This window comes from Dasypus novemcinctus, chromosome 3, assembly GCF_030445035.2.
Source record: "Dasypus novemcinctus isolate mDasNov1 chromosome 3, mDasNov1.1.hap2, whole genome shotgun sequence".
Classification (NCBI taxonomy): Eukaryota; Metazoa; Chordata; class Mammalia; order Cingulata; family Dasypodidae; genus Dasypus; species Dasypus novemcinctus.
This window is the reverse complement of record NC_080675.1, coordinates 14,154,877-14,226,965: the sequence shown is the minus strand read 5'-3', so window position 1 is coordinate 14,226,965 and position 72,089 is coordinate 14,154,877. Positions and strand designations below refer to the sequence as shown.

At 39.8% G+C, this 72,089-nt stretch overlaps 2 protein-coding genes across 2 annotated transcripts; one reads left to right on the top strand and one right to left on the bottom strand.

Annotated features, from left to right (window-relative positions):
* Window positions 1-25,522: 25,522 nt before the first annotated feature.
* GON7 (GON7 subunit of KEOPS complex) lies at window positions 25,523-32,028 on the bottom strand. Its single transcript, XM_004475514.4, has 2 exons — window positions 31,732-32,028; window positions 25,523-28,374 (listed from the first exon to the last, which is right to left on the bottom strand). The coding sequence occupies exons 1-2, from the start codon at window positions 31,937-31,939 to the stop codon at window positions 28,283-28,285; spliced, it is 300 nt and encodes a 99-aa protein (XP_004475571.1). The 5' UTR covers window positions 31,940-32,028; the 3' UTR covers window positions 25,523-28,282.
* Window positions 32,029-32,120: 92 nt separating this feature from the next.
* Window positions 32,121-64,947, top strand: UBR7 (ubiquitin protein ligase E3 component n-recognin 7). Its single transcript, XM_058292368.2, has 12 exons — window positions 32,121-32,346; window positions 35,082-35,215; window positions 35,903-35,963; window positions 36,968-37,063; window positions 39,632-39,685; window positions 39,884-39,989; window positions 43,365-43,573; window positions 43,740-43,889; window positions 44,421-44,583; window positions 45,554-45,615; window positions 62,673-62,771; window positions 64,576-64,947. The coding sequence occupies exons 1-11, from the start codon at window positions 32,197-32,199 to the stop codon at window positions 62,763-62,765; spliced, it is 1,278 nt and encodes a 425-aa protein (XP_058148351.1). The 5' UTR covers window positions 32,121-32,196; the 3' UTR covers window positions 62,766-62,771; window positions 64,576-64,947.
* Window positions 64,948-72,089: the final 7,142 nt, after the last annotated feature.

The following is a 72,089-nucleotide window of genomic DNA, read 5'->3' as shown; positions in this document are numbered from 1 at the left end:
TGTCAATTTATAGGGAACTGGTATAAGATTATTGAGGCTATGGCTGTCTTGAATTCTTCTGGTAATGGCTAGTTAAGTCATTATTAATAATATTTTTTTCTAGAAAATTACTTGGGAAGAGACCAAATGTTTGAAAAGTCTAGAAATAAGTTATATAGAGAGGGGAAGTGGACTTGGCCCAGGGGTTAGGGCGTCCATCTACCACATGGGAGGTCCGCGGTTCAAACCCCGGGCCTCTTTGACCCGTGTGGAGCTGGTCCACGCACATCAGTGCACGTAAGGAGTGCTGTGCTACACAGGGGTGTCCTGCATAGGGGACCCCCACGCGCAAGGAGTGTGCCCTGTAAGGAGAGCTGCCCAGCGCGAAAGAAAGTGCAGCTGCCGAGGAATGGCACCACACACATGGAGATCTGATACAAGATGACGTAACAAAAAGAAACAGATTCCCAAGTGGCTGACAACAACAGAGGCAGACAAAGAAGAACACACAGCAAATAGACACAGAGAACAGACAGCTGGGGTGGGGGGGAGATAAAAATAAATAAATCTTAAAAAAAAAAGTTACATAGAGAAGAGGGAAACAAGGTGTCTGAATGAAAACATCAGAGGTAATTTAGTCCAGTCCCTATTCGATGGCATGCTACCCTGCTGAAAGGTACTATTAAGTCCTTGTCCCTTCTGACTTTTTTTCCTGGCACAGGGTCAGGATTGAGTTGCTGAATTGCTCATACATTTTTGGGGGGAAAAAAGTTGATGCGATATAGGTCATTTGCATGAAGGTGTGATTCTTGTACCTCCTTTGCATTTGTACTACCTCATGTCTGGTACCAATACAAATAACTAAAAAATGGAAAACTTAGATTTTAGGATTTTCTTTTTTTCTTGGTGAGATCATGATATATTTTTATAGAATTACATCATTAATACCAGGGGATGGTTTTATACTGATAAATTTTAATAATACAACATTTTTTGATGCCTGCTCTGTCAGGCCATGATCTGAGAACTTTATATGAATTAATGCATTTAAGCCTCACAACAGCCCTATGAGATAGCAATTATTGTTATTCAGGTTTTACAGAAAGGGAAATTGAGGCAGAAATTATACCCTATTTTTAAAGGTGATTAGGGATAGTTATTATGCAGATTTTATAGATAAGAAAACTGAGGCAGAGATGGTACTTGCACAGGGTCATATAGCTAGCAAGTAGCAGGGCCAGTGTTAAAACCAGGCATTCTTAACCACTGGGCTATAGTGCTGCTCTACAAATGGCAAATGTTTCAGGAGTGGGTACCTGTCTGCCCAGCCATGCTAAAAAATGGAAGTGGCAGTATTGAGAAAGTTTATATGTGAGTTACTGAAAATCTTAAAAAGTTTTCTAGCAATCTCAACCTTAAGGCTCTATCTGATTTGACCAGAATGGAAGGCTGAGTATCACAGAAAGCAGGTATGTTAACTCAAAAGCAGCACAAACAGATCCTTCTCCAGTCAGTCTCATTTATCTCTCCTATTACTTCCAAAGGCCTCCTTACTGAATTGATCCATCCTTTGATAGGACACACTGGATTTTCTAAGCAAGCAGCAGTTTGAAATACCTTTGTTCCTCTGAGGGTCAGTTACCCAAATCACATCTTTTGCTATACTATAATATGCATGCTGCAGGCATTGTTTTGAGTGATTTGCATTTATCAACAATCCCTTAATGCTCATTTTACAGTATTACTAGCACCATTTTACAAAAGAGGTGTTGGAGATTTGGACCTGAAGGGTATCTGGAATGAAAGAAAGAGAAAAAGGAGAGTGAAAAAAGGAAGAATGAGAAAGCTGGGATCAGGGGGCCTGCGAGTAGAGACTCATCAGACAACTTTATTGTTTACAAGGGGCTCTCTATATACCCCAGTCTACGTGACAACAAGCAGCAACATGCAGTTAACTATTAGCATTACTAAGGAACTCAAAAAATCTTAAGGTACAAAGTCTAAGTGTTCTATTTACTACAAAAGGTATGTGCTCATCTTTTGAGCCTTTAACAGCTTCATCCTGTTTGCCAGGAACTCTTAATTACCACATTCCTTAGGGTGCAAGCATAGCCATGGAAACAGCATGTCTCTCCTTGTGAGACCACTGTGCCTCAGTTTCCAACAAAGAGGAAAATGCAGAAACCGGAAGCCCACAGAAATTAATAGCTTGCCCATGATCACACAGCAAGTAGGTGGAAGGGCTGAGATAATGAGATTATGATATCTGGCCCTGAGCCCCAGCTCTTTAACATTCCACTGCACTGCTTTTCAAAATAGAGGAGAAAAACTTGAGGAAAATCATCAAAGCAGTTGCCTACTTTCTGTTAAATTAGTCTTGAGACAGTGGTGGTTTGGGAATGATTTAATAAAATTATTTCAATGGTTTTTTGTTCAATAAATGCTTCGTGTACAGCAAGGTTTGTGAGTTTGCCATGTGTAAAATAGTAATTCCTTTCTATTGAAGTGAATTTCAAATTCTAGGTTTGGGGTTTAGTAAGTAAGCAAATGTTTAGTCCATTGCTATCTTTTAAGATCATATTGCCTTGACAGTAGAAATACTGAAAAATTACAGTAGGATTAATGCAATATTTCCAAATGTAATTACGCAATTACAGTTTGCAGGGTTAACTCTTAGGTTGCTGGAATTAATTATCCAAGTTGTGGATTAATCACGTTTACTTTACGGCTTTTTTTTTTATTTCTCTGCCCTTCCCCGCACCCCCACCCCCACCCCACAGTTGTCTGCTCTCTGTGCCCACTGGCTCTGTGTTCTGTGTCCGCTTGTATGTCAGCAGCACTAGGAATCTGTTTCGTTTTTTTGTTGCATCATCTTGCTGCATCAGCTCTCTGTGTGTGTGGTACCATTCCTGGGCAGGCTGCACATTTTTCACATGGGGTGCACTCCTTGCATGTAGGGCTCCCCTATGCGGGGGGACACCCCTGCGTGGCACGGCACTCCTTGCACACATCAGCACTGTGCATGGATTAGCTCACCACATGGGTCAGGAGACCTGGGGCTTGAACCCTGGACCTCCCATGTGGTAGGCAGATGCTCTATCAGTTGAGCCAAATCCACTTCCCCCTATTAGCAGTTTTTGACACACTCCCTCTCCTAGAGATACTTTCTTCATTTGGTTTCTGGACCAACAATGTCCAGTAGGTCTTCAGTGATGATGGAAATGTTCCATATTAGTAGTGTTCAAATCAGTAGCCTCTAGCCACATGTGGTTGTCTAGTGTGACTGAGGAATGAAAGTATTAGCTGAATTTTTGAAACTGTATTATTTAAATTTAAACAGCCACTGGGAAACGGACTTGGCCCAGTGGTTAGGGCGTCCGTCTACCACATGGGAGGTCTGCAGTTCAAACCCCAGGCCTCCTTGACCCGTGTGCAGCTGGCCCATGCGCAGCGCTGATGCGTGCAAGGAGTGCCGTGCCACGCAGGGGTGGCCTCCGCGTAGAGGAGCCCCACACGCAAGGAGTGCGCCCCGTAAGGAGAGCCACCCAGCGTGAAAGAAAGTGCAGCCTGCCCAGGAATGGCACTATCCACACTTCCCGTGCCGCTGACGACAACAGAAGCAGACAAAGAAACAAGATGCAGCAAATACACACAGAGAACAGATTGGGGGGGGGGCGCAGTATTGAATAAATAAATCTTTAAAAAAAAACAAAACAGCCACATGTGGCTAGTAGCTGCCATGTGTTAGATAGCCTAGTTTTAGATAATTTCCTGGTTTGCCTCATCCTTTTAACTATTTCATTTTGTGTTACTTTCCACCCCTCACTCCACTCCAGCTACACAGGTCTCCTTGATGATTCTTGAATATGCCAGAATAAAACCTATTTTAGGGCATTTGCCCTCACTGTACATTCTGCTAGGACGGTTGTCCCCTGGCCTGCCCTGTCACCTTTTTCAGATCTTTGTTTAAATGTTACCTGCTTAGTTAGGCTACCTCTGACTACCCTATTTAAAATTGAACACTACTTAATTTTTCTACACAGCACTTAACATCACATGGCATGCTATAAATTTTGTCAGAATCTAAACTCCAGGAAGGGAGGGAATTTTGCCTATTTTTTTCACTGCTACATGCACCATGCCTAGAATACTACATGGCACATAGTAGGTGCATAGAAATTATTTACTAAATGAATGATTCTTATTGCCACTGAACACCTCACTAAACTGCAAAATAGTCTTGTTCAGTGGAAGCAGATGTGGCTCAAGTGTTTGAGCTACTGCCTGCCACATGCAAGGTCCTGGGTTCAGTTCCCCATGCCTCCTAAAGAAGATGAACAAGACAGGGAGCTAGAGTGGCAAGCTGATACAACAAGAAGGAAAACATAATGAAAGGCATAATAAAGCAGGAAGCAAAGGTGGCTTAAGCAGTTAGGCACCTCCCTCCCACATGGGAGGCCCCGGGTTCAGTTCCTGGTGCCTCCTAACAGATGAGCACATAACAGACAGTGAGGCAAACTATGAGGGGGTGGGGAGAAATAAATCTTTAAAAAAAAGTCTGGTTCATTCCCAGTAGAGGATAGCTCCAAGTGTATAGCTCAATCTGTCAAAATGTTCCAGATAAATCTGGCTAGTTAGCTCTTTCAGGTTTCAGAATGTAGGTTTTTTGTGTTTTTTTTTAGGTACCAGGGTTGGGGAGTGAACCTGGGACCTCATGTGTGGGAAGCCAGTGCTGAACCACTCCAATGAGCTGCATCGACTCCCGAGTTGGTTTTTTCATGTTTGCTTGTTTGTTGTTTGTTTTTAGGAGACACTGGGAACTGAACCTGGGACCTCCCATGTGGGAAGCAGGCACTCAACTGCTTGAGCAACATTTGCTCCCAGCTTGTAGTACTACATTCTTTTCAAGGCCCAGATTTAAAATGAGTCTCTAAATTCATTTTTGCCAAAGGTAGATTTCTGTAATGCAGAGAAAAATACATACTACATTCATACAGAAAGTTTTAAATATCAGATCCCTTGAGAAATTCTTATAATCATGAAGATTATGTAAGATGTGTTAGTTAGATGGTTCCCAAAACTACCTAATATATGCACCAAATGTCACAATGACCTCTTAGAGCTACAGCATACAATTTCAGTACTCTCCCTTAAACTAGTAATGTGTTTTGGAAGTTACTTTTATCCTCATTAGGATTTTTCACATCAGAGTGAATTTTTTAAACTAATTTTTAAATTAGAAAAGCTGTTAGTTTACAGAAAAATCATGCAGAAAATAAAAAATTTCCATATGCCTGCCATGCGGTTTTCCCTATTATTCCCAAGCGGTATTCCCAAGTGTTAAACTTGGCATTATAGTGGTACTTTTGTTATAATTGGTGAAAGAATATTATTTAAATTATACTATTACATATAGTCACTCATAGTTTACATTAGGATTCACTGATTCTGTTGTGCAGTCCTACTCTAATAACATATATACAACCTAAAAATTTCCCCTTTAACCACATTTCAATAATTTAGTGGAGTTAATTATATTCACAATTTGTGCCACTGTCACATTACCAAAATTTTCTATCACCCCAAGCAGAAGCACTATATCAACTAAGCATTAACTCCCCATCCCCTTTATTGTCCCCCGATCCAAATAACCTGTATGCTAGTTTCTAATTCTATGAATTTGCTTATTCAAATTATTTCATATTGGTGAGTGTAGCAGTTTGAATATCATTTATGTACTCCAGAAAAGAATTTTTTTAAAAAATTATTTTATTTACCCGCCCCTCCCCCCCACTGTTGTTTGCACTTGCTGTCTGCACTCTATGTCTGCTTGTCTTCTTTTAGGAGGCACTGGGAACCAAACCCGTCGGACCTCCCATGTGGGAGAGAGGCACCCAATTGCTTGAGCCACATCTGCTCCCAAAAGATATTTGATTATGCTTGTAAACTGGTTTGTTCCTCTGGGAGTGATACCCTTTGATTGTATTAAATTCAAAGGTTATATTTACTTGATTCAATTAAAATTAGGGCTTTAATTCAGCCATGTCAGTAGGGCACTGAGTCCCTGCTCCATTGGTGGGGGGACACTCACACAGAGAAAGGCACAGCAGAGGAAGAGAGACAGCTTATTAGACATGGCAGAGGGCCTGGGAAGAGAGATGAGCCTGATAGTCTCTAGCTAACCTCGTGACGAGAACAGAGCAGCTGAGCCCAGAAAGAAATGAGCTGCAGGGAGAGAGACAAGCCTTATGTCAGCCTACAGCTGAGATCAGAAAAAGGTGGGACCACAGAGCCTTAAGAGGGAAGAAGGAAGGATGAACCCTTGCAGACATCACCCACCATCTTGCTTCAACATGTGGCAACAGAGTTTTGTAAGGAATTAACCTTGAGCTGGACTCTCTAGAGTCTTGTGAGTTTAAGCTTCTACTCCAAATTAATAATCTTTATGAAAGCCAACAGAGTTCTGGCACTTTGCATAAGCATCCCTTTTGGCTGACTAATAAGAGTGAGATAATGCAGTATTTTTCCTCTTGTGTCTGGCTTATTTCACCCAACATGATGTGTTCAAGGTTCATTTATCTTGTATTTATATCAGAACTTCATTGATTTTTATAACTTAATAATAATCCATTATCTATTTTGTTTACCATTCAATGGTTGATGGACACTTGGTTGCTTCCATTTTTTGGCAAAAGTAAATAATGCAGCTATGAACATTGGTGTGCAAATATCTGTTCTAATCCCTGCTTTCATCTTTTGGGTAGATACCTAGAAGTGGCATTGCTGGGTCATATGGTAATTCTAAATTTACTTTTCAGAGGAACCACCAAACTGTCTTTCACAGCAGCTGCACCGTTTCACATTACCACCAACAGTGAATGAGTGGTCCTATTTCTCCACATCTTCTCCAACCCTTGTAATTTTCTCTTTTGTTTTTTAATAGTAGCCATTCTAGTAGATATAAAAGGGTTTCTCATTGTGGTTTTGATTTGCATTTCCCTCATGACTAATGATGTTGAACATTTTCATGTGTTTTTTTGGTCATTTGTATATCTTCCTTGGAGAAATGTCTATTCAAGTCCTTTGCCTACTTTTAAATTGTGTTTTTAATCTTTTCTATTATTGAGTTATAGGATTTCTTTATATATTCTGGATATTAAACCCTTATTAGATATGTGCTTTCAAAATATTTTCTGCAATCGTGTAGGTTGTCTTTTTGCTTTCATTTTGTCCTCTGAACAAAAGTTTTTAATTTTGATGAAGTCCCATTGATGTATTTTTTTATTTTGTTGCATGTGCTTTTTAGGTGTAAAGCCTAAGAAATCAATGCCTAACACAAGGTCCTGAAAATGATTCCCTATGTTTTCTTCTAGGGGTTTATAGTCTGGTTCTAATATTTTAAATCTCTGATCCATTTCGAGTTGAGTTTTTAAAATATAAATTTTATTAACATATTAATAAAGGACATAATCCACCCAAAGTGTACAATCAGTGGTATCTGGTATAATCACATACTTGTGCATTCATCACTTCAGTCATTACTACAGCATTTTTATTATTCCAACAATAATGATGAAAAAAAAAAGTTCTACCCCTTAATAATCACCTCATAATCTCTCTATGCGTCCCCTGCCATACATAGCTGCTATGTATTCTGATTCTGTCTTTTGAATTTACTTGTATTTATATTTCGTATAGATGGAGGCAAACACTATGTAGTACTTTTTGTATAATTTCTTTCACTTAGTATGTTTTGTTTTGTTTTTACCCTTAATGGATGATTATTAATATATTACTATACATTACTGTCCATATTATGCTTTGGTTGTATTTTTGCCTGATATTAATATCATGGAACATTAACATACATATGTTCAAGTTTCAAGGAAAGTCTTAAAAATGCAATACTACCCATATTCATATTTCACATGAGGTTTATCTTTGCTGAATAGTCCCATATTACATTTTTTTAAGCTTTCCTTCAGGTAATATACATGACCTTAGATTTTCCCTTCAACCACTGTCATACCCATATATTAGTACTGCTAGTTACAAACACTATGATGTGCTTTCATCATTTCTATTCATTTCCGAAGATTTATGAACAACCTTTTTATCAATTCTGTACAGATTAACCCTCAGCTTTCCATTCTCTAAACTCACTCTGTTTTCTGGTGACCTATATTCTAGTTACTAACTTTGAGTTTACACAATATAGTTATTTATTTTTTAAGTTTTTAAAAAATATTTTCTTCTGGTGGTCTGTGGATTGTCTTTTTTTTTTTTTTAAAGATTGATTTATTTATTTGTTTCTCTCCCCTTCCCCACCCCCCCAGTTGTCTGCTCTCTGTGTCCATTCACTTTGTGTTCTTCTGTGTCCGCTTTTGTATTCTTGTCAACGGCACCCGGAAACTGTGTCTCTTTTTGCTGCGTCATCTTGCTGCGTCAGCTCTCCGTGTGTGCGGCGCCATTCCTGGGCAGGCTGCACTTTTTTCAGGCTGGGTGGCTCTCCTTACAAGGCACACTCCTTGCGCGTGGGGCTCCCCTACACGGGGTACACCCCTGCATGGCATAGCACTCCTTGCCGCATCAGCACTGCGCATGGGCCAGCTCATCACATGGGTCAGGAGGCCCTGGGTTTCAACCTTGGTCCTCCCATGTGGTAGGCAGACACCCTAACTGCTGGGCCAAATCTGCTTCCCTACATAATATATTTAGTTCATAATAGTGCAATCGTACAGTATTTGTCCTTTTGTGTCTGGCTAGCTTCACTCAACAGAATGTCCTCCAGGTTCATCCATGTTGTCATATGATTCACGACCTCATTTTTTCTTACAGCTGCATATTACTCCATTAAATGTATACACCAGTTTGTTTATCCATTCATTGATTATGGACACATTCATTGATTATGGACATTATGGTTGTTGCCATTTTTTGGCAATCATGAATAATGCCACTGTGATGTGCAGATGTGCAGATGTCTGTTTGTGTTACTGCTCACAGTTCATTAAGTGTGCAGTTGTCTGTTCCTGTCACTGCTCACAGTTTATTGATTTTGAGGAAGTCCCATTTTTCTATTTCTTCTTTTGTTGCTCATGCTTTGGGTGTAAGTTCCAAGAAACCACCACCTAGCACAAGACCTTGTAGATGCTTCCCTTTATTTTCTTCCAGTAGTTCTATGGAAGAAGTAGTTTTATATTTAGATCTTTGATCGATTTTGAGTTGATTCTTGGGTAGGGAGTGAGACAGGGTTCCTCTTTCATTCTTTTGGTTATGGATATCCAGTTCTCCCAGCACCATTAGTTGAAGAAAGTATTTTCTCCCAGTAATGTGAACTTTGTAGGTTTGTGAAAAACTAGTTGGCCACAGAGGTGAGGGTCTATTTTTGGACTCCCAGTTCTATTCCACTGATCAACGTATCTATCTTTATACCAATACCATGCTGTTTCGACCACTGTAGCTTTGTAATATTTCAAGGTCAGGCAGAGCTCTCCCCTAGCTCATTTTTTAAGGATACCTTTGGCTATTTGGGCGTACTTTCCTTTCCAAATAAATTTGGTAATTGCTTTTTCTATTTCTGTAAAGTAGGCTGTTGGATTTTGATTGGTTTTGCATTGAATCTGTGAAACAGTATAGTAGGATTGACATCATCCTATTTAGTTTTGCAATCCATGAACACAGAATATCTTTCCATTTATTTAGGTCGTCTTTGATTTCTTTTAGCAATGTTTTGTATTTTCTGTATATAGGTCCCAGACATCTTTGGTTAAATTGATTCTGAGGTATTTGAGACTTTTTGTTGCTATTGTAAATGAAATAGTTTTTAAATTTCCTCCTCAGTTTGTTCAATACTAGTGTACAGAAACATTACTGATTTTTTTGTGTTGATCCTGTATCCTGCCACTTTGCTGAACTTGCTTAACTGCTCAGGTAGCTTTGTTGTAATATTTTGAAATTTTCTAAATATAGGATCATGTCATCTGTGGATAGTGAGAGTTTACCTCCTTTTTTCCTATTTAGATGCCTTTTATTTTTTATTTTTTCTTGTCTAATTGCTCTAGCAAGAACTCCTAGCACAATGTTGAATAACAGGGGTGACAAGTGGACATCCTTGTCTTGTTTCTGATCTTAGAGGGAAAGCTTTAAACCTTTTCCCATTGAGTATGATGTTGGCTGTGGATTTTTCATATATGCCTGTATTAGTCAGGGTTCTCTAGGGAAACAGAATCAACAAGAGATATCTGCCAATAGTATGTGATTCGGGATCTGGGAAGATGGCATCTGAGTGAGTGCACCTTACGGTCTCTCCTGCAAAGAGGCGGCCAGGTGGGGTTGGAGTCTTGCCGGAGCAGGCTGTCTTGGGAACTTGCAGGGCAGAGGGTGTGTGGACATTGATTTGGAAAGAGAGTGGCGGAGGTGGTACTTGCTAAATGTAGAATTGTGGCTTACAAGTACAGAAGTCGGAAGCTGTGGACCAGCGGGACCCTTCCTCCTGGGGCTGGTGGCTGCGGTGTTTCCTGAGAAATATCAGTTGTGCGGTGGCATTCCTCGGCCCTGTGGTCCCTGGATGCATGGTCCCCAGGTCAGTGCCCCTGAGCCCCCATAGCCTGTGTTCCATGGACCTATGTGCCCTGGGTCTGCAGAGTCCCGGACTTCCCGTTCCCAAGTCCAGTGCTCCCGGAGTTCTGGGATTGCCTTAGCCCTCTGATTTTGGACTGACTCCATGGGTGGGGGGGGATTCAGTGCGGAATGCAGTAGGGGGGCCTGGCTAGTGTGGGTTCGATTTTCTGGTGTTTCCTCCCCCTTTTTCCTTTTTTTGCACTTGGAGGAGCATACCGGCTGGCTTGGGGAGCATCTGGGAAGAGAGGAGTGGTCAATCTGCTGAGAAAGCCTGATTCACCTAAATACCCTGGGATAGGAAACATGGCCTGGGAGAAGGTGGAGTCAGAAAATCAGTAAGCCCTCTCATAGCACACCTAAAGGAGAGGGACTATAGGAGTTGCTTTCCAAGCCTCCAATAGCACACTTGGGGTTCCCGGTGAGGTGTGGGTGCTCTCTCTGGAAATTGAGTCATTGTTTTCTGTGTGGAGCTGATTCAACAAGGACCCACTTGAATCTCCTACCGGACCTCTCAGGCAGCTTTCCTGCTGCCTGGGAGAGAGGGAAGTGAGGAAGGGAGAAAAGGGGGAATGTCAGATCCCTAAGTGTTTTATTTAACTACAAACAGGATTCCTTGCTTGAAACTTTCCCTAGTATTTGTTTGGTTTTTCTTTGTTTTTCCTCCTCTTTATCCCCCCAAGGCCCTTTTTTCTTTCTTTCTCTTTTTAATTTTCCTGCTTATTTCCCCACTCCCTTTTGTCCCTTTTTTTTCTTTCTTTCTTTCTCTGCTTTTTTATTCTTCTTATATTAGTTGCTGCAGGGAGAGCTTCACATTTGCTGTATTTCCTCATCCTCCATTTACTCTTTTCTGTGTGTATTGATTTTGGCCACCAACACTATTCCCTTTCCTCTACGTCTTTCTATCCTCCATCATTGATTGTTGCTCTTACATTACATCTCACTTTGTTTGCCCCCCTATTTTTTTTTTACTTTTTATTACTAATACCTTTGTTCTGTTTTCTGCCTTATATTATTTATAATATAATATATGTTATCTATAACATACTCTTTACATTATTGTCCTCTCTTTTCTCTTCCCCTCTCTCCTGAACACACAGGTCTTTTTTAAATTTAATTTTGTCTTTATTTTTTAAATATTACATTCAAAAAAATATTAGGTCCCCACATACCCCCCACCCCCAACACACAGGCCTTTTAATTCACACTGTATTCCTCCCCATATTCAGATTTTTACGTACTCTACTTTTCTTACTGTTATAACTCTACATACCTTACATGAGTCTAATATCCATTCTCCTAGATCTCACATGGTTCCTCTGTTAATATTTAACTATCAATACTACTATTATTCATTTTCTTTTTTACTCCTATTGCTTTCTCTGGCCCGAATATTTTCCTTCAAGTGAACTTAGCCAACAACAAGGAAATAGAATAATTAGAACAAAGTGACAAAGAGAAGACTTAACACGCAGCAAAAACAACTAATGAAATTACAAACTATACAAAGAAGCTAAGCAACTGACTAAACCCATCAAGATAAAATGATCACCAAACAGCAACAAAAAACTACAAACCAAACCAATAATCAGGAAAACATGCCCCAATCCAATGAACAAACTAAAAACCAGGAAGAGGAGCAGAACATCAAACAAGTAATTAAAGATCTCAAAACATATATTAGGGACCAATTTGATGAGGTGAAGGAAGAGATTAAGAATATGAAGAAAACAATTGGAGAGAATACAGAAGAAATTGCAATCATACACAAAAATATAACAGATATGATGGTGATGAACAGCACAATTCAAGAAATAAAAAAATCACTCTCAGCAAATAACAGTAGACTTGAAGAGGCAGAGGAGAGATTAAGTGATGTGGAAGACAGTACATCTGAAATCAAACAGATAGGAGAACTGGTTGATAAAAAGATTTAAAAAATCCAGCAGGGGCTTAGGGACCTGAATGACAATGCAAAACACGCAAACATATGTATTATAGGCATCCCAGAAGGAGAAGAGAAGGGAAAGGGGACAGAAGGGGTGTTGGAGGAAAAAATGGCTGAAAACTTCCCAAACCTATTGAGGGAGATGGATGTACATGTCCAGGAAGCACAATGCACCCCGAACAGCATAAATCCCAACAGATCTACCCCAAGACATATATTTGTCAAGTTATCCAACGCTCAAGACAAAGAGAAAATACTAAAAGCAAAGAGAGAAAAGAGAACCATCACATACAAAGGAGGCTCCGTAAGATTAAGTGCTGCTTTCTTATCTGAAACCATGGAGGCAAGAAGACAGTGGTATGAAATACTCGAGGTACTAAAAGAAAAAAAATTCCAACCAAGAATACTCTATCCAGCAAAGTTAGCATTCAAAAATGATGGAGAGTTCAAAATATTCACAGATAAACAGAAACTAAGAGAGCATGCCAACAAGAATCCTGTCCTTCAAGAAATACTAAAGGGAGTTCTTCAGGAAGAAAGAAAAAAACAAGACAGAGTTGGAGGAGAGTGTAAGAGCAACTAAAAAGATAAAAACAGAAAAAGAAAATCAAACAGAATAGTATGTGATTCTATAAGAGTCTCTCACACAGCCATGGGGATGCACAAGTCCAGGTTCTGCAGGCAGGCTGCAACCAAGGGCTGCAATGAAAGTTCAATGAAGGTTCTTGACGAGTTCTGGGAGATGTTGGCTGTCCAAAAATGAGCTGGGAAATTCTCTCTCAATGCTGGAATCACTTCCTCTTTTAAGGCATTCAACTGATTGGATTAAGAGGCACTCATAGCTGATGGCAGTTTCCCTGACTGATGTAATTATAACCACTTATCTATGACTTATCATTGCAGTTGATGACTAAAGTTCATAAATGCTCTTGTATTACAATTAGCCCAGTGCTTGCTTGACCAAACAACTGGGCACAGTAACCTGGCTGAGTTGGCACAATAGCCTAACCATCACAATGCCTTTTATCATTCATACTGAGGAAAATAGCTTCCCTTCCTTCCTTTCCTTCCCTCCCCCCTCCCTTCCCCTCCCCTTCCTTTCCTTTTTTTATTTCTCTCCCTTCCCCCCCACCCCGGCTGTCTGTTCTCTTTGTCTATTTGCTGCGTCTTGTTTCTTTGTCCCCTTCTGTTGTTGTCAGCGGCACGGGAATCTGTGTCCCTTTTTGTTGCATCATCTTGTTGTGTCAGCTCTCCGTGTGGGTGGTGCCATTTTTAGGCAGGCTGCACTTTCTTTCACACTGGGCAGCTCTCCTTACGGGGCGCACTCCTTGCGCATGGGGCTTCCATACGCGGGGGACACCCCTGCATGGCACTCCTTGCGCGCATCAGCACTGTGCATGGGCTAGCTCCACACTGGTCAAGGAGGCCCGGGTTTTGAACTGTGGACCTCCCATGTGGTAGACGGATGCCCTAATCACTGGACCAAGTCTGTTTCCCATATTCCTATCTTTTGAAGTGTTTTTTTTTTTTTGTTTGTTTGTTTGTTTTTAAGAAAGGAGGCTGGATTTTGTCAAATGCCTTTTCTTCATTGATAGAGATGATCATGTAGTTTTGTTCCTTCAATTTGTAATGTATTATGTTAATTGACCACCCTTGCATACCAGGAATAAATCCCACTTGCTCATGATGTATAATTATTTTAATATGCTGTGGGATTCTATTTGCCTGTATTTTGTTGAGAATTTCTGCCTTTATGTTCATTAGAGAGATTGGTCTGTAATTTTCTCTTTTTATTTTTATCTGGCTTTCATATTAGAGTGATGTTGACTTCATAATGTGTGTTGGGTAATTTTCCCTCTTCTTCAATTTTTTATAAGTGTTTAAACAGGATTGGTGTTAATCCTTTTGAAATACTTGGTAGAATTCACCTGTGAAGCCATCTAGTCCTAGACTTCCTCTCTTTGTGGGGAGATGGATTCAATCTCTTTAAATGTAATAGGTTTGGTGAGTTCTTGTATTTTTTTTAGAATAATTGTAGGTTGTTTGTGCAGCATTTCTAGCAATTTGTCCATTTCATCTAGGTTGTTTGTTGGCACACAGTTTCTCATAATATCCTCTTATGATCCCTTTTATTTCTGTGGGGTTAGTTGTACGTAACTTCCCTCTTTCATTTCTGATTTTATTTATTTTGTGTATTCTCTATTATATTTTTCTGTTAGTCTAGCTAAAGGTTTGTCAATTTTATTGATCTTCTTGAAGAACCAGTTTTGGTTTTGTTGACTTTTTTTGTTGTTCTCAATTTCATTTCTTTCTGCTGTAATCTATATTCTTTCCTTCTGCTAACTTTAGAATTAGTTTGTGTTCTTTTTCTAGTTCCTCCAGGAGTTCATTTAGGTCTTTGATTTTGGCTCTTTCTTCTTTTTTAATACAGGTGTTTAGGGCTATAAACTTCCCTCACAGCACCTCCTTTGCTGTAACCCTTCAGTCTTGATTATTTTTGTTCTTGTCTTGAGATATTTACTAAAATCTCTTACAATTTCTTTGATCCACTGATTGTTTAGAATTTGTTGTTTAGCCTCATTTGCAAAATGTCCCCTTTCCTATTATTGATATCCAGTTCCATTTCATTATAATCCAAGAAGCTGCTTTGTATAATTTCAATTTTATGAGTCCGCTTTGTGACCTAATTTGTCTATACTGGAGAAAGATCCATGAGCCCTAGAGAAGAACATATAACCCACTGATTTGGGATGTGACGTTCTGTACATGCTGTTAGGTCTAGCTCATTTATCATATTGTTCAGGCTCTCTGTTTCCTTGTTGATCTTTGTCTAGCTATTCTATCTAATGATGTGAGTGGTGTGCTGAAGTCTCCAACTATTATTGTAGAGGTGTCTACTTCTCCCTTCCATTTTGTCAGAGTTTGTCTAAGTAATTTGGGGCACCCTGGCTAGGTGCATAGATATTTATGACTGTTACTTCTTCCTGACTGATCGTCCCTTTTATTAATACATAATGGTCCTCTGCATCTCTTATAAATTTTTTTGCATTTTAAGTCCCTTTTGCCCAATATTAGCATAGCTATCCCTCCTCTTTTTTGGTTACTGTTTACATGGAATTTCTTTTTCCAAGCTTTCACTTTTCAACCAATTTGTATGCCTGGGTCTAAGGTGTGTCTGTTGTAGACACATGGATGGCTCATTTTTTTAAAAAAATTTTTATCCATTCTGTCAGTCTATATCTTTTTTTTATTATTATTTAATTTCCCCCCCTCCCCCGGTTGTCTGTTCTCTGTGTCTGTTTTTGCTGCATCTTGTTTCTTTGTCCGCTTCTGTTGTCATCAGCGGCATGGGAAGTGTGGGCGGTGCCATTCCTGGGCAGGCTGCACTTTCGCGCTGGGCGGCTCTCCTTACGGGCACACTCCTTGTGTGTGGGGCTCCCCTATGCGGGGACACCCCTGCGTGGCAGGGCACTCCTTGCACGCATCAGCACTGTGCATGGGCCAGCTCCACACGGGTCAAGGAGGCCCGGGGTTTGAACCGCAGACCTCCCATGTGGTAGACGGACACCCTAACCACTGGGCCAAGTCCATTTCCCAGTCTGTATCTTTTGATTGGTGAGTTTAATCCATTCACATTCATGATATTACTGTAAATGCATTATTTATTTCCACCATTTTTGGCTTTCATGTATCATATATAATCTGTCTTTTTATTCTTTTTAACATCCCTTCTGCTAGTCTTACTTTCTACACTCTCCAACCCCCTCTCTTCTGTCTTTTTTTTTAGGGCTGTAAGGTTCCCTTTAGTGCTTACTGCAAATGTGGATTCTTTTGAATGAATTCTCTTAGTTTCTATTTATCTGTGACTATTTTAAACTAATCTTCATATTTGAAGGTCAGTTTTGCCAGATAAAGAATTCTTGGCTGGCAATTCTTCTTTTGATATCCTAATTATATCATACCCCTGCCTTCTCGCCTCCATGGTTTCTGATGAGAAATCTGTACTAAGTCTTACTGGACATCCCTTGTATGTAATGGCTTGCTGCTCCCTTACTGCTCTCAGAATTTTCTTTTTATCTTTGACATTTGACATTCTGAGTAGTATGTGTCTTGGAATAGGTCTATTTGGATTTATTCTGTTTGGGGTATGCTGTACTTCTTTCACACAAGCTGGGAAACTTTCAGCAATTATTTTCTCAAATATTCTTTCTGTTCCTTTTCCCTTCTCTTCTCCGTCTAGAACTCCCATGATACATATGTTGTTATGCCTTGTGTTATCATTAAAGTCCCTGAGCCCCTGCTCAAAATTTTCCATTCTTTTCTCTCTTCAATTTCAGCTCTTCTGTCTTCTGCATCACTTATTCTTTCTTTGATCATTTCAAGTCTGCTGTTGTATGCCTCTAATGTATTTTTTTTAAGATTTATTTTGCTTATTCCCCCCCCCCATTGTGCTCACTGTCTGCTCTCTGTGTCCATTTGCTGTGTGCTGTGTCTGCTCATCTTCTCTTTAGGAAGCATCAGGAACCGAACCTGGGGCCTCCCATGTGGGAGACTGGCACTCAATCACTTAAGTCACCTCAGTTCTCTGCATGGTTGTGTCTCTCATTGTCTTTCCTCTTTGTTTCCTTGTTGTTTCCTTTGTGTTTCCATCTTGTTGCATCAGCTCGCTGTGCCTGCCCATTGCACCAGCTTGCTGTCTTGTTCGTCTTCTCCAGAAGGACCTGGGAACTGAAACTGGGACCTCCCATGTGGTAGGCAGGAGCTCAATCTCTTGAGCCACATCTGCTTCCCCTCTTACGTGTGATTTTTTTTCTGTCTGGTCGCATCATCTTTTTGGTGCATCACTTTGCCACACAGGGGCCTGTGCCTTTCTGCACCATGCGGGAGCCTGCACCTCTCTGCCCAGGTCTGGGACACTTTTTTTGTTTTTTTACCAGGAGGTCCTGGGGAGCGAACCTGGGTCCTCCATATGGTAAACAGGGGCTCAATTGCTTGAGCCACAGTTGCTTCCCTCTAATGTGTTTTTTTAAATTAATATGTTGATACTTTTTTCTCCTATTTACTTATTTTTTTAAAGATTTATTTCTCTCCCCTTCCCCCATCCCCTCACCCCTACCCCAGTTGTCAGTTCTGTGTCCATTTGCTGCGTGTTCTTCTTTTTTGTCCACTTCTAATTGTTGTCAGTGGCACAGGAATCTGTGTTTCTTTTTTGTTGTGTCATCTTGCTGCGTCAGCTCTCCGTGTGTGTGGTGCCATTCCTGGGCAGGCTGCACTTTCTTTCGCACTGGGCAGCAATCCTTACGGGGCACACTCCTTGCATGTGGGGCTCCCCTACACGGGGAACACCCCTGCGTGGCATGGCACTCCTTGCATGCATCAGCACTGTGTGTGGGCCAGCTCCACACAGGTCAAGGAGGCCCGGGGTTTGAACCGTGGACCTCCCATGTGGTAGACGGACACCCTATCCACTGGGCCAAGTCTGCTTCCCTCTAATGTGTTTTTGATCTCACCTATTGTGTATTGCATCCATAAGCTCTGGTATTTTTCTATTCAGATTTTCAAATTCTTATTTGAGCTTGCCCAGTATCCTCTTGATGTTATCTCTTTAGCCATATTGTCTTTCAACTTCTTGATTTGATTTACGAGTTGTATGAACCTCATTGATTAGTTGTCTCAAATCCGGTGCCTCATCTGGGGCTTTGATATATTCCTTTGCTTGGGCCCTATCTTCCATTTTCTTAATATGGCTTGTAAATTATTGCTGATGTCTAGGCATCTGATTATGGTAATGATTTTTTTCTGATGCTCAATTTATCTCTCTTGTGTAGTGATTTAATGTGTTACTGATATTCTTTCACTCTTGGTTCAAATCTGTTCTAGCTCTTTATTATTATCCCTGTTTAGTTGTTCAAATCTGTGCCATGGACCGAGTAATTGGTTGTGGACTTGTTTCTAAAAGCCTTGGGGCAAAGTGGATGTGGCTCAAGCAGTTGGGCACCTGCCTACCACACGGGAGGTTCTGGGTTCAGTTCCCAGTACCTCCTAAAGACAAGAAAGACAGCTGATGTGACAGGCTGTCACAGAGAGCTGATGCAATGAGATGAAGCAACGAGGAAACACAGTAAGAGACACAATAAGCAGGGAGCAGATGTGGCTCAAGTGATTGAGTGCCTCCCTCCCACATGGAAGTTCCTGGGTTCAGTTCCCAGTGCCTCCTGAAAAAAAAAAAGATGAGCAGACACAGAGCAGACAGCAAGTACAAACAACAAGGCAGGCATAGAAATAAATAGATATATAAATAAATAAATATTTTTTTAAAAAATGAAGGCCTTGGGGTTATTTACTTTTAATTTCCTTGCATGTACTTCTTTAGTCTGCCAGCAGATGGGCCTGGCCCTCAGTTCAAACCCTGGTCAGTATGTGTTTGCTGCAACACCAACAACAACGTGACAGAAGACCCTACCTCAAGCCTCAAAAATCAAACTTTCTCAGAGGCTGTTATCCAACTTTGCCAGTAATCCCCACCCTCTTCTTGGGTAGTGTAGCAGTTTGACATTCTTGATGAATTCCAAAAAGAAATATTGAATTATGTTTGTAATCTGATCTGTACCTGGGCATGATTGAGTTATGATTAGGGTATTGAGTCCCCACCCTTTAGGAACTCACAGATAAAAGGCATGGCAAAGAAGAGTTGAGGGTTTTCTGATGTTAGAGTTTTGATGTTGGAGTCTGATGCTGAAGAGTTAAGCTGCAGCCCTGGGAAGTCAGCACACAGAGGAAAGAGAAGCCAGCCTCAGGAAGGAAGGAACCTTGAACCCAGAGAAAAACAAGCCCCAGGAACATAGGAACCCAGGAAGCCTGAGCCCCTGCAGACATCAGCAGCCATCTTGCTCCAAATAGACTTTGCTGAGGGAAGTAACTTAGGCTTTATGACCTGGTATCTGTAAGCTCCTACCCCAAATAAAAGCCCTTTATAAAAACCAACCAATTATTGGTATTTTGCATCAGCACCCCTTTGGCTGACTAATGCAGGTAGGAAATAATTCCACTCCCTTATGTGTCCTCAACGAGCAGTCTGGTCAGTAGGGAGGGTGATTGTGAGGGTTGGATCTCTTTCATCCTGTTGGCTCCCAGGGCAAACAATGGCACAGTCCCACCCAGCCTGGAAAGCTCTTAGGACACATTAGACCAAATTTGTTGGCCAAAAGCTGAATCAGCCATCGGTTGCTTTCCTACTCTTTCTCCCCTTTCCTGGGAGGTGACCCCTGTGGAACCCCCATCCACAGACCCCAGCCAGAGGCCAGGGATTTCAAAGCTGTCTGCTCCAGGGTGAAGAGATACATGCCAGCAACTGCTGCTGCAGCTTTTGCTCACAGAATTCTCCTATCAAGATTATTTTCCTTTACCCCTATCTTCTGGGTGGTATCCAACCTTCCCCTGGTGCCCTAAATGCTAAAAGTTTTTTCAGGTTGTTTCTGCTTGTCCTCTAGCTATTTTTCTGGCAGAGGAGTCTTTATCTAACCCTTCATCTTCCCAGAAGTATATTTGAGTTAACTTTTGTGTATGGGATGAAGTAAAGGTCTGCCTTCACTCTTTTGCATATGCACATTCAGTTTTCCCAGTATCTTTCAATAAAGAGATGATTCTTTCCCCATTGAGTGGACTTGGCACCCTTGTCTAAAATCAGTGGCCATGTCAGAGTTGATTTCTGAACTCTCAATTTGATCCCATTGGTCTATATGTGTGTCCTTGTGCCAGTAACATGTTTTCTTGTTTACTTGGTGAATTTCAATGAATTTATTTGAAATATTGGGTACAGATGATATAATTTTTTAAAATATATTTTTATTTTTTAACATATATATTTTCATTAGAGAAGTTGTTAGCTTACAAAACAATGATGCATAATGTGTATGATTAGACTATTACTAGTAACTATGATCCATGGCTTACATTTGGCGTATTTTTTCCATAATCTCCTATTATTAACATCATGTATCAGTATTTTACATTTGTTAGAGTTCATGAGAGAACACTCCCCTATTTGTACTGTCAACCACAGTCCATCTTCCACAACATGGTTCGCTGTGTTATAGTCCTACGTCTTGTACAGTCTATCCAGAGCGTACACTCAGTGGCTCTCACTTTCATCACAGAATTGTACAGTCATTGCCTCTGTAAATTTTTGAACTTTTTCCTTAGTCCAAAAGAAAAAAATCCCATACCCCCTATTATTGACCCTTACCGTAGATAAGAATCTTTAACAAACATTGGTACAAGAATACTACAATATTGCTGTTAACTATAGTTCATAAGTTACATTAATTGTATTTTTCCCATGTTTCACCACATTCTGACCACTCTGTAATGGTGACATACATTTGTTGTAGTTCATAGAAGAACATGCTTTTATCTGTACTGTTAACCAGAATCCTCATCCATCTCCATTATGTCCCTAGATTATTCTCTAGCTTTCTTTCATTTAACAATTACGTCCCTATACTACTTCATCCACAATCCCATTTATAAACCAGTCATATTAAACTCACTATAATGTTGTACCATCAACTCTATCCATTTCCACATTTTTAGTCAATCTAATTAAAAATTCTACATACATTCTCAGCCTTTATCCTATCTCCTAGTAAACTATATACTCTTCATTTTAACTCCATGTGTTTATTCTTCATATTTAGCTCCTATTAGTTAGACCATACAATATTTGTCCTTTTGTGTCTAGCTTATTTCACTCAGCATAATGTCAAGGTTCATCCATGTTGTAATCATATGTCCCAATTTCATTTCTTTTTAAAAAATTTTTTATTGGTTTTAAAGTTTTTGTAATATTTATTTTTATCCCTCCCCCCTAAGATGGGTCTGCTCATTTTTTTTTAGGAGGCACTGGGAACTGAACCCAGGACTGCCCATGTGGGAGGCAAGTGCCCAACTGCTTGAGCCAATTCCGCTCCCTGCTAGCTGTGTCCTCTGCTGGTTGCAGCATCTGCTCATCTTTTTTAGGAGGCACCAGGAATTGAACAAGGAACCTCCCGTGTGGGAGGCAGGTGACCAATTGCACGAGCCCTTTAGCTCCCAGTTTTTATTATATTTAGTTTAGAAATTTGTTTTGGCTTTATGGCTGTATATGAGCTTGTCGGTAGTAAAGTAGCAGAATAATAATAAAGTTAACACTGAGGATCCATAAGAATTTTTTCCTTTAAATGGGGACTGATATCACACCCAGAGGAACTGACCAATTTACAAACATAATCCTTTTCTTTTTTAGGGTTCATATATAATCTCAAACCATATGCGCAGATTCACATTGTATGTGCTAGAGTTACAATTCAAACCTAAATTCAAGTATTCCAGATTCAGGGTGCCTTACAGTATATTTGTTCAAAGTTGGGTCCTAACAGCCAGACTGACTGAGTTCAAATCCTTACTCTGCCACTTAATGGTTGTGTATTCTTGAGTAAGGTTCTTAACCTCTCTTTACCTTAGTTTTCTCATCTGTAAAATAGCAGGAATATTAATAGTCAATACTTTATAAGATTGTTGTAAGGATTAAATGAGTTAATATATGAAGTGGTTTGAATGTTTCCTGGCCCTCAAGAAATCTTAGCTATTATTATTTTTTTAAAAAAGGGGAGGGGACTGAACATTATTTGAGAAATATTGCACTAAAATATGGTGCTCTGGGACAAAGTTGTTAAAAGCAATTTAGTTTACTCACTTCAGTAAGAACAGGGAGGCTTAGAACTGTGAAGTGTGGCATTTTAGAAGTGGAAAGGGTCTTATCAATCTTCTAGCCTAGAACAGGAGTCAGCAAACCACAAGCCAAATCTTCCTTATCCCCACCTGTTCTATTTTTTATTAGTGAAGTTGTGAGCTTACAGAACAGTCATGTATAACATGCAGAATTGACATACATCACCCTCCACCAACACCTTGCATTGTGGGACATTTGTTACAGATTCTAAAAGAACATTACCAAAATATAACTACTGGGAAGCAGATGTGACTCAGGCAATTGGACTCCCACCTATCACATGGGAGGTCCCTGGTTCAGATCCCGGTGCCTCCTAAAGAAGACAGCAAGCTGGCATAACTGGCAGGAGCAGCAAGCTGACACAACAAGAGATACAAGAAGAAAAAATATAATGAGAGACATAGCAAAGAAGGGAGCAGAGGTTCCCAGTCCCCCCTAAAGAAGAGAGTGAGGTGACACAGCAAGATGATGCAACAAGAGGTGGGGAGGAAAAACGCAATAAGAGCACTACAAAGCAGGGAGCACAGGTGGCTCAAGCAATTAGGCACCTCCCTCCCACAGCAGAGGTCCCAAGTTCAGCACCAGGTGCCTCCTAAAGAAACAAGGAAGGGAAACAGATGTGGCTCAAGAAATTGGGCTCCTGTTTACCATACAGGAGGTCCAGGGTTCGATTCCCGGGGCCTCCTAGTGAAGGCAAGCTGGCTCACATGGCATGCTGGCTGAGTGGAGAGATGGCCCATGCAGAGTGCTGGCTTGTGTGGCGAGCTGGCCCAAGCTAGCCTGCATGGCAAGTTGGCCCAAGTGGAGAGATAGCACAGCAATATGATGCAACAAAAAGAGACACAGAGGAGAGATAATAACAGATGCAGCAGACCAGGCAGCTGAGGTGGTACAAGAGATTGAGCACTTCTCTTCCACTCTGGAAGGTCCCAGGATCAGTTCTGGTGCTGCCCAAAGAGAAGACAAGGAGAGAAGGAAGAACACACAGCAAATAGACACAAAGCGCCCACAAAAAGGGGTGGGGAGAAATAAATCTTAAAAAAAAAAAAAAAAGAAATAAGGAAGATGAACAGACATAGCAAGTACAAACAACAAAAGGGGTGGTGGGGAGAAATAAATTAAAAAAACAAAAACTACTAACTATGGTCCATGGTTTACAATAGGTATTTTTTTCCATGCAGCCCCTTATTATTAACACCATGTATTAGTATTATACATTTGCTATAGTTCATGAGAACGTTCTCATATTTGTACTGTTAACCACAGTCCATCATCTACCACGTTGTTCACTGTTATATAGTCCCATGCTTTATATCATCCATCCAAAGTGTAACTCAGTGGCTCCCACTTTCATCAAGAGTTGTGCAGTCACTGCATCAGCAAATTTTTTAATGTTTTCCTTTAGTCCAAAAGAAAAAATATCATACCCGTTATAGATCGTTAGCATTAATATAGTTCCTTCTTTGACATTGATGCATGTTACAATATTGCTGTAAACTATAGTCTATAAATTACATTAATTGTATTTTCCCCTTGTATCACCATATTCTTACCACCTTGTAATAGTGATGTACATTTGTTCTAGTTCATAAAAGAACATTCTTGTATTTGTACCATTAACCTCACTCCTCATTCACCACTGGGTTCACTATGCTATTCGGTCCCTAGATTATTCTCTAGCTTTCTTTCCCCTTGTGCCTGTTGTTTTTTTTAAAAAAAAACAAATCAATTTTATTGATATATTTTTAAAAATTATTTATCTAATTTAGTGTCAAACAGCTTATTTCTTCTGTAGGACTGTGGGCTTGACTTTTCTGTACAGAAGTACAATTGAAGCTCTGTCAGAGATTAACTTTGTTCTGCTTGCCTGCGGCTAATATAGATTATAGTATTAGAAGATAGATTAGAAAATTAGGTTATTCCTTAAATCTGAGTCCCTCGAAATGATCATTTTTTGCCACACATATGGCCCATTTATAAGCAAGACAGTCTTAGAATTAGAATCAGTATTAAAATTCAGGAGAAGGGGAGCAGATATGACTCAAGCACTTGGGCGCCCACCTCCCACATGGGAGGGAGGTCCTGGGTTCAATTCCCAGTGCCTCCTAAAGAAGAGAGGCAGGCACAGTGAGCAGACAATGAGTGGAAACAATGAGCAGACAGATGAGGAAGCCATCTTGGGGTGGGGATGGGACAAAATAAAATTCAGGAAAAGATGAATATAACCTATAACCCAGAATCTCAATAAACTGGACCACAAGCACAAATAGTATCTTGAAATTTCTCTCTTTTTTTAAAAAAGATTTTATTTACTTAATTTCCCCCCCTCCCCTGGGTTGTCTGTTCTTGGTGTCTATTTGCTGCGTCTTGTTTCTTTGTCTGCTTTTGTTTCTTTGTCCGCTTCTGTTGTCGTCAGCGGCACGGGAAGTGTGGGCAGCGCCATTCCTGGGCAGGCTGCACTTTCTTTTGAAAAAACTGGGCGGCTTTCCTCACGGGCACACTCCTTGCGCGTGGGGCTCCCCCACGAGGGGGACACCCTTGCGTGGCACGGCACTCCTTGCGCGCATCAGCGCTGCGCATGGCCAGCTCCACACGGGTCAAGGAGGCCCGGGATTTGAACCGTGGACCTCCCATATGGTAGACGGACGCCCTAACCACTGGGCCAAAGACCGTTTCCCGAAATTTCTCTTTATAAACACATTTAGTAAACAATGAAGGAAACAATATGTTCGGGAGCAAAGTTCAGCTTTTAATTTTAAAATATGCTCTATTTTAGTTCTATACAGTTGAGTTTTTTAAAGCATTGCATAAAGATAAAAGGTTATTATAAATCAACACCTAAAGTCCCACTATTAGACACATTATCACAAGTTACATTTTTTTCTCCCCCTTCCCCGCCCTGCTGTTTTTTGCTGTGTCCATTTGCTGTGTGATCTTCTGTATCTATTTCTCTTTTTGTCTTCTCTTCTCATCATTTTCCTCTAGGATTCACTGGGATTGATCCTAGGGAACTCTGATGTGGAAAGAGGTTCCCTGTCAATTGTGCCACCTCAGTTCCTGGTCTCTGCTGCACTTCACCTTGACTCTCTTTTGTTGCGTCATCATCTTGCTGAGTGACTCACTTGCGCTGGCCCTTGGCTCACTGCACAGGCATTCAGCTCGTCATGTGGGCACTGGCTCGCCACACAGGCATACTTTCTCTTCTCTTTTCTTTTTTTTTGAGGTTCCTGCAAGGTTTTATTGTTCACTATTTTTCACATCTTACTTTTTCATGAAGATAATTCAGGTGTTTAAAATGTCCTCAAACATTTAAAAGGATTACCACTTTAAACAATGGGCATCTTACTAGCAAATTTATGAATACCTACATCACTAGAATTATTTCCTATTACTTTTGTTTAAATACCACTGATGAACTAGTGGAAGCAATTTCCCTTCTTTGTGAAGCATACAAGTGTCACTTGCACCTCCAATAAAAGTTCCATTGATAAATATTCTTGGAACAGCTCTTTGACCAATTATTTTCTAAACAGCACCTTGAAACTGCCTTCCATATTCAAGCATATCCAATTCTACCACTTTATATTTAATGCCCATGTCATGAAAAAGCTTTTTTGCCATCGCACAGTGAGAACATGATGTTTTAGAGAAAATTACCACATAATTATATTATGGTTTACAGGAGCAAATGCTGACTTCCTCAAAGATGATGTGTCACTCCCCATCTTATGAGCCGCAGCCTGTGCCACCCTGCAGGGCTGACTTGCCTACCTGTTCCTGCATGTACACCTGCAACTGCACTGGGCAAGATGCCTTCCCACCAGTGCTGAGCAGCAGCCACTTTCTCTTCTTTTTCACCAGGAAGCTCCAGGAATCGAACCCAGATCCTCCCTGATGGTAGGTGGAGGCCTTATCCCTTAGGCCACATCCACTTCAAGTTAAACATTTATACTAATTTATGCTTATTGTTTAATAAAAAATTTAATTACTGACCATTTATAAAATATTTTCCCTAGCTGGTACTGTTTTGATTTAGAATATTTAGTGGAAGGCAAATGTTCCAAGTTAAACAATACTTTAAGGGTATAAAAAGGTATGTAAATTTGGTTTCCATAACAGAATGTACTTTGTAAGCTATGTATTTCAGAACAGGTAACCAGGAATGTACTAAAGTTTTATCTTTGAACTTATTTCATAATAAAAGTGATTCACAAAAGGGGATGAATTATTTCTCTAACCTTTTATTAGCTTAAGGGAAAAAAAACAAAACCAGAAGGCTATGTAACCCAGCCAGTGGTAGCTGTGTAGCTCTGGGCCAACACCTATTCTGAGATTCAGTTTATTTCTGATATAAATCACATAATTTGTAAGGTTACTTCCAACTCTAAATGACTATTTGCATTTCATTAGGTATGTGCTACTTGATTTCTTTGTATTCATTTGCATTTTGGCTATCTAAATGGATCAGATAAGATGCACAGTAGAGAAAACCAAAATACCTTAGTTGGACTGACAAGCAGAAAAGGAATATAAATGCACACACATATATTTTAGGACCATATATTTTTAAAGGATTCAGTAGTCCTGTGTTGATCAAAATCAAAGTATGACTACAGGAGGAGAGGAAATATCTAAGCTTTAGTCAACACAGAAATTTACTTAAGGCTGTATATAGTTCTATTTGTACATAAACCAGTATATAGTTCTATTTGTACATAAACCAGTAACAGCTTAGAAATATACACCATCTAGCTCTATTAAGGTACAAATTAAATTAAATTACTATATATTAATACTTGTTGAGTAGTATCATCTCTGGATGTCTGAGTATAGATTTAAGGTTTCCTTGGGTCCCTCTCAAGGGACCTCCTTTCTCTTTAGTATTTCTATTTACAGAACTACCATTCTTAATATTTAATACTTGGTTTTCACCACTTGCTCATGTCAGTTCTTTGAAATGTTACTGCCTATGAACCATGACACTTTTTTTTTAGGTACTGGGGCTGTGGATCGAACCCAGGACCTCATGTATGGGAAGCCGGTGCTCAACCACTGAACCACATCAGCTCCTGAGTTAGTTTTCTCATTTGTTTGCTTTTGTTTTTAGGAGGAACCGGGGATTGAACCTGGGACTGCCCATGTAGGAAGCAGGCACTCAACTGCTTGAGTCCCATCTGTTCCCAACACTTTTCATAATAAGCAGAAGCTAAAGAGATGTAGACATCACACATTTTAGTTCAATGGTTATTTTAAAAGAAAACAATGATAAAAATCCAGTTGCCAAATGAGAGTACTTTATACATTATGAAATGTCCAATTTATTTATTATTAAGATTTATTTTATTTATTTCTCTCCCCTCCCCCCCGTTGTCTGCTCTCTGTGTCCATTTGCTGTATGTTCTTCTGCCTCCACTGCATTATCCAGCGGCACTGGGAAACTGCATCTCTTTTGTTGTTTTTGTTGCATCATCTTGCTGCATCAGTTCTCCGTGTGCACGGTGCTACTCCTGGGCAGGCTGCGCTTTTTTCACGTGGGGTAGCTTTCCTTACAGGGCGCACTCCTTGCGCATGGGGCACCCTAGGGGTACCCCTGTGTGGCACTCCTTGTGGGCCACAGCACTGCATGTGGGCCAGCTTACCACATGGGTCAGGAGGCTCTGGGGATCGAACCCTGGACCCTCCGTATGGTAGAAGGACCCTCTATCATTGAGCCATGTCCACTTCCCAAAATATCCAATTTTATATCCATGGTCTGAAATTTATTTCTCACTCAAGAAAAGAGATTTATTTCTAAATATTTATTATATCTTTTGTTGGAAACAGAATAATTTCTTCCTTAACAAAATTGTCCCAGGAGAACAAAACAGATGTTTTTCCAAATTAGAGCATGAGTCTTCCTGAAATGTCAGCATGTGATAATTAGGATATAGTAGCAGTCTTTAGTTTCAATTTCATAAAAGCTATTGTTAAGACGGAGGTTTTGGCCGTTTTGCAGATGGTCCATCTGAGATAGTTCTGTTATCAATGTTATTATCCTCTTCTTCATCTTCATCATCACCTTTTAAAATAAATATTTGTTGTATGACAATATGTTCAATAGTTGAAAAAATATAAAGATAGATAAAACTTGATAATGAGACTAATTCACTTTAGGGATTAATAAACTATGTATATTTTAGATTCAAAATGTATGATGCCCAATTTTTAAAATTTCAGGAATTTTGTTGTTTGATCTATAACCTTTCTTTCACTTTTTTGGAACTACAATTCACATATCATAAAATTCACCCTTTTAGACATGTCAATTGAAAGAAAGTAGAGAATAATCTAGGGACTGAATAACATTGTGAATCTGGAGGTGGGTGAGGATCATGGTTAAAAGTACAAATACAAGACTGTACCTCTCTGAGTTAGAACAAATGTACGTCACTGTCACAAGGTGGTAAGAAAATCATGATGTATGGGAAAAATACAATTACCGAAACTTAGAGCCTATAGTTAACAGCAATATTGTAATATTCTTGCATCAATGTCAAAGAAGTACTTTATCGAAGCTAAGGGTCAACAATGGGGGTATGGGATTTTTTCTTTTGGACTAAGGAAAAAGTTCAAAAATTTACTGAGGTGATGACTGCACAACTCTGTAATACAAGTGAGAGCCACTGAGAGTATGCTTTGGACAGACTTTATAAGGTATGTGACTATTAACAGTGAAATGTGGTGGAAGATAGACTGTGGTTGACAGTAAAAATTAGAGTGTTCTCTCATTAACTATAACAATTATACAATACAAATATGTATTGTTAATATTAGAGGGCTGTATGGGAAAAAAACACCAAATATAAGCTATGGATCATATTTAGTGGTAATAGTCTGATGTTCTTTCATAATCTGTAATAATTGTTCCACAATGCAAAGTGTCAGTGGAGGGGTGTTGTATGGGAATTCCACACATTATGCATGACTGTTTTGTAAACTCACAACTTCTCTAACAAAAATATATATATTCTTAAAATTCACCTTTTTAAAGTATGTAATTCAGTGGTTTTTAATGTATTTACACTGTTGTGCAACCTTTACTACACTCTAGTTCCAGAATATTTTTATCACCCCAAAAAGAAACCCCATACTCATGCCACTTCCCCCAGTTCTATGGATTTGCCTATTCTGGTCATTTCATATAAATGGAATCATGTGACCTTTTGGGTCTGGTTTCTTTCATTTAGAATGTTTTCATGGTTCATCTATGCTAAAGCAAGGATTAGTACTTCAATTATTTTTTACTGCTGAATAATATTCCATTGTATACATTTGTTTACCCATTCTTTGCTGACGGACATTTGGGTTGTTTCATCTCTTGGCTATTAACAAATAATCCTGCTATGAACATTTATGTACAAGTTTTTGTGTAAATATCTTTTCAGTTCTCAGGTATATACCTAGGAGTGGAATTGCTGGGTTATATGCTAATTCTGTTTAACTTTTTGAGGAACTGCCAAACTGTTTTCCAATGCAGATGTACAATTTTACCTTTATACCAGCAATGTAGAGATCCCAATTTCTTCACATTTTTACTAACACTTGTTACTGTCATCTTTTTGGTTATAGCCATCCTACTGGGTGTTAATTGGTATCTCACAGTGATTTTTTTTAAGATTTTTAATTTCTCTCCCCTTCCTCCCACCCCCAGTTGTCTGCTCTCTGTGTCCATTTGCTGTGTGTTCTTCTGTGACCGCTTCTATCCTTATCAGCGGCACCCGGAATCTCTGTTTCTTTTTGTTGCATCATCTTGTTGTTGTGTCAGCTCTCCATGTGTGTGGTGCCATTCTTGGGCAGGCTGCACTTTCTTTCGCACTGGGCGGCTCCTCTATGCGGGAGACACCCCTGCGTGGCAGGGCACTCCTTGAGCATATCAGCGCTGCACGTAGGCCAGCCCCACATGGGTCAAGGAGGCCCGGGGTTTGAACCGCGGACCTCCCGTGTGGTAGGCCAATGCCCTATCCATTGGGCCAAGTCCGCTTCCCTCATAGTGATTTTGGTTTTCATTTCTCTGATGTCTAATGATGTTGAGCATCTTTTCATGTTTACAAGTATTTGCATATCTTATTTGGAGAACTGTCTGTGCAAATTATTTCATTATTTTTATGTTGGGTTATTTGTCTTTTTAGTGTTGGCGCTATTACTTTTTTTAGTAGCTGCCAATACTTTAAAAGTTTTGTATATTACTCTTTATTGGGATGTAATTCACACAAAATTCACTATTTTACAAAGGCAATTCAAATTTAAGCTTTAACGGGACTTCATTATTAAACATATAAAAACAGGTGGTGGGGAACAGATGTAGCTGTGTTGAGCGCCTGCTTCCCTTGTATGAGGTCCTGGGTTCAATCCCTGGTACCTCCTAGAAAAACAAAGAAACGAACAAAAAAAAAAGGTGGTAATTACTTTTCCAATAAGTGATCATGGATTTTTAAAAAAATGGCTCTAGCTATATTATATTCCTGTCCTTATATCAATAACATTTTTGATAGATTAGAAAGGTACTTTTGCAATCAAGAAACAGGACTCAATATATATGGCAAGAGCTAATTTATTCATGGAAATAATCTATTATCTGGAACTCAATGTCTGTTCTGAATTGACTCCTCCACATTATCTGGAACTACCAAGATGTAAACAAGAAGAAAGAACAGGAAAGGGAACAACAGTTTAAGCTCATCTACACAGGAGTTAGTTCTGACACCAATATTTAAGTTTTTCAGTTCAAGGTAGTTAAAATGTACCTACCTATCTTTGTATTCAAGACAAGATTTTTTTTAAATGCATTTATATTTCACGTTTCTACTTTCAAATTCCATCTACAAAGTTGGGACATGAAAAAGAAGCCCTGGGAATTGAATTAAGTCTCGTTAAAGCTGAAGTCTTTCCCAGTCTTCAGAACCTGTTTCTATTCTGCAACAGACTGCAGTATTCCGGACACGTTTAATTTCACTCCCGGTAAAACTCCCTTTTCATTTTTCAACACCCAGCCAAGTCCTGTTTGATGCCTTCCGCGGGTTTTCTTGGTTTGCAATAGTTACAGGGGGCCATAGGGGTTACCTGTCTAAACCCTCAGCAGCCTGTGAGTTCCACCAGGGCAGAAATGAATGGCATTCTCCTCATTCTTTCTCCAGAGCTCAGCCCAGTGGTTGGTACGGAGTAGCAGGCCTTCAACACATGTGTATGTGTATAAATGAAAAGAGAAGTCGTAGGCACGCTTGGTAGAAGTAGCTCAGATAAACATGGCGGTGAGTACCAGACAGAGGGCTGACTCAGTTTTCTCAAGTTCGCTACTCTACACAGGTTCCCCCATCAGAGTTTCCCTGGGCGCCCCCGTCCCGCCCTTCTGTCGCTCCAACACCCACTCAGAACTCACCATCCAAGACCTCGTCTTGACCCGCCGGGACGCTGTCCTGCGCTTTCCGCTGTCCTAGTTGGCCAAACAGCTCGGCCACCCGCTCCCTCATTAGGGACACGCCCGACAAGAGGCCCTGAAAACGGTCTGCGTCGGCCGGGGCCACACAGGACACCCGGAGCCGCTGCAGCTGCCCGGCCGGCCCGACATACTCCCCCAGCAGCTCCATGGCGACCGCTTGAGCGTCAAGCGCGCGCCACAGAGATGTGCCCCCCGGAAGCGGAAACCAGCCCGCGGCCGAAGCGGGCGGGAGAAGGGAGAGGCGTGACTTCCGTTTTTCCGATGTCGCTCCTCCCCCTCCCTTCGCTTCTCTTCTTTGGGATTGGCTTCTGGGGTCCAGGCCCCACCTCCTCCGGCCACGCCCCCGCCGCCGCTTTTCCCGCCTCCGCCCGGGCAGCGCTATTACTGTACGGGTGACAGTTGAGGATGGCGGGAGCTGAGGAGCCCACCGGGCGGCAGTCGGAGCTGGAGCCCGTGGTATCGTTGGTTGACGTACTTGAGGAGGACGAGGAGCTGGAGAATGAGGCGTGCGCTGTCCTGGGCGGCAGCGACTCGGAGAAGTGCTCCTATTCGCAGGTGGGCGCGCGGCCCGGGCCACGTCTCCCTCTCAGCTGCGGCTGAGCCGCCCCTTCCTAGCCACATATTCCCTCTTCCCTCCTGACTCCGGCGTCTCCATATGATGGTCCGGAGCCGCCATTCGCCTCAGGCTTCCCCATTGCAGGCCCTCCTACCATTTATATCCTTCTTCTCCGCGACCCCCTTCCTTAGTCTGTGTCTAGCAGGGGCCTCCCCGGTCCCTCAGTCTTCCTCCTCCGACCCCTCAGGATTCCCCAGGTTTTGGCCCGGAGTTGCTGCCTTTTTCTTCCTCTTAAGTCCCTTCTTGCTGCCCCGGCTGATTCTTAGGAAACCGTCCCCGTGACCTCCCAAATCCATACATCTTTGTATGGATGGTAGAAGAGAGTAGTGGAGTCAAAACCGTGTAAAGGAGAGAGATCTTGGATTTGAAAGTTTCTCTATACGAGGTGGGCTCCTTGTTCCTCTTCGCAAATTAGTTTGCTGGTACTCTTGAAACGAAGCTAATGCTGTATCTGCCTGCAGTCTGCACCCCCCACCCCCCCGGAAACAGACCGGAACCAGAACAGCAGGTGGCACGGGGAGGGGAGGAAAAGGATACAAGAAAAGGATTTGTTTGAAGAGGACATTTGGCATTTGCAAGATGTTGTCGCCAAGGGTTTGAGGGGGGTGTTTGGTGACTCATCCTATATTTTTAGGTACAAATTGGAGAAGGGTAGGCAGAAAAAAACTAACAAGAAATGAGAATTGATAGGAGGAGGAAGGTTACCTAGGCAGGGGTTTGAATGGAACATTGGGTGATGGGAGAGAGTCTTGTCATTATGTCGTGTGGACTGAGATCATAATACAGGTTGTCATCGTTGACTGAGTTGAGTTCATTCTGTAAAGTGGTTAGACTGTTGAATAAACCTGTTATTCGAGATAATTCCCAGGCTAGTGTTTAAAAACCTTTGGTCACTACAAAAACAACTTTTTCATGTTCTCTCTTTTTTTAAAGGTCCTAAGTCTGTATGTAAGTTATTTTTGAAATGTATTAATAGTTAGATTTATAAAAGGGACTTTCTTAAAAATGTCTTTTTTTAATAGTAAAATATATGGAAAATTGCACAAATCATTTATCTTTTTTTTTTTAAGATTTTTAAAAATTTCTCTCTCCTTCACCCCCCAGTTGTCTGTTCTCTGTGTCTATTTGCTGCGTGTTCTTCTTTGTCCGCTTCTGTTGTTGTCAGCGGTGTGGGAATCTGTGTTTCTTTTGGTTGCGTCATCTTGCTGTGTCTGCTCTCCGTGTGTGCAGCGCCATTCCTGGGCAGGCTAAACTTTCTTTCGTTCTGGGCGGCTCTCCTTATGGGGTGCACTCCTTGCGCTTGGGGCTCCCCTACGCGGGGGACACCTCTGTGTGGCATGGCACTCCTTGGGCACATCAACACTGTGCGTGGGCCAGCTCTACACGGGTCAAGGAGGCCTGGGGTTTGAAGCATGGACCTCCAATGTGGTAGACGGATGCCCTATCCACTGGGCCAAGTCCGCTTCCCCAAATCATTTATCTTTGGATGGAAAAAAGTGAACACCCAATACCCACCACCCAGATCAAGAAATAGAACATAGCAGGATTCCAAAAGCTTCCCTGGATCTCTCTCCTCCCTATTGGAAGATAACCATTATCAAGATTTCTAAAAGCATATATGTTTTGTCTACTTTTTCTTTAACTTTTTATTTTGAAAAAAAATTTAAATCTGCAAAGTTTAAAGAATATCATTATGAACACTTGTATACCTCTTACATGTATTTACCACTTTATAAGATATTTTGCCACATGTGTTTTATCTTTTTCTCTCTGTATGTAATATACTTTTTATTTTTATTTTTTTGGGTCAACCATTTGAAAATAGGTTGCAGATATCATGCCTCTGCACCGTAAATACTTCAGTTTGCATCTCCTGAGAATCAAAGGGCTGCTTTTAATCCAATGATTAACTCATTGATGGAATAGCGTTTACTTATATAAACCTATACAAAGGGAAGTGGATTTGACCCAATGCATAGGGTATCCACCTACCACATGGGAGGTCCAAGGTTCAAACCCAGGGCTTCCTGACCCATGTGATGAACTGGCCCACGCACAGTGCTGATGTGTGCAAGGAGTGCCATGCCATGCCGGGTTGCCCCGGTGTAGGGAAGCCCCGCACGCGAGGAGTCGCCCCATAAGGAGAGCCGCCCAGCATGAAAAAAGTGCATCCTGCCCAGGAAACAGGGAGAGGTGATGTAGCAAGATGACAGAACAAAAAGAGACACAGATTCCCATGGAAGAACACAGAGAGAGCAGACAACTGGGGGGAAGGGGGCGGGGGGCAGGGAAGGGGAGATAAATAAATAAAAAATCTTTAAAAATAAATAAATAAATAAAATAAACCTGTACACATTCTCCTGCATTTTTATTTGTTAGAGTGATTAATCAGGCCTGCTTATTCACAATTGACTTCCTATCGCTTCAAGAAAAGTAGTATGAAAACAAGCACTAGTATAGCACATGTATGGTGATATGAAACATGCAATTTTGTTTTGGTGTTTTATTTTCCAAGCTTTTTTATAGTCTTTGGTTTTTACAGAAAGATCTTGACCATATATAATCTGATTTCAACTTCTCAGATCATAATATGGGTAGTAGGTAGTTATCCTATATTTCTTTAATTTATTGTCCCTCTCTCTTTTTTTTTTTCCTTTGGGGGCCTGTTTTTTAGGGCTCAGTAAAGAGACAAGCACTATATGCTTGTAGTACCTGCACCCCAGACGGAGAAGAACCAGCTGGAATTTGCCTTGCTTGCAGTTATGAATGTCATGGGAGTCACAAGCTGTTTGAGCTATATACAAAAAGGTAAAACCAGTCAGATATTATTGCTGAATGCTTTTAAATGTTAAATTTTTTTCCCTACTGTACTTTTTTCTTAATCTTTGAGTGTTTTTTCATTCAAAGTAATTGAATAGTAATGAAATTTATTATAATATTATTACAATTAATTAATTAATTTTTGAGGTACTTGGGGCTGGGATTTGAAGCTAGAACCTCATATATAGGAAGCCAGCACTCAACCACTGAGTCACATCAGCTTCCCTGAGTTGGTTTTTTTTGTTTGTTTTGCTTGTTTGTTTCTGTTCTTTCAGGAGGCATCAGGAAGAACCTAGCCCCAACCCACCCCAATGTGGGAGGCAGGAGCTCAATTACTTGAACCACATCTGCTTCCCAATTATTTTTTTATGATATAGTTGGAGAGAATAGGTTTTCCAGAGGGCCTTTTAAAATATAATTATGGTACAAACTCAAACTATAGTTCTTTTTCTGCCATTATTTTGCATATCTGTCTCTACATGTTAATTTTCAGAATTGTAAAATCCTTTATTATGATTATTGGGGAAATTTTGAATTGGATACATAAACAGCAACCAAGACTACTTTTTAGATCATAAGAAAAGTGGAAAATAGGAGACTATGATTTGAGTTTAAATTACTCTTTTAAACTCATCAGATTTAAAAGAAAACTTTGTTCTGCCCCCTTTGTTTCAGAAATTTTCGTTGCGATTGTGGAAACGGCAAATTTAAAAATTTGGAATGCAAATTATTTCCTGTAAGTAAGCACTGCATCTATATACTATATAGAAAAGAACTGAGTTTGATATTTGCCAGAGCAGGTAAAAATCAAATGTTTTCTGTAAAGGAAGTTTTTGTTCTTTTTTTAAATTATTTTTTTAGGAGGTGCCAGAGATTGAACCCATGACTGTATACATGGAAAGCAGGACTCAACCACTTGAGCTACATCTGTTCCCAAGTTTTTGTTCTTATTCTTTGCAAATAGTTAAATCAATATTAAACTCTATTCCAGTTTTTACTTCATTGGAAAGTAAATAACCTGTTCAGACCCTACAGTTTGTAATTAATATGAAACATTTTTGGAGGAAATAAAACATAATGAACAGGGTAGATGCATGTAGAAGTTTTTACTGCTTTCTGGTTAATAAAAACTATGTATATACAATGACTTTATTAAAATAACAAATAAAAAGTAAGGGTTGCTACATTGTTCAATCATAATTGTTAAAGTTGTCATGCTTTTTCCCTTCCTTTTAAAGTTATTTTTGGACAATTCCTTGCCTGCTTTTGACCTCCTAGTAACCTGGGGTCCTTGGCTATCACAGCTGGGCATAAAGAAGTACCTGAAACTCCAGGCTAATGTTGGTTTAAATAGTTTGATAATTAAAACCTGTAATTAACTTTTTTTTATGTAGGGGTGGGTGCTGGGGATAGAACCTAGGACCTGATACATGGGAAGCAGGCACTGAACCACTGAGCTACATCTGCTCCCACCTGTAATTTAACTTTCATCTCTTTTATTGAATGGGTGTATTCACTTTCCCCCCATTTGCTACAAGGAAGGTATAAAAATATTTTATTTTTTCCTTATATCCTAAAAAAAGTATACATTAGTAGGAGCGAATTTTTTCCTTTTTCCTTTGAAAGTTAAAGACTAGCTTCTGGGGGGGAGAAGGTGTTTATTTAATGCATAATTTTCATGATACATGAAATTGTAGTTAAGATTAGATGATATCATATCTTGAAATTAATATCTTTCAGGATAAAGCAAAGGTAAATTCAGGCAATAAATATAATGACAACTTTTTTGGATTGTACTGCATTTGCAAGAGACCTTATCCTGATCCTGAAGATGAGGTAAGAGAATTGGAGGTTAAAACCTGGGGTGATGTCATCTCTGGCCTTGACTCCTTAGCCTCTGATTATATTTGGGCTTCTGTAATTGTTCGGGAGAATTTGGCAATTGTAAAAGGATTCTAGATTTATCCTATCTTATGAATCTGGGCTATATCTATAATTTGTACATATCTGAACTACTCTCACTCTTAACTCATGAGGTTGAAATATTGGACAGGACTTTTCCATGGCCAGGATTTCTTTCCTTTTTTTCTCTTTTGCTTTCCTCCCTCTCATTTTGCACCCTGCTTTCCCCAGCCTCATCACTTTAAAAAAAAAATATCTTTCGAATTTTCACCTCCTTAGAAGGAAAGAAATGGAGTTTGAGTGTACAAACTGCATCCTCTTAAAAAATACAGTCTGAAGTATATACAGTTTTCTTTAAAAAATTCAGTCTGAAGTATATACAGTTTTCTTTCTTCCTCACTCCTGCACCTTCCTACCTCCTAGGCATAACCACTGTTAATCCTTTTGTTGTGTATGTTTTTAGGTATTTTTCTATGCATATGCAAATAATGGAGTGAATGTGTATTTCTATGTATAGTTTTCCTTTTTTTTTTTTTTTTTTTGCAAGGGAACATTTGAAACATTCAATTCTGCAACTTGCTTTTCTTTCGCGTTTTGTAGACACCTTTTTAGGTCAAATATACAAGTCTACTTCATTCAAACTGTTGCATAGTATCCTATAATCTGATATGCCGTGTTGGTTAACTTAAATTTTCTTCTATAGCAGAATGATGTTATCTAATTTTTCACTGTTAAAAAGAAGGCTACAGTTTGGAAATGAATAGAAATGGTGAAATCACATCATAGGATTTGTAATTAGTAGCACTAATATATGGGTATGATAGTGGTTGCTTTTGTTGTTTTTCTTTTTTTTTTTTTTTGGAGTAATGAAAATGTTCTAATATTGGTTGAAGTGATGAATGTGCAACTAGGTGATTATACCAGATGTCATTGTACACTTTAGATAAGTTATATGGTTTATGAACAAAAACAAATAGAGTGAGTTGGTGGGAGAAATACACTAAATGTAAGATACATGGACTATAGTTAGTAGTAATAATTTGATGATGCTCTTTCATAATTTTTGTTAAAAATGTTTCATGACAGTGCAGGGTTTTTGTGGTAGGGTGATATATGGAAGCCCTGTATGATGTTATGCATGTTTGGTAATTTAACAGCTTTTGTTATACACATTATTTTTGTTCAAATATGAATCATATACTTCAATAAATTGTTTTTAAAATGGAAAAAAGGCTACAGTGAACATTCTTATACAGCAATATAACTGAGTATACTCTTAAAAGTATTTTTGTAGGCTGGATAGTTAGATGTCGAATTGATGGGTTACTGGATATGCATTTAAAATCATGATTATATCTGCGAAAGGGTTGAACCACCAACAATATGTGATAGTGTTGCTTTTCTCCAGCACTCTTGTCAACCATACATATTATCAAGTCTTTAAAAATTTTGCTAATCTGACATGTGAAGAACAGTATCTTTTTAAAGATTTCCATTTCCTGATCATGAGGATGGTTGTGAATCTTTTCTTGAGTTTATTGGGCATTTGTAATAACATCTCTCTGAATTATCTTTTCATACCATTGGCCCATGTTTTGATTGTGTTGTATTTTGTTTGTGTTTTTTACTGATTTGAAAGAGTTCTTTTTGTGTTTAGAGAAATGAGCCTTCTTCCTTGCTTTCTGATTGCCTTGGACTATAATTATTGAACCAAATTATATAGAAGAAAAAATCGAAGATATTTTTGAGTTAACAAAAATGAAATCTTAAAACTGGATATTTTAATGTATGGAATAAAGTGTTACTTATAACACTGTTGAATCAATAGACAAAAAATAAGGTAAATTCATCAAGGCAGAAGAAGAAATTGCTCTTTATATATTCCTTTTATTTTTCTTTAAGAAACCACAATAGGGAAAGGATTGAATGACACTGCAATGTTAATCTGTAGATATAAAAGTCAAGGAATAAAAGGAAAATGATTCAAAGGAAAGTTCATGCTCTTTGGTATATAATTTTTCTAGGACTAGGATTTATTTAATTTATTCAAATTAAAGTTGTTGCTGTCCGTATTACCCAGAGATTGTAACTTTTACGTTTCAGTTTACTTTGCAGCATGATGTGATAAAAAGTCACAGTTGCCACATTCTACAGTGGTAAGGTCACATTACCTCCCTGGGCCTCAGTTTATGCAAAAGAGAATACCCTACTTTAAAAGTTTTTTGATAATCAGATAGTAGGTAATTGATGAGAAGGAACTTTGATATTGCAAAGTGTTCATCTCATTGTAACTTTACATTTAACATCAGTGTTCATATAGAACAAATTTCATTGGCTCCTTGATCTGCTTTTTCCCCATGCCCTATTACTAGTACATGGATAGGGGTCTCAGAGTTAGTAAAGAATTATTTAATATCTAATTCTACTGCATGCCAAGAGTTACTTCTATGTCCCAGAATTCAATGTAATCATTAACAAACAATCTGCTTTTCTCTGTTATAGATTCCAGATGAGATGATCCAGTGTGTTGTCTGTGAAGACTGGTTCCATGGAAGAGTAAGGAAAACTTCTTTTACCTTTTAAAGCTACTATTGTCTTCACAAAAAGATAAAAAGATTTTTTTCTTTTGAGTCAAGTGTTATATTTTACATTTTAATTATTGTTTATTATCAGTGTATTATCGCAATATTTGTAAAATAATGGGCATTTTGGACATCTTGAAAATCACAAGAAAAAAACTTTTCTGTATGACAGCATCTTGGTGCCATTCCCCCTGAGAGTGGAGATTTCCAAGAGATGGTGTGCCAGGCTTGTATGGAACGCTGCTCTTTCTTATGGACTTATGCTGCACAATTGGCAGGTAGGGGTCTTTGTGAAGTGAAATTTGTATGTTTAATCTGAAATTTTTAGCAACTATTTTTAACTAGAGTCAATTATAAAAAAGATTATATATTCCTTCTCAAGCATTATAGATTAGTTGGGGGACTACTGAGAACAAGTTTGTACAGAAATGTCTGTGCTAAAGATGGATGAGATCAGAATTAGAGCAAATGGAGGAGGCAGTTTTTGAATGGGACTTTGAAAGATAAAGATAAAATAAGTGTTCTTAAATGTAGGACGTAGTGTTTAGGGAGGAGGTAGTATTACAATTTATCATTTAGTTCTTTTATTATATATTAAGAAATTGACTCAGCAAATGAATCAGCAATGAATGGTCATGATGCGTTAAATATTTTATTTTATTGACAATGCTATTTGTGTTATTTTACAAAGTAAAAGTTAATTTACTTCTTTTTTTAAACTTTATTTTGTTCATTTAATAATTGAAAATATAGACAATTAAAAACTAAACACAGTTGAATAAAAACATACATTTCTCAAACGTACTGGCTACTGATAAATTTTTTTTTAATCATACAATATGTTACACAGTGTATGTGGTTCATAGTAATGCAGTCATACAGTATTTGTCCTTTTGTGTCTGGCTTGCTTCACTCAACATAATGTTCTTCAGGTTCATCCATGTTGTCATATGCTTTATGACTTCATTTCTTCTTAGAGCTTCATAATATTCCATCATGTGAATACACCACAGTTTATCTATTCTTTTGTTGATGGACACCTGGGTTGTTTCCAGCTTTTGGCAATTGTGAATAATGCAGCTGTGAACATTGGTGTGCAAATGTCTGTTTGTGTCACTGCTCTCAGTTCTTCTGGGTATATATACCCAGTAGTGGTATTGCAGGGTCACATGGCAAATCTGTATTCTACTTCTTTAGGAACTGCCAAACAGTCCTCCACGGTGGCTGGACCATTCTGCATTCCCACCAACAGTGGATAAGTGTTCTTTTCTCTCCACACGTCTCCAACACTTGTAGTTCTCTGTCTTTTTAATCGTGGCTGTTCTGATAGTTGTTAAATGATACCTCATTTTAGTTTTGATTTGTATTTCCCTAATCATTAGTGATGCAAGTCTTTTGCCCATTTTTTAAGTTGGGTCATTTGTCTTTTTTTTTTTTTAAAGATTTATTTATTTTTATTTCTCTCCCCTTCCCCCCTCGTCTGCTCTCTGTGTCCATTCACTGTGTGTTCTTCTGTATCTGCTTGCATTCTTGTCAACGTCACTGGGTATCTGTGTCTCTTTTTGTTGTGTCATCTTGCTGTGTCAGCTCTCCATGTGTGCGGCACCACTTCTGGGCAGACTGCACTTTTCTTGCACAGGGTGGTTCTCCTTATAGAGCGCACTCCTTGCGTGTGGGGCTCCCTATGCAGGGGACACCCCTGAATGGCATGGCACTCTGCACACATCAGCACTGCACGTGGGCCACCTCACCACATGGATCAGGAGGCCCTGGGTTTGAACCCTGGACCTCCCATGTGGTAGGCGGAAGCTCTATGAGCTGAGCCAAATCTGCTTCCCCTTTTGTCTTTTTATTGTTGACTTGTAGCATCTCTTTATATATCCTGGATATTAAACCTTTATCAGATATGTGATTTCCAAATATTTTCTTCCATTGAGTTGGCTGCCTTTTTACCCTTTTGACAAAGTCCTGTGAGGTACATAGGTGTTTAATTTTGAGAAGGTCCCATTTATCTATTCTATCTTTTATTGCACATGCTTTGGGCATAAGGCCCAAGAAACCGCCACCTACTACAAGGTCTTGAAGATGTTTCCCTACATTTTCTACTAATAGTTTTATGGTCCTGGCTTTTATATTTAGGTCTTTGATCCATTTTGAGTTGATTCTTGTATAGGGAGTGAGATAGGGGTCCTCTTTCATTCTTTTGGTTATAGATACCCAGTTGTCCCATCACCCTTTGTTGAAGAGAGACTGTTTTGTCCCATTAACATTAACTTGGTAGGTTTGTCAAAAACCAGTTGACTGTATAGGTGAGGGTTTATTTCTGGGTTCTCAGTTCTATTCCACTGATTTATGTGTCTATCTTTATGCTAATACCATTTTGTTTTGACCACTTTGTAATATGTTTCAAGGTCAGGCAGTGAATTAACTTTTAAGGTGTCAGTTAACTTATAACATCTGTGGCTCTGACCTCCTAATTTCTTCCCCTCTTCAACTTTAGGTAACACTTTACCATACAAACTACAAGCAACCTAGCTACACCTAAAATCATTAAACACTTTGGATTTGCCTCAAAGTTCTTAAACTTGCTGCTCTGTTCACACCCTTTCCAATCTTTTTCTCACTTTCCACAGATACTGGACGTTTATGTATTTCTCATTCATTGGATTTTCTTAATTGGTCCTTGCAACATCTCCCCCACCTATTTATCCCACTTCATTTCCTTCCCCATTAATTGATAGTTTCATTTCCCATTAAACTGAAATGTCATCTAACATGAGCTCCCTTATCATATCTCTTCTCTCCATCACAGTATTTCTGCTTCTATACCCATTTTTAAAAATTTCTTCCACTAATAAGGAAAAGATGGCTGGTTTTGCAAAACTACTCTTCTATCCATGCTTGCAGTTAAATCGCTTTCTGTTGTCTCTTGCTTCTTGAGTTACATCATTTATCTTTAATATCTGCAGTATTTTTCTTTCTTCTTTGAATATAAAGTGCTTAAATAGTGATTTGTTTGTTTATTTATTTATTGCTGGACCTCATATGTGGGAAGCTGGTACTCAACTACTCATGCACATTGGCTTCCCTGACTTGATTTTTTCGTTTGTTTTGCTTGTTTGTTTTTGTTATTATTTAGGAGGCATCAGGAACCGATCCTGGGACCTCTCATGTGAGAAGCACATGCTCAACTGCTTGAGTCACATCTACTCCTGATATATTTTTTTAAATGTATTTTTTACTAAAGAAATTGAGAACCTATAAAACAATCCTGCATAAAGTGCAGAATTCCCATACAACACCCCTCCACCAACACCCTACATTGTTGTGGAACATTTGTTATAAAACACGAGAACATCATCAGACTATTACTGCTAACTATGGTCTACAGCGTACACTTGGTATATTTTTTCCATATCCCCCCATCATTAACACAGTAACTTCTGTAGTCCATATAATGATTGATATTTTTAAAGGAACTGTTCAAACCTTGAGGTCTTTGGGTTAGGTCTTTACTTTTCCTTTCTTTCAGAGATAAGTTTTGTCTTTTCTCCTTTTCCAGATTCTGAAATAATTTTTAATCAAATTATATAACTTCATTGTCTGATAGGTGTGGATATGTGTATGTGTGTGTTTTTCCATTGTACCCACAGTGACCAAAATATCTGCTGAGGATGATGGGTTGGTCCTGAATGTTGATGGAATAGGTGATCAGGAAGTTATCAAAACTGAAAATGGAGATCATCAAGATAGTATCCTCAAAGAGGATGTCCCAGAAAATGGAAAAGATGCCCTCAAGGAAGTTAAAGCAGAGCAGACTAATGAACCATGTACCAGCTCTAGTTCTGAATCTGATCTTCAGGTAACATATGAAGTATGAGCCATAAAAGAAATATAATTTAAGCAAAATTAATTCAGTAAGTTCTGTAGCTTTGGATTTCAATTGTATCTTTTACCTAAAGAAATAACTTTACAAAATTTAAACTATGATAGTTAAAAACACACTTCAAAACTTAATTTTATTTCAGATAGCACTTAAGAATCAAAGTCTCAACACAGAATCACAATCAGGCTGCAAACTTCAGGCACTTAAAGCTAAGCAATTTATTAAGAGAGACACTGCCACCTATTGGCCCCTGAACTGGCGTAGCAAGTTATGTACGTGCAAAGATTGTATGGTGAGTAACTGATCATGTTCAATGTTAGTGTGTTTTGTGGACTGATGTCTAAAATAAAAGCAACTGAAAAGTATATTTATGGAATTGCTATAAGAAGTATAGGAAATTTTTAAAATTTCCTCTGAAGATAGTACTGTAGTCTGAAAACTTATCTAACTTATGGAAGAAATTAAGAATTATATAATACTTTTTGTTTATCTATCTCATCTTTAGTGGAAAATAGTAGTTCTTTTTTTCATGTCAGAGAGTTGCTTGGAAACAAACTGCTTGAATGTCACAGTAAGTTAATGGTTTTTAAGTAACAATCTCATAGGCACGAACAACATCTACTGTATAGTTGGGGGATTTCTGAAAGGGATTTGAGCAAAAAGCATAAATCATTCAAGCAATTCTTTGCTAAAAGCATCAGATTTTTCTAGCTCTTTATCTAATAAAAAATTCTATAAAATTTTAATGGTTCACGTGTAATTGACTTTTTGAGAATCACATGCAATTCTAGTGGGAAATTGGTTTTGTTTTTGTTTTCTAAAGAAAATGTATGGAGATCTAGATGTCCTGTTCCTGACAGATGAATATGACACAGTTCTGGCTTATGAAAACAAAGGCAAGATTGACCAGGGAACTGATAGGAGAGACCCTTTAATGGATACCCTTAACAGCATGAATAGAGTGCAGCAAGTGGAACTTATCTGTGGTAAATACTATTTGTGTGTGAGAATTCATGAGATTAATAAAGTTTCCTTCACTATTTAAAAAAAATTGTACAAGAAGGACAATAAATACCTACTGTTTCAATTTAAAACAAAGTTAAAATTTGAAATCATGTAGTAGCCTCAACTACATGCTTGAGAAACCATAATGTGCTATTTCGATTATGAGTAGATGTATGAGTAAATAATAGAAAACCAATTTCTTTTCCACCCATTGAAATAATTTTCACTGAGCATTATATTTATCATGTCATCTTTTTGACAGTTTTTGAGAGTGCTTCAGTGGTTCACAGGAAATCAGTGAAGGGAAAAATATCTCCAAATCCTTAATTATAGGCTTTTATGTTTTTTTTCCCCCTCCAGTATGCCCAATTTATATTGGTGATTTCCATACCAGCCAATTTCCACTCAAATGCCAGTACCTTTGTGTGCCTTTTATGGCATCTGTCTTTTATTTTTAACTACTTGATTCATTTGCTTTCCATCTTTATTAGACTTAAAACTTTTTGAAGATAAAGACTGTATCTCAAAGATCTTTGTAACATTCAAGGTGCTTTGTAAATAATGCAAATTGTTAAGTGAATGAATGGATTTAAAATTGGTTTGACTAGTCCAAGATTATTTAGAGTACTAGAATCCCAGAGAAATAGGAAACCCTTAAAAAAATTTCTTAGCTAATCTTATTGGGAGTGAGGATATCTCTGTTTTATTTTGGTGGGGTTTTTTGTTGTTTTGTTTTGTTTTGTTTTGTTTTTAAAGAGAAAGGACTCTAGAGATCAGAATGAAGGAAGTCTACAGAATTTGGGAGAATTTGGGAAAAAATTCTGTACAAGTTTTTCTTAAGACAATTTTGGTTTAAATATTAACTTACTCAAATGTCTGTAATAAGTATTTCGTTTTTAAAAGCAAATAACTTACCTTAAGTTTAAGTACTTTTTTGTGGTTTTGATATAGAATATAATGACTTGAAGACTGAACTTAAAGACTATCTCAAGAGATTTGCTGATGAAGGAACGGTATGTTGAGTTAAAAATTTTTAATTATAGCCTTGTATTTTAAATAAACTATTTCTTTTGATGAAATAAATGTGCAGTAAAATGGAATACTTGAGATTTTAATGCAGGGGTTATTTATAGAGATTTTGGCAGGGTTAAGGGAATCTTTAAGGGGTGGTGAAACACCAAAGGATGAGACACTTTGGAGTCATTACTACCCTTACCCCAGAAGGAATGAGGGGAGGGAGTAGTCACAGAATCTAGAGAGAGTAGTTTTTACTTAGGAGTGGACATTGGAAAGAATCACTAACACTATCCTAACTTTGAAGCAAAGATCCCTGGAAGGAAAGAGCGAAAGGACCAGGCAGTTAAAAAGGAAAACTAGATTCCTTTTCTAAGATACTGAGTTTCATAGTTTAGAATAGGAGAACTTTGTAATTGGGTACTAAAAATTATTTTCCTAGTTAAGAGACTCTGTATGCTTTTTTAAAAAAATTATTGTGGTAACTTATATACAATATAACATTTCCCATTTTTGCTACTTTCAAGTATACAATTCAATGGTGTTAATTACTTTCACAATGTTGTGCTACCACCACCACCATCTTTTACCAATATTTTGCCCTCACTCCGTAGTCTATATGCTTTTTTATAAAGTCATCTTTTTTTATTTTATTTTATTTTTAAAGAAGCTTTATTTACTTATTTTTGGTCCCAGGGCCTGGGGTTGAACCAGGACCTTGTATGTTGGAAGCCAGCACTTAGTCACTGAGCCACATCAGCACCCTAAAGAAGCTTTAGATTGATAAATGCTACGTCAGAAATATAGGGGAGTGGGAAACGGACTTGGCCCAGTGGTTAGGGCGTCCGTCTACCACATGGGAGGTCCGCGGTTCAAACCCAGGGCCTCCTTGACCCGTGTGGAGCTGGCCCACGCGCAGTGCTGATGCGGGCAAGGAGTGCCCTGCCACGCAGAGGTGTCCCTGGCGTAGGGGAGCCCCACGCGCAAGGAGTGCGCCCGTAAGGAGAGCCACCCAGCGCGAAATAAAGTGCAGCCTGCCCAGGAATGGCGCCGTCCACACTTCCCGTGCTGCTGACAACAACAGAAGCGGACAAAGAAACAAGACGCAGCAAATAGACACCGAGAACAGACAACTGGGGGAGGGGGGGGAATTAAATAAATAAATAAATCTTTAAAAAGAAAGAAATATAGGGGAGTGATGTGGCTCAAGCGGTTGAATGCCTGCTTCCCACATGGGAGGTCCTGGGTTCAGACCCTGTACCTCCTAAAAACAAACAAGAAAAACAGACAAACAACAAGCAAACAAATGAAAAAATGAACTCAAGGAAGCCAATGTGGCTTAGTGGAAGAGTGCCGGCTTCCCACGTACAAGGAAGGCCCCAGCTTTAATCAGTACCCCCCAAAAAATAGGAGATTCCCATATACCTCACCTCCCTGCCCCCCACTTTCCCCTGTTAACAACATCTTTCATTAGTGTGTTACGTTTGTTATAATTGAAGATATTATGTTGAGTGAAGTAATCTAATCACTGAAGGACAAATATTACATGACCTCACTGATATGACTTAAGCAAATTGAGCAGATTCATAAAGCTCGAATCTGGAAGATAGGTTATCAGGAGACAGAAAGGAGGTAGAAGGTGGTGAGTCAATGCTCAATATGAGCAAAATCTATGATAAGGTGGAAGGGGGTGGTTGGGCAGTGGATGGGGGTGATAGTGGTGCAGTGACATGATTGGGTTGAATGGTGCTGGAATGTGAGGGGGAGTGGGGGAGGTTGGGTTAAACTCTTTGGAACTGGAGAGAGGGCTGGAGGAAGGAACAGGTGAACTCTGGGAATTTGTAGGCCTACGGTTAAAACTATAATGATGGGAAAGTTTTTTTGGTAGGGGAGAGTTACTCGTGCAGGCCCTTGGGATTGGGGGGATATGTGTGATAGTGCACACCTGGGGCATGCTTCTGTGGAATATGAAAATGTTCATCTTGTCATAGTATGTTATCTCAGTGGATGGAGACCCACACAATAAGAAAATATTAAACTCCCATCCTGGGGAATCCTGTTATGTTCTCAGTTAGAGGGGCAAGAATTTCTCAAGAACATAGGCAGTGCCTAATAAAAGAAAACACACCAATATGTCAATTAATGCCTGTGGCTATGAACCTTATTCTTCAAAAATCTATATACTTACAAGAGTGACACTTACTGTGAAATATGTAATGTTTTAAAATAGGCTCCCAAATGAATTCACAAAACACTTTGTAGCCCTTTATTATTATTATTGTTATTTTAAACTAATTTTTATGAATACACATGAATAAAGCATACAATCAATCCACAGTGTACAATCAATAGTATTTTGTATAATCACATAGTTGAATATGTATCAATTCAATCATTATTAGAGCATTTTCATTATTCCAATAATAATTTAAAAAAACCCTCATCACTTCTTAACCTGTGCTTCCCCTGCTGTACATAGCTGCTATTCTCTTCTGTTTCTTTAGTTTATTTGTATTTGTATGTTGTATAGATGGAGTCAAGTAATATGTAGTACCTTGTGTCTAGTTTCTTTCACTTAATATATTTTCTCTTTTTTTTTTTTACCCTCACTGGAAGATTATTAATATATTATTATATACTCCTGTCTATAGTTTGCTTTGCTTGTTTTTTTTCCTGATATTAACATCTTGTAACTAACATACATTTGTTCAGTTTCAAAGAAAAAGTCTTAAATATGTAATATTACCCATACTCATATTTCACATGCTATACAATCTCACGTTACATTTTTTAGCTTTCTTTCTTATAATATACATGGCCTTAGATTTTTCTCTTTCAACCACTGTCATACCCATATAGCACTGCTAGTTTCAAACACTATAATATGCTTTCACCTTTTCTATTAATTTCCAAAGATTTAACAAACAACCTTTTTACCAGTTCTGCACAGATGAACCCTCAGTTTCCCATTCTCTAACCTCATTCTGTTTTCTGGTGACCTGTATTCTAGTTATTAATTCAATGAGTTTACACAAAATGTTTAGTTCATAATAGTGCAATCATACAGTATTTGTCCTTTTGTGACTGGCTTGCTTCACTCAACATAATGTCCTCCAGGTTCATCCATGTTTTCATATGCTTCACCACCTCATTTTTTCTTATAGTTGCATAATATTCCATCATATGTATACAACACAATTTGTTTACCACACCATTCCTTTGCTGGTGGACACCTGGGTTGTTTCCATCTTTTGGCAATTGTGAATAATGCTGCTATGAACATTTTTGTACAGATGTCTGTTCTTCTGCATATATACCTAGTAGTGCTATTGCCTGGTCATGTGGCATATCTATATTCACCTCCTTAGGAGCTGCCAAACAGTCCTCCACAGTGGCTGTACCATTCTGTATTCCCACCAACAGTGAATATGCATCCTTACCCTTCCACATCTTGTGTAACACTTGTAGTTTTCCGTATTTCTAACTGTGGCCATTCTAATAGGTGTGAAATAATATCTCATTGTAGCTTTGATTTGCATTTCCCTGATGGCTAGTGATGTTGAACACTTTTTCATGTGTTTTTTCACCATTTGTTTTCTTCTTTGGATAAATGTCTATTCAGTTCTTTTGCTCGTTTTTTAGTTGGGTCATTTGTCTTTTTATTGTTGAATTGTAGCATCTCTTTATATCTTGGGTATTAAACTCTTACCGAATATGTGATTTCCAAATATTTTCTCCCATTGAGTCAACTGCCCTTTTAACCCTTTTGATGAAGTCATTTGACATAATAAAGTGTTTAATTTTGAGGAGGTCTCATTTATCTATTTTTTCTTTGATTGTTCATACTTTGGGTGTAAGAACCAAGAAACCACCTACCACAAGATCTTGAAGATGCTTCCCCGCATTTTCTTCTAGTAGTTTTATGGTCCTGGCTTTTATATTAAGGTCTTTGATCCATTTTGAGTTGATTCTTGTATAGGGAGTGAGATAGGGGTCCTCTTTCATTCTTTTAGTTATGAATATCCAGTTCTCCCAGCACCATTTAGTTGATGAAACTGTTTTGTCCCAGTAAACTAGACTTTGTAGTCTTATCAAAAACCAGTTTACAGTAGAGGTAGAAGTCTATTTCTGAACTCTCAATTCCATTCCACTGTTCAATGTGTCTTTTTTGATGCCAATACTATGGCATTTTGATCACTGTAGCTTTGTAATGTTTCAAGGTCAGGCAGTGAGAATCCTTCCATTGTTCTTCTTTTTTAGGATGTTTTGGGCTATTCAGGTGCACTTTCCCTTCCAAATAAATTTGATAATTGCCTTTTCTATTTCTGTATAGTAGGCGGTTGGAATTTTGATTGATATTGCATTGAATTTATAAATCAGTTTGGGTGGGATTGATATCTTCACAATATTTAGTTTTGCAATCCATGAACACAGAATGTCTTTCCATTTGTTTAGATTTTCTTGATTTCTTCTAGCTTTGTTTTGTAGTTTTCTGATTATAGGTCTTGTACATCTTTGTTTAAATTGATTCCTAGTCTTTTTGTTGCTATCGTAAATAGAATTTTTTTCCTGATTTCCTCCTCGGATTGTTCAATATTAGTGTACAGAAAATCTACTGATTTTTTGTGTGTTGATTCTGTATCCTGCCACTTTGCTGAACTTGTTTATGAACTCAGATAGCTTTGTTGTAGATACTTTGGAATTTTCTAAATATAGGATCATGTCATCTGCGAGTAGTAAGAGTTTTACTTCCTCTTTTTCTATTTGGATGCCTTTTGTTTGTTTTCCTGTCTAATTGCTCTAGCTAGAATTTTTAGCACAATGTTGAATAACAGTGGTGACAGTGGGCATCCTTGTCTTGTTTCTGATCTCAGAGGGAAAACTTTCAACCTTTCCCCATTGAGTGCGATGTTGGCTATGGGTATTTTGTATATGTGCATTTCATATATGCCCTTTCTTGTATTGAGGAATTTTCTTTGGTTCCCACCTTTTGAAATGTTTTTTATCAAGAAAGGATGCTGAATTGGTGGATTTTGTCAAATGCCTTTTCTGCATCAATAGAGATGATCATGTGGTTTTGTTCCTTCAGTCTGTTAATGTGATATATTATGTTGATTGATTTCTTGTGTTGAACTACCGTTGCATACCAGAAATAAATCTGATCATGATGTATAATCAAAATAAAGCTTGGTCATGATGTATAATTCTTTTGATACACTTTTGGATTCTATTTGAAAGTATTTTGTTGAGAATTTTTGCATCTATGTTCATGAGAGAGATTGGTCTGTATTCTTTTCTTGAAGTGTCTTATTTGGCTTGGCTTTGGTATTAGGGTGATGTTGGTTTCATAAAACGTGTTGGGTAATTTTCCCTCCTCTAAAATTTCAGAAGACTTTACACAGGATCAGTGTTAATTCTTCTCTAAAGGCTTGGTAGAATACACCAGTCTTTTCAATTACTAAATGTACAAAATAGTTAAAAAATCCAAAAAAAACAAATGAAAAACAAACCACAAACCAGCAAATGGAAGGAAAAAAAAGAATACACCAGTGAAGCCATCTGGTCTTGGATTTTGTTGGGAGATTTTTGATGGCTTATTCAATCTCTTTAAATGTGATTGGTTTGCTGAGTTTTTCTGTTTTTCATAGAATCATTGTAGTTTCTTTTTGTGTTTCTAGGAATTTATCCATTTCATCTAGATTGTCTAGTTTCTTGGCATAGTTTCCCATAATGATTCTTTTTATTTCTGTGGGGTTAGTTATAATTTTCCCCCTTTCATTAAAAAAAATTTTTTTTTATTTATTTCTATCCCCTTCCTCCCTGTTGTCTGCTCTCTGTGTCCATTTGTTTGTGTTCTTCTGTATCTGCTTGCATTATCCTGTGGCACTGGGAAACAGTCTCTTTTGTTGCGTCATCTTCCTGTATCAAATCTTTGTGTGTGTAGCACCACTCCTGAGTGGGCTGAGCTTTTTTCATGCACAGCGGCTCTCCTTGCTCATGGGGCACCCCTACGTGGGGGCGCCCCTGCGTGGCACAGCACTCCTTGCACACAGCAGCACTGCACGTGGGCCAGCTTACCACACGGGTCAGGAGACCCTGTGGGTCAAACCCTGGATCCTCCATATGGTAGAGGACACCATATCAGTTGAGCCATGTCTGCTTCCCTCTTTCTTTCATTTCTAATTTAGTTTATTTGCATTTTCTCTCTTTTTTCTTTGTTAGTCTAGATTACACATTTTATCTTCTCAAAGAACTAGGTTTTGATTTTGTTGATTTTTCTCTCTTGTTTTGGTTTGCTTTTTGTGTCTCAAATTCATTTATTTCTGCTCTAATCTTTATTTTTTTCTTTCTGCTTATTTTGGGATTCGTTTGCTGTTCTGTTGCCTTATTAATCTTTTGTCTAGCTGTTCTATCTAATGATGTGAGTGGTGTGTTGAAGTCTCCAACTATTATTGTAAAGATGTCTGTTTCTCCCTTCAGTTTTGCCAGAGTTTGCCTCAAGTATTTTGGTTGGGTGTATAGATATTTACAACTGTTACTTCTTCCTGGTGGATTGTCCCTTTCATCAATATATACTGGCCTTCTGTATCTCTTATACATTTTTGCATTTAAAGTCTATTTTCTCCAATATTAGCATAGATGTCTCTGCTCATTTTTTGGTTACTATTTACATGTAAAATCTTTTTCTTGCCTTTCATTTTCAGCCAATTTGTATCCCTGGGTCTAAAGTGAGTCTCTTGTAAGCAGCATATGGAAGGCTCATGTTTTTTAATCTATTCTCTCAGCCTATATCTTTTGATTGAGGAGTTTAATCCATTCACGTTCAGTGATATTACTGTTAATGTTTTATTAACTTCCATCATTTTATTCTTTGATTTTCATATGCCATATTTTAATTTTGTCTGTTTACTCACTTGTTTATCCTTTTTGCTTGTTTTGCCTTCTACACTCTCCTTCAAGCCTTTGTCTCCTGTATTTTTCTTTCAGGCTGTAAGACTCCCTTTAATGCTTCCTGCAAAGGTAGATTTTCTTTTTTTCTTTTTCTTTTTACAAACTCTCTTAGTTTCTGCTTATTTGTTAATATTTTAAACTCACCTTCATATTTGAAGGACAATTTTGCTTAATAAAGAATTTTGGCTGGCAATTTTTCTCCAGTTAGATCATACCACTGTCTTCTTGCCGTCATGGTTTCTGATGAGAAATCCACAATAAGTCTTATTGGGCATCCCTTGTATGTGATGGTTTATTTCTCCCCTGCTTCTCTCAAAATTTTCTTTTTATCTTTGGCATTTGACATTCTGTATAGTATGTGTCTTAGAGTAGGTCTATTTGAATTTATTCTGATTGGGGTATGCTACACTTCTTGGACATGTAAATCCATTTCTTTTGTGAGAGTTAGGAAATTTTCAGCCATTATTTCCTCAGATATTCTTTCTGCCCCTTTTCCCTTCTGTTCTCCTTCTTGAACTCCCATGACATGTATGTTGTTGTACTTTGTGTTATCATTCAACTCCCTGATACACTTTATTTTTTCTATTTTTTTCTCTGTTCTTCATTCTCTTCTAGTTTAGTTGTTTTGTCTTCCGCATCATTTATTCTTCTGTCATTTCAAGTCTGCTGTTCTTTGTGTCTAATGTGTTTTTTAATCTCACCTATTATGTCTTTCATTCCCATAAGCTCTGTTGTTTTTCTTCTCAGGTTTTCAAATTCTTCTTTTTGGTTGGCCAATGTCCTCTTGATGTTTTTTATCTCTTTAGCCATATTGTCTTTTAAGTTGTTGATTTGATTTAGATTTGTATGAACCTCGCTGATTAGTTTCAAATATCGTGTCTCATCTGGGGCTTTGATGTATTCCTTTACTTGGGTCATTTCTTCGATTTTCTTAGTAAGGCTTATAATTTTTTGATGGTGTCTAGTCATCTGATTCTTCTTCTTTTTTTTTAAAGATTTATTTATTTATTTATTTCTCTCCTCTTCCCTCCACCCAGTTGTCTGCTCTCTGTGTTCATTCACTGTGTGTTCTTCTGTGACCACTTCTATCCTTATCAGCAGCACCAGAGATCTGTGTTTTCTTTTTATTGTGATCTTGTTGTGTCAGCTCTCTGTGTGCGGCGCCATTCTTGGGCAGCTGCACTTTCTTTTGCGCTGGGCGGCTCTCCTTATGGGGCGCACTCCTTGTGCATGGGGCTCCCCTACACGGGGGCACCCCTGTGTGGCATGGCACTCCTTGCACGCATCAACACTGCGCATGGACCAGCTCCACGTGGGTCAAAGAGGCATAGGGTTTGAACCACGGACCTCCCATGTGGTAGGCGGATGCCCTATCCATTGGGCCAAGTCCACTTCTCTAGTTATCTGATTATTATGGTGAGTTTACTCTAATGCTCAATTTCTTTTGCATAGGGATTTAGTGTATTATGCTGTTCTTTGATTCTTGGTTTAACCTGTTCTAGTTCTTTAGAATTGTCCCTGTTAGTTGCTGAAATTCAAGACATGGACCCAGTAAGGTTACAGATCTACTTCCAAAGGCCTTGGGGAGGGAAGTTGTAAATGCCTGAAAAATCCTCCTTTATTTAGTTCCTTCACATGTACATCCTTGGTCTTCCAGCAGGTGTGTTCTTTGGCAGGCAGTCCTCTCAGTTCAAACCCTGGTCGGAGTGTGTTTGCTCTAACAGTGACCACAACATTGTGACTGAGGTTCCTGCCTCAAGGCTATTCAGAGCCTGGCAGTCAAACTTTCTGAGAGGCTGTTCTCCAACCTTTGGCTACATCCCCTCCCTTTTCCTGGGTAGGAAATAATTTAACTTCCCACTGCATCCTCAACAATCAGTCCTGATCAGTGGGGACAGTGTTTGTGAGGGTTAAATCTCTTTCATCCAGTGCTGACTCCCAGGGCAACAATGGCCTAGAAGGGCTTGTGGAACACAGCAGACCAAATTAGTTGGCCAAAAGCTAAATCAGCCTTAGGCTGCATTCCTTTCTCATGTTTCCTGGGGAGGTGGCTCCCTGTGTCCATAGTCACTGGTCAGAGGCCAGAGAATTCAAAGCTCTCTGCTCTGAGGGTGGGGGCAAGCAAGGGGGTGCAGCTGTAGCTGCAACTTTTACTCACAGTTCTTCCCATTGAGATTCTTTTCCTGTGTCATTCTATTTTCTGGGTTAGTGTCCTTCTGGAGTCTTAAACCCTAGAACATTTTTTTTCCAGGCCGTTTCTGCCTGTCCTCCAGCTGATTTCCTGGGAGAGAAGTGAGTCCTCTGTTTCTCTAATCTGCCATCTTCCTGGAAGTCTCTACCCTTTATCATTAATAAATTTTTGACAAAAGTGTTGTCTTAAATACTGTTCTGTCTTCCAAAGGCAGATAGAAAGCAACTTTTCTCTTCATGACCTAAGTTTGTCCTCTTAAACAGTAAATATTATGCTCTGCTACAGCCTGAGTGAGACATGAGTCTGATGGATACCCAAGAAGTGCCCCTAGACTTACTTTCTTGAAATGTCTCTTGACAGCCTACTGTAGGTAATTTTCTTCTTTATCATAAATATGTGAAAATTTTGTAGTTGCTTCAGTTTCCAGACGGTCATAGTGCTGCCTTTCTGCAAGATAAGTTGTAAAATCTCAGGTTAAAAGAGCCTTTTCCTAAATGATTTTCTCAATTTTAAGAAAATGTACTCTACTGTCACTGTGAATGTCTCCTGACTTCCTAACAGTTTTTATATTTTTAATGTATTTATTTTTTTAAAAAAGATATTTACATTGCATACATGTTAAATAAAAATATAGGGAATTCCCATATGCCCTGCTCCCTATACCGCCCACATTTTCCCACATTAACAACATCTTTCATTAGTGTGGACACTATTGTTAACAATTGATAAAAACATTTTGGAGCATTGCCACTAAGCATAGATTATAGTTCATATTGTAGTTTATACTGTCTTTTCACACAATTTTGTTGGTTATGGCTAGATATGTAATGGCATGTATCCGTCATTGTAATGTCACTCAGGACAATTCCCAAGTCCTGTAATTGCCTCCATATTTCAGTTGTTTTTCCCTCTCCCTGCCCTCAGAACCTCAGTGGCCACTGCCTCCACATTAATGATATAATTTCTTCCATTGCTAGAATTACAATAAGTCAATGGACAATTAGTCCATAGTTCATACCCCAATCTTGAGAATTCTGCGATGGTGATGTCCACTCTACCTCTAATTGAGAGGGGGTTTGATCACATGGGGCAGATGGATAGGACTCTCTTGCTTGCAGTTGTAGACTCTCTCAGTTTCTTGGGGTGGTCATTGTCCATCATCATCTCCTTGTTAGTTGTCCTGGGTGAGTCCAGTGAACTGGAGAGTAGGTGTTGCAATTCCATTAAGATTCAGGGCCCAGCTGGCACATGGAAAGCCCAAAGATTTTATCCTCTTGAATAGAAGGATCAGAAGAGCCATGTTTAGTGAAACCACAACTGAGTCCAACTCTGTTACCTGAGGGAGCATAAATTCCAAAGTAGGACACACTGGCAAGACATCAAACTCCTGAGCCATCTGCCCTGACTGTAGTGTCTGAATATTTCCAGAGCCCTCATGAGCCCCCCTGTTTGGGGTAGTATTTACTTTGGCAGTCAATGAGATCCTACTGAGACGTGTATAAGCATAACCTCTGGAATGACCTCCTGACTCACTTTGAAGTCTTAACCGTATAAACTCATTTGTCTTTACCTTTTCCCCCTTTTGGTCAAGGTCTTTCTCCGTTGTGTTGCTAGTTGGTGCTTGGTAGTAATCCCTCGGTGCCAGGGAGGCTCATCCCCAGAAGTCATGTCCCACACTGGGGGATGGTAATGCACCTAACATGTTTTAAACCACAGTTATTCTTGTTTCTGTTGCAAAGGCTTTCCTCTGGTTAATGTAGACTCATGCTTCTCTAACACTAGAACTAAGAATAATAATGTTCATGGGTATAATGGAGGACTTTGTCTTGTTATTTTAAGAATTTGATAGGAGGTCTTACCCTTGTTACTCCTGAGCCTACAAATTTGTCTTTGTCAGAAAGTGACTTTTATTTCCTTTCCTATAGGCTTTACAGCCTCATCTTATTTTTTTCAATCTGTCCTTAGTGTTTGATCTCTAAATGAAATTTTAGGAATTGTCAATGTTTAAAATAGAAAATCCTTCAGACAGCTTGCATAAAAGAGTCAGCCTCATGAAATATTTTCTTCATTAACATTTCATGATTTGAATACATTACTGGTTTATACGTTGAGTCAGAAAGTAACACTAAGGACTGGAAGAGTGGTCTGCCAATAAATCAGCTTTCTGCAGAGAAAAAAAGTCCTGATTTATAACATGTGCTGATCTCTGTAGTGTAAATATTCCCACCAGGGCTGATTTCAAGCTATCAACAGTTTAAATAATCAAGCCAATTTAAACCAGCACACTGCTGGGCAGAAAGTCACATTTTTTCTAAACTTTAATCAACTTCCTCTGGGGAAGTGCTTTAGCACTCTTGTAATAGCTTTGGTGATTACAGGAAGTCAGTGGTTTTCACATAATCCTTGACTGAAAGTATAAAAAGATAATAGTCAATTATTTCCATTTAAGATTCTTTTTTAAACTTTTTATTGTGTAGCAAATATACAACTCAAAATTTCCCATTTTAGTCACTTTCAAATGTACAGGTCAGTGATATTAATTACATTCAAAATACTGCGCTGCCATCACTAACATCCAAAACCCCAACTTTTTCATTACTCCAAACAGAAACTCTGTACCCATTAAGCAATAACTACTTATTTTCCTCACCCTTAACCCCTGACATCCTGTAATCTACTATCTGTCTCTATGAAATTTGCTTATTCTAGGTATTTCATGTAAGCAAGAATATACAATATTTGTCTTGTCTGACTTATTGGAGGCTTTTTTATGTTTTTTTTTTAACCTAATTTTGAGATATTTTCAAACTTACAGAACAGTTACAAAAATAATACAAACCCCATACAGAGAACTCCAACAAACCACTATATTTTCAGATACCCAGGTCCACCAATTTTAGCATTCTGTTACATTTGCCATATTCTATCTAGCCATCAGTCTACCTAGCCATCTATCTGTCTGTCTACTTATCAGTTCATTTTCTGAACACTTGAGTGTAGGTTGTATGCATCATACTACTTGAACACTTAATTTTAACACATACATTTCCCAAGAATGAGGCTATTCACTTATGGAACCGCCTTAAGTGCAGTTTTCAAGTCAAAGACATTTAGCATTGATATAAAGCTTACAGTTTTTATTCCAGTTTTTTCATATGCTACAGAAATGTCCTTTGGGGCCTTTTCTCCACCATTATTAGACCCTGTCCAGGATCACATATTACATTAAATTGTTATTGTCTCTTTAGTTGCTCATTCTTTTTTTTTTTTTTTTTGTTATGCCAACATCTATATAACATGAACTTTCCCTTCTCAACTGTTCCCAGGCATACCATTCAGTGGGATCGTTCATGTTTACATTGTTCAGTACCTTCACCATCTTCCATTACTAAAACTTTCCCATCTCCCTAAACAGAAACTGTATACCTGATAGGCATTAACATCCCATTCACCCTGTCTCCCTGCCCCTGGCAACCTGTAATTTCTGTCTCTATGAGATTACATATTTGCTGATTTTTTTTTTTGTAGTTACCATGGGGTTTTAAATTTACCATCCTAAATCTTCTTGTTTGCTTAGATATCAACTTAACTTCAATGGTATTTATAAACTATGTTCCCATCCTTCTCTGTCTCCCTACCTTTATGCAGTTCTTGTCACAGATTGCATATTTACACATTATGAGTCCAAAACCACTGACTTTTCATTTAATTTATTTGCTTTTTAGGTCCTGTAGGAAGTAAAAAGTGCAGTTACAAACCAAAGATGCAATAGAACTGGCATCTATATTTACCCATGTCATTACTTTATTTTCTTGATGTGGCTTCAGTCTTTTGTCTGGTATCCTTTCCTTTCAACCTGCAGAACTCTCTTTAGCATCTCTTGTAGAGCCAGTCTAGTAGTGACAAACTACCTCAACTCTTGTTTATTTGGAAATGTTTTAATCTCTCCCTCATTTTTGAAAGTCATTTTGCTAGATAAAGAATTATTGGCTTGCAGTTCTGGCTCTCAGCACTTGAAAAATAAGTCATTCCACTGTTTTCTTGCCTCCATGGCTTCCCAGCATTGAATCTTATTGGGACTTCTTTGTATCTGACAGGTTGCTTCTCTCTTGCAGCTTTTGGAATTCTCATCTTTGGCATTCAACAGTTTGCTTATGAAGTTTCACAATGTGGGTCTGTTTGGGCTTATTCTGTTTAGAGGTTTTGAGCATTTTGGAAAGATATATTCATATCTTTTGTTAAATTTGGGATATTTTCAGTCATTATTTCTTTGAATATTCTCTCTGCCCCTTCCCTTTCTTGGTATTCCAACAGCATGTATATTTGTACAGTTGATGGTGTTTCACTGGTTCCTCAGGCTCTGGTCACTTTTTTTCCTTTCTTCTTTCTGCTCTCCAGACTGGATGATTTCATTTGTCTTATGTTCAAGTTCTCTGATTCTTCCATCTGCTTTTGAACCCCTCTAGGGAATTTTTAATTGCTATTACTATGATCTTCAGCTCTGTTTGTTCCTTTACATAATTTCCATCTTATATTAATATTCTAATTGTGTTTATGTCATTTTCCTGATTTCCTTTAGTTCTTTGTGTTTTCCTTTATCAATTTGAGCATATTTAGGATCATTTTTAAAATGTCTTTTCTGGTGTATCCTAGGTCTGCTCCTCCTCATTGATGGTCTAATATTTTAATTTTCTTTGCCTGGGTTATCACTTCCTGTTTCTTTGCATATCTTGTAATCTTTCATTGAAACCTAGACATTTTGATATTTTAATTTATTGCTGAAATTTAGACTCTGCAGAGCTGTTCCTTAAGCTTATATCTAGCTAGTGTTAGGGCAGAGCTTTCCTTGAATGCCAGAGGCTAACAAAAGAACAGCACAATAACAACAAAAAGGACAAAAAGAAAACCCCTTTCCCAGTCCTTGAAGATTGACTTATTCTAGTGTTCACCTTCAAAACTTATCCATTCAGTGAGTTTAGAGAATAGCTCCAGACCAATGTATAGGGGTCTTTCTGATCCTTTCTATGCATGTGGCTTGCATCGGGCATGCATGTGTGGCCTTAGGAATCCCCCCATTTACATGGATTTGGATTTCAATGTCCTCTTTTCCCTAGGAAACAGTTTTCTCATGGTCTTGGGTGCTGTACTCTCTATCCTATACCCAGCAATCCCTTCCCCCAGGCAGCTATTTGACTGCTCTCCCATAGCATAATATCTTGTCAGAGAGTTCTGGGAACAGCTTTCTGTACACAGGGCAGGGTCTGTGACAGCAAGTCCCTCGGGCCACCCCCAAATAGATTGGATCAGACATACATACTCCCAGTATGTTCATGAAGGTTACTCTGTTTCCTCCAGAACTGGTACCAGGGATCTGCACTGAAATGCAGGCCAGTGCCATGCCAACCAGGCAACATTCTACTACTTTTAAGTTGCCTTTTTCTTAATTTGGTACTTGCCCTGTTACTATAGTCCTTTAACTGTTTTCTGGAGCTTTGAGAAAGATATTTCTGCCAGTTCTTGCTAGTTGTGCAAAGCTTCTTAAGTGGTCAGAGCCCTGAATCATTTCACTCCCTCCATTTATGTTTTAATTTATCCTTTACAAACAACTGTTAAAGATCTTTTTGTGAACGTTGTAGTGATCTTTCCAGACATCACAAATGTTAATTTTGGGGAAACACTGCACACTAATGTAGATGGCAGCATACCCACAGGAATGGATTAGTTCATAGAACGTGATCTTTTCTGGGATTCACAAAACTTCAAACTGTCACAACATGTATCTTCAACATCCAAGTCTTCATTATCACTAGAACCCCTCTTTATGAGTCTTCAGGAGAGGGTTTTATATTTAATGTGATAATTTGAAAGGACAGAAAAATATTATATGATTTTTAAATTGTATGATCCATGCCATTACTAACTAGGTCTTTACCAAAAATAAACAACAACAACAAAAAAAAACTTCAAAGACTTATCTGCCGTGATTTTATTTGTCCATAAGGAGTAATAATTGTAAATACTGGATGTTTTCAAATGAAGAACTGCCTTTTCTTTAAGGTTTGTGTCTGATTTTTAAAAATAACAATTAGAAACCTCAAATTTTCTGAAACAAGCCATCTCTACTCTGCATGTTGGCCCTGACCATTTGAGTTCATCTAGACACTAAAAATTTCACACTCTAATTTATGTGCTTTTTTAGGTCTCCCCCCCATAATACCTTTGCCAGACAAATTATTTCATTTTCTTGTTCCTTTTCAGTGGTTAACATTTGTGATCCAAGGGTAGGGATAGTTCCCTTATTTTGGAACTCCTAAGTGTTATATTTATTAGCATTTTATAAATGTAAATTTCCAAGCCGTTTAGGCAAGTACATTGGGACTTGGAGCTGCAGTTGTTTCAGGTGTTAGCCATATTCAGGTTCTAGACGGCTCTGCTAGGTATTTCAGTTCTTCACCAGTTGTCAAGCAGTTTCAGGATTTTACTCTTGATGTTAGTAAAACTGGAATATCAGCTACTAGTCTCCAGTAAAGTACTAACAGAACTTAATTTCTTTCATTTAGAGGGTTAAGTATCTTACCCTAAGAAAGTTATCAAGTTAGCATTGCCATTTGAATATGTTGACTTCCCCTTTGCCCCTGGGGTGAGAGCTTGGGAGGTTTTTGCTTTGTATACCAGTATTTGGCCTCTTTCTTACTTTATCTCTTTCTCCTGCTTGCTTACCTGCATTCATGTGCTTTCTCTCTTTCCCTACCCTCTTTTCCTCCTTCCCTCCCTCCCTCCCTTCTTTCTTCCTTCTAATAAGCATGTGTTACTTTTGTAATTAAAACACAAATTAACAAACCTGTCTCATGATGGACTAGAAAGCTTTAGATCTAGGATCAGCCACATAGACTCACTCTTGGGATAAACAGGGACTCATTTTGGGTTGTCCTAGTTTAATATTTTATCCATATTTTCACTTTGTCTTATTTTTTTAATTTTTAGTATTTTATTTTGCTAATATCATAAACAGCTTTGTATGATGCGCTAAATCCTTTACCTGTAAAATGGAAGATAAATTTCTTCTCTTAAAAAATTTTCTTCTCTTCTTTATTGCGTAAACTGGATGTTCCATTTTACTAAAAGTAGTGCTTTTATACTTTTGTGTGTTTGTTTTGTTTTGGCCAGTTTTCTGTTTATATAGAAAATGTCTTTAATTTTGGGCTCTTGGCAAGAGAAAAGTTTTTTGGTTCATTTTTTTTAATATTCTCCACCACTGGTAAAGAGGAAAGCACAAATCTCAAAGCAAACAGACTTTGTGTTTTGTGGGTGCTTATACAGAGCTTAAGGATATTTCAAAAAGACAGTTGTGGAGTGCGGGGTGGGGGAGGAAGGGGGCAAAGAGAGAGAGAGAGATCGTGGTTCCAGAGACCTTTAAAGTTCTCAATTTGTAAGCTGGCTCTATTACTTTTCTTCACAGTTAATATTTACTGAGAACTTATATGTGCTAGGCAGTACTTTTTAGGCATTGAGCTCATCTGATCATTAAATGACCCTTATAGGTATGTACCATCTTTATCTCCATTTCTTATGAGGAAACTGAGGTAGATGGTAGAACCTAGGCTTTTTTTTTTTTAAGGAGGTACTGGAGATTGAACCCAGCACCTCATACATGGGGAAAAGGCTCTGAAACCACTGACCTATACCCACTCCTCTTAAGCTCCTATTAACCATCATGCTATTCTGCCTCACTGCAACTCTGAACAGGCCTGTCCCTATGAGCTTTGATGATCTCTTCTATAAAACAGAGATAGTATACTTAATTATACATTAAAGTAATTCTTACCAGCAATATTGTTTGACTTGTTTGTGAATGTTATGACCCGTCTTTGCTGTTCTACGATTTGATTCCTTTTCCTTATCTTGCATCAACAGGTTGTTAAGAGAGAGGACATTCAGCAGTTCTTTGAAGAATTTCAGTCAAAAAAGAGAAGAAGAGTGGATGGGATGCAGTATTATTGCAGCTAGAATGGAGTATGAGCCTTCTCTTTCAGGCCAATGAAAATGCCACTTACTGTTCTGGGAATAAAAGAGGCATATGTCGCATTTGGTCCCCTTTCCATCCTCCTCTATTTCAAAAGGCCTCCTCCTCCAACCTTGTCCTTCTCCTCATTCTCCTTAACTACAGTAACCACAATGTTGATGCTGATTTTACAGTCAGCATCCTTCATGACTCAGCTAAATGCAACATATTCTACAAACCTCAGTCCCCCCACCCTCACCCCAATATACCTGAGGTTATTTGCTTTTAAGTTTCAAGAAGTTTGATTTGATTTTGAGGAATTAAATTGGTTTCTTTTTAAAAGATTTTTTTCTTTAACTCCCTACTGTGTTTACTTTGCCACAGAGCTGTTATGCTTCAGAACCTGCTCTGTGGGGCCTCGCAAACAGTTCTCTTCTTATCACCTTGAAACTCTGTGGGTCCCCTCACCCCCAATGATCGTGGTGCCTTGGTTCAAAGCTTCCTCAAGCTTGGTTTGCTCCTTCCCCATATCCCTGTTTTTTGAGGATTGTTATGGCTGAGAAGGGACCGCTGAATGAAGTAGTTTTTTCAGGTCCTCACCTCCCAAGTGGCCAGGCCGATGGGTTTCTGACCTGTATATGTTACAGGCAGGGAGATGGGATGATGGCAGAATTGAGGAAGCAACCTTTGTTACGAATTTTACTAGTAAATTTAAAGTGACATTTTCATTCACAGTTCTACTGGCACTAGAATTTTAGAATTTCAGTACTGTAGTGCTCACAGGGCTTCCTGGAGAAAATTGGTCAGTATACTAGTCCCTTTTCTGCTGCCTAGTAAAATAGATCAGGTACTAACCCTGTAAAATCTTGGTGGTTTACAAAGTCCTTTGGATTTCTTTATATTATCAGGGATAATATTCATAAGCATATATTAAAAACAGACCTATTTTGATATTGTACTGTTATGAAAATGTTATTAGAACCCCAGTAAATTATTTTTTCCCTTAAAACTGTACTTAAGAAAAAACATACTGACTTGGCTTAAGTGAGCAGGATAGCACTGGTCCTGTTTTAGAAGAGGCAGGCTCTGGAAGAGATTCCAAACGAGGCCCTAGGCTGCAAGAATGATGAGTTTTATGTATATAAATTTTATGTCCACAGTTGGTTCTTTAATGATTGAACTCTTTGAAGATCCTCATGGAATGTTGTATAAAACCCCATATTTAAGGGGAAGTCCTGTCAGTTGGTGTGAAATATCCTTAAAACCCCTCAGTCTAATATGGAAAACACCTTTTGATAAATGTAGGACCTTCAGATGTTCTTTCCCTCTGGAGGAATGAGGTCTTTCCTGACAATAGATGGTACATTTTGAGGTATGTGACCATAAAGCATTTTAAGCTTTGGGGCCACACATGCGTGCACTGTTCCTTTTTGTTCCTGGCAGTCACCATGTATATGAGGGCCCACCAATCCCTGAACAGGATGAACCCAGCCTACAAAAAGCCGTGGTCTCAAAGAAGTGGTAGACTCATTCTTTTTCTGCCCTAAACCTCCTAATTACAGATATTACAGATCTTCATGAAACTATGTGGAATCAGAAGGTCTGTGGCTACAGGAGGTGCTTATGAGCCTTGAACTGACCTTGAGGAGAAGGCTGGGTTAAAAAGCTCGGTGTTTTTGAGATAATTTACAATCAATGGCAAATTTTTTGAACTCCTACAAGGTTGCACTGTTGGTGTACCATTGTGGCCTAAAAGTTTATTCCTTCTCAAATGTCTGATTTAGCTACCAGAACATTCTTTACTTCCTTTCACAGGTCAGGACCAAGTTTCGTAAGCGATGCATTACTGTGCAGCACATAATTGCAGATCACCCCAGTGCTGAAGGGCTTGTTTTATGAAAGGTACTGTTCCTTCTTTATAGTAACCAGAAAACCTCTTTCTTACCTGTTGTTCATAACTAGTTTTATTGACTATATTGGACTGTCTCTTGTAGAGGCTGATTTTGGCCACGATGAGACAGTTGATACTAATGCATGTTTTATGCAAAACAGGAATATGATATTAGTTGCTTTTAAGGAATTCTGGCATTGTATAAGCATTTTTGTAGAAATTGTTACTGGACTTAAAATTACATACTCAACTCCAATCAGGTTTCTGTAAAATTTTAAATAAAACAATTCAAAATAGTGTGTTTTCAGATTGGTTTTAGTCACATTGTACTCTACATAGCTTCCCTCTGCAGATATAAGAAAATGAGACTAATACAAGTCTACCCTAATGGTGATTCTTGGGGGTTGTGCCCTTCAAGCAGAGAGCTTGGTTTAAAATGTTAAGGACAAAAAAAAAAGATATTAAGTAGTTCATTACTATCCTGTTTGTTTGTTTTTTAAAATGCAACCTGATCTGAGGTCCCCCAAGCCAGAGATCTTTTACCTCCTCAGTCTTACAACACATCCTGGGAGGGAACATAATTCCTTCTGGGTTCTAAATGAACAGGGGAACAAAGAAATAGGCTTGGGTTGGACTGATCACAATTTGTCCTGAAACTGCTTAGTCTAAGGGAAAGATGAGGTCCACCTACATGGTAGCCATTATTTTAAAAGTAAGTATGAAAAGACAAAGAGCCAGGGTAGAGGCCTGTCTTTGGCCTCCCTCCAGCTTTTGCTTCCTTGGAGATTATTGAAACTTATAGTCATCACCCCTGGTGATATAAACTGATGTGAAAGAAGTACTCTGTAACAACCTTGAAGCTGCTCATATTTCTAGAAATTCAGGATTATATCATCATCAGTGCCAGGAAACCTGTTGCTCTCCTGGCTCCTTAAGGGACCCTAGTGGAGAGGAAGAAAATTGAAAGAGCATTTCAAGTGCTTGTAGGACCTTAGAAGTGATGGAGTCCTGCCCCCTGTGGAAGATCTGAGTGGCCTGGGGAACATGGGAAATACAAGAAACCAAGCTGGCAGAGTTTCCAGCAGCCAGAGGCTGCCCCCCAGTCAGGTCACCTTGCAGCTGCTGTGAGAGGGTATATCTGGCTGGTGGCACTGGGACAAAGCTATATGGCTTGCCGAGATTGGAAGAGGCCTGAGAAATCACCCCGCCCCGCTTCTTCTCTGGGCAAGAGCTGCTCCCTCTATAGGTGATCGTCACAGGGGACCTTAGATTCCATTCCACCATACTCTTGGTGGTGGCAGGGCCCCAATTCTCAGCTAGCCCTCTGTCCCTCCACTTCCCTGCCATGTGACTCAAGGGACTCTGATCACCCCCTTTCCCAGCTGCTGGCAGAAATCTTGTGAGCGTGAGGGAGCCAACCTTATGAGGAAGCCAATACCCTGAATGGCAAAGAGGAGAAGAAGTCAGGTCTTCAGTGATTCAGGCATTGAGCCCTGAGTCAAGACTTCCCTGGGGTTTCTACTATTAGTAGACTTTCACTAGCAGGGAACATTTCTACAGTTTTCTGGCTTCTACTTTCAAACATTTCCAGTGATAGAATGCTCAATACCGCACAAAGCACTCACTCCCAATTCTCCCACTCCTTGGTGTCTTTTCCTGTGGAAAAAGGCTAGAAGCCTCTGGACTTCTCTCTCCCTTGGCCTCCCATCCTTCTCTTGCTCCGGTCTTCTCCCAGTGTTTCCTCTTTGGCAGGAGGAGGGGTTGTTTATGGTGCTCTCCAGCTCCTGCTTGGCAGCTCTGCCCGGCCTTCCTGACTTTTCCCACCTGGGTTTCTCCTCAGCACCTTCCCTCCTGCAGCGGGTGCATGGCTTTTGCTGTTTCCCCTTCTTCACAGCCCAGCCTCTGGCCTTCCCGCTCTCATCTCTGCCTCAGACGTTGGAGCTCCTAGACCAGCTGACCAGCAGTTCCATGTGCTAAATCAAAAAGGTCCACAACCAACCCATTTATTTTGTTTCCTTCCACTCCGAGCTCTGTGGGTAGAGCAGGGTGGGTCCCCTGAGGTCTGGAGGGTCCTGGAGCTTGGAGCCTGGCGTGAACAGTGGCTTGTGCTCTGCCTTCTCCTCCATCCTCTCTGGCTCCAGGAACAACTCCGACTGTTCCCATTGTACAGAGGCCAGCTGAGGCAGAGCTGTGGAATCACCATCTCAAGGTCATGGCAGAGCCTACCTGTGGGGAAAGGGACTTCTCAGTCTCCCATAGGAAAGCTCACCCTGCAGGCCCAGTGCTATAGATCAAGTGAGGCAGCAACTGGGAAGAAAAAGCTACTTTAGAATGATAAATTCACCTTTTCTACACAGTGTTTCTACAAAAGCTGCAGTCAAAAGTTACTCATTTCCCAGGTCTCTTTGTCCATTTGCCATGAAGTGCTGCTGCCTGAGCCATTCCTGCTCCCCACCGCCTCCCCCCTAGCAAAGCATCTTCTCCCCATCAGTGATTTTCTTACTGTGCATGGAGAAGAACTGAGATATTGTGATGAGGTGAAATACTCATATCATTGATATTACACTTTGGGGATAGCACTTAGCCCTGTTGGCAATCATATGTCTGTGAGTCAATTTGGTTAATGCCTGTCTTCCCCACTAAACCAAAGCTTGTGTGAGGTCAGAGACTAAGTATTTCCTGCTCATTATAGTCCTGGAGTCTGGCCTGGTGCCTCCAGTATGATGTTCGTGAAATACAAAAATGGGAATGCTCATTCATGAGTCACCAGTACACTGAGCACAAGGCACAAGCAGGGAGCTTCTGTGTACTTTATCTCATTTAATCCTCATGACCCTAAGAATATAATTGTTCATCCTCATTTTACAGATGTGGAAACAGGCTCAGAGAGGCTGAGGTCCCACAGCTAGTAAATGGTGACTTCCAGAGTTAAGTCCAGACCCACGTGACCCCAGGCCTTGCTTGTTTTCCTCCACCAGCCTGGCCTGACTGAAGTGGGGGCACCTGGGAACAGTTGAAAGGTCCCAGCAGAAATCAACAAAGATGCCAATAGCATTTGCCTAAATCACAGCATGTCATATGTTGCCCTGGGGTAAGAGGGACATTGGACTCTTCTTGTTTTGGTACATTAACTTGGACTTCCATGACAGAATTCGACTCTTCCAGCATCTAACCCCCTCCAGGGAGATTGTTCTAAACCTTCCAAGAAACATGACTCCGGCTAAGCTGCCCGAGCAAGAAGCTGGAATAGAAGGTGACACTGAAGTGTGCCTGCCTCTGCCCACGGAAGTACCTCACAGAACATGTAGAAGAAAGTGTAGCAGCAAGGTGTGTGTGTGGGGGTGACCACTCATATAGACTCGGATCAGGGCACCAGGAGCTGCTTTGAGCTGGGAAATGGAACCACTAGGCTGTGGAAAATATATGAGGAGTGGCATCCTGCCTTCATCCATCGCAGTCTGATGGCAAAAGGAAACCCACAGCCTTCTGGGCAGAGCCCACTCATAGTTCAGGCTCTGAGTTATATTGGAGTCAGAAGCTGCTATTTCCATCTCTGACCTAGTAGCTTTGTTGAAAGAGTAAATGGAAGTCCTTTGAGGCTCATTATGACTTTCTTGGTGGCCCTCACTGTAATCCTGGAACAAGGGCATTAAGTCAGTATAGTGGGGCAACTTCCTATAAAGTTTGACAGAAGACCTGCTCTCATGGTCATGTTAGTCTCTGTGCTTTCAGTTTCCTCATCTGCCAAATTGGGATAACATTTATGTACCTCACTGGTTTGTGATGAGGACCAGGTGCCTGGCACAGAGAAAGTGCTCCCTAGATGTTAACCACTTATTACCACTTGGCAGGTGAGAAAACCAAGGACCAGAGGGACAGAGGCTCAGCACAACAGTGGTAGAACCTAGTTCTCTTGGTGGGTTTTTTTTTTTTTTTTTGGTAAAGGATGCTGACTCAAGTGAAATAATTGGGTGAAAGTACTTTGAGACTACACCCCATGATGTGAGAGTGGGGGTTGTTCCTGCCTTCACCGTTCTCTGCCCAGTGTGGGGCCTGACACAGAAGACACACGATAAGCATTTCTCGGTGAATGGGCACCCTGCAGGGCAGTGGACCAGGACAGTCCTCTCGAGAGCTCTTGTTGGCGGGCACTTTATATCACAGCATTTGAATCTTGGCAACTCAGAGCCGGACCCCTACGAGGGACTTTTTCCATATCTTTCACTCAGCAGCCTGTGTGTTCTTCCCTCCAGTCGCGCATGTTCCCCCAGCACAGGTGAGCCTCATGGGCAGAGAAAGGGAGGGCCTCTTGGAAGGGGAAGGCTTGTCAGAAAAGCCGCATGAAGTGCTTGTCAACACGATACAAGACCTCATCCAAGAAGGAGGCCTGCTGGGGGCTGGAGCTGCTGCCAGAGGCCCCGCCAGCCTTAACTGGAACTGACTTCTGGAGCTTGTGTGTGACACAGGGATGAAGAACCCATCAGAGCCCCTGGCAGCCAAGAAGACCAAGCGTCAATGATTTGGAAGTCCAAGGCAGGAAAATACAGGCCTTGGAGATTCCACCTTCCCAGTGGAAGGCTGAGGAGCTTGGGGAGGAACAAATGGTTTTGTCACAGCATAGGATAGGTTCAGGGAGGAAACTGGGGGTGACAAGTGGGTGGGAGGTACTCACTGGGCATCTGAAAGGTAGAGGTGATGTGTGTATCGGTCTGAAGTCCAGGGGTCAAGGTTAAGGATAAAGATTTGGTTGTTAACAGCACCAATAGGAATTGAAGCCATGGGAATGGTTGAGTTCTTCTCCAGGGAGGATATGAAAAGTGAAGAGGGAGCTGATGTAGCTCAAGTGGGCGAGCGCCTGCTTCCCATGTATGGGGTCCTCGTTTCAATCCCCGGTACCTATAAAAACAAAATAAAAATGAGCAGCCAACTCTCATTAGGGAGGAGATTTAGCCCAGTAGTTGAGCACCTGCTTCCCATATCCAAGGTCCTGGGTTCAGTCTCAGGTACCACCTTGAAAAAAGGAGAAAAGAGGGCCCAGAACAGATCCTAGGGAGGGAACACCACCATCGAGAGGATGGCAAAGATAGAGGAAGCTAAGAAGCAGATTGAATAGAGCAGCAAGAGAATTGGGAGGAAATCCAGGAGCCCTGAGTTCCAGAAGCTTGGGGGTGGAGGAGGTGTCATGGTGTCAGTGTGACAGTGTCAAGTGGGATGAAAGGGTCTGTTGGGTTTTCAAGAGCCCAATAGCCCCCTCTTGAGACAAGTTCTAACCCTACTGAGAAATGAGGCAAAAGGGTAAGATAGATATATCAAGCCCCTCTTCCCCTTTATCTCTGATAAAGCGGATTTGGGTAATGTGACTTAATCTGGGTTTAAATGGACTCTTAGTACCAAACTCCAGGATTGGGCAGATTTACCTGTTGGCAGGCATCCATCATTGCAGGAGAAATAATGCAAGATCCATGCTGCTAAGCTTCTCCAGTTGGTCAGGACATTCAAGAGCTTACCTTATCCTTGGGCAGCTAACTCCCAAGAGAAAGGAGAGAAAGAGAGAAAAGGCTAAGGGCAGGGGCAGAGAATCATGAGCCCTGTTCCTTAACTCAGACTCACCCCAGGCAAGTCAGAGGAGAGTGAGGCTTGGAGAAACCAGGGGTGTTCCCCTGGAGGACCTTGGGGAGAGTGGTCTCGGCATGTGAAGTGGGCGGAAGCCAGATTGCAGAGAGCAGGGAGTGGGAGGTGAGGATGTGCAGGCGACTGTTCTAAGGAATTTGTGAAAGATGAAAAGAGGATGGGAGCAGGAGGAGGATATAGGTGTTGGAGTGTGCTTTATAGAGATGAGACATGGGGGCAGATTCAGATTCTTATGGAAGGAGCCAGCACTGAGGGAGAAGGTGGAGCTAGAAGTAAGACCCATTAGGAAGCAGGATAGGATGGATTCCAGAACACAAGGATGGGACAGAAGGAGGGGCAAAACTATTTCTCCTGTCACTGGAGGGTATGGGATGGGGCACAGCTGAGGGTGCTGGCTTGATGGCCAAAAGTTGAGGGAGTTCCTGTCTGCAGGCATCTGTTTTCCAAGAGTGAGGAGCAAGCTGGTCGATGGTACAGCTGAGAGGAGAGGTTGGAAAGTGTTTGCTGGGAGAACCGGTGAAGGCTGACCCCAAGGGTCAGGGCACAAGAAGCTGGTGACCATGGGGAACTGACTGTGTGACTGCTTTCAGTTGTTCCCCAAGGCTGGGCCCGGGGCCCAGAAGATGGATGAGTTTGGTCAGGAGGACGGGTCAAAAGGTGAGCAAGGTGAGGTGGCTGACACCTGTGGGCTGGGCTGCCCCAGGAGGGAGAGGCAGGACTGGTAAGCAGCACCTGAGTCCCGGAAGAGGGCAGGGAGGAACCTGAGGAGGAACTCTGCACAGGAGGAGATGGTGGTCTGAGAGCAGGGGTGAGGTTAAGAGTTCAAAGGTAAAGCCATTCTGGGGACAAGGGGAGGGGTGTGGCATGGAGTGGGTGACAGAAGTAGAAGAGCAGGTGGCTGGAGATGGTCCAGGCTGCTGCTTGAGATGATGGTAGAGAGGACAGTAGTGAGACGGGGGGCACGGCTCCACAGTGTGCCAGAGATAAGAGCCACAAGGGTGAGGGTGGGACAGCTGGGTGGTGGGCGTGCTGGGTAATGGGAGGGGCTTATCCAGAGGGCTGAACGAATGACCCAGGAGAGTGGGAGTGGCAGGTACAGGGGGACAGTGGGCAGCAATGTCCCTATTGCCCCGGGGAGCTGCACCTAGACTAACTGGGGAATCCTTGGGGGTCTGGGTGGATCTGTGGTAATGTGGAGAAATGGGAACAAGTGCTTTTAGTTCACAGTGGTTAGGGAGGCATTTATGGCACATCTAACAGAAGATTCTGGAAATGGAGAATAGTTCTGTAACTATCGATGAGGAGGGATTTCAGAAGGTAAAAGAGTATAAATGTCAGGAGAGGCTGCAGAAAGCAGCCCCGAGAGGCAGGTCTTGGAGAGTTTCTCTGAGAGTGGGATAAGATGGCCTATTGCTCAGGTGATTTGAGGATTATGAGACAAAGGTGGCTTGCCCCAGGCCACACAGCTAGCAGGAGGCCGAAGCAGGACCCATCTACTTCCTCCTGCGGGACTTCCTGGCTCTGCTTCCTCATTTCCTAAGGCCTGCAACAGCCCAGCGGACACCAGACTTTCTGGATGCAGATACCCCAGAGTTTAGAGACAAGCAACAGTGGCCCCCAAATCAGAGGTTCTGAAAAGAGACGAGGCTCAAACTGCTGGGACACCTCAGAGGAGGACATTTTAGCTGGTTGCTGATGCAAAGGCACAGGACTGGCGTTTGAAGGAATAAATGTGGCTATAGGCAGCTGGCACGCTCCAGGTTTAAGAAACTGAATAGAAAGGGCTCCTTGGGCAAGAGTCCTGCAG

Coding starts and splice junctions, on each gene's coding strand:
- GON7 (XM_004475514.4), bottom strand. CDS start 31,939: ATGGAGCTGCTGGGGGAGTATGTCGGGCCGGCCGGGCAGCTGCAGCGG. Junction 28,375..31,731: donor TCAAGACGAGGTCTTGGATG/GTGAGTTCTGAG, acceptor TTATTTTAAAAG/GTGATGATGAAGATGAAGAA.
- UBR7 (XM_058292368.2), top strand. CDS start 32,197: ATGGCGGGAGCTGAGGAGCCCACCGGGCGGCAGTCGGAGCTGGAGCCC. Junction 35,964..36,967: donor TGGAATGCAAATTATTTCCT/GTAAGTAAGCAC, acceptor AATATCTTTCAG/GATAAAGCAAAGGTAAATTC. Junction 39,686..39,883: donor AAGACTGGTTCCATGGAAGA/GTAAGGAAAACT, acceptor TCTGTATGACAG/CATCTTGGTGCCATTCCCCC.